The 72089-nt window shown below is 40.8% G+C and overlaps 1 pseudogene; it reads left to right on the forward strand.

The window, feature by feature from the left end:
- Positions 1–11335: 11335 nt before the first annotated feature.
- On the forward strand, positions 11336–45132 carry LOC128520044 (carcinoembryonic antigen-related cell adhesion molecule 5-like; annotated as a pseudogene).
- The last annotated feature ends 26957 nt before the right edge of the window (positions 45133–72089 follow it).

Raw genomic sequence — 72089 nt, forward strand, 5'->3', positions numbered from 1 at the left:
ATATAACAGATGCGCACTGAATACTAAACCTAAACCAGGCACGGAGATTATTGAACTAAGATAGCCCCCATACCCGTTTAAAAAAAAAAATTAAAAAAAATAATATTATTGTGTATAGACTGATTAAAACAATGCAATTTATGGTATCATAAGGAAAATAACAAGTTCTTCCATTCCAATGATTAAAAAAGGTAACAATGTCAACTTTAGAATCTAGAATCCAGGAGATTAAAATTACACAAATTGAAATCACTGAAAGTCTCCAGAAGAGCCTCAGATTCAGAGGTTTTTAAAGTGGGGAGAAGTGCATTTCAGTTCCTCTAAATGTATAGGTGAAAACAGCCGATTCACACCTGGGGAGGGTGAATAATTTGTATTTGAATGTTGTCTGGCATTGTAAAGCACTATAGTGACACTAAAAGAACAACCCAGGATTAATAGGAATTCTTATACTGCATAAACATTATTTAGCACAAAAAAAATCCTCGCGCTCGGGAAAACTATGCGTGCGGTTGAGCGCTTTTTAGACTATAGGAAATTAAATCGGAGGGTTTTTATTTAGACTATTAAAAAAATAACCTGCGTCTATTTTTAGGCGTGCCAGCTGCCACTTTTTAGTTAGAAGTTTTCAATACAAAGCTTATAATGCCCACATGACATGACGGAATAAGGCACAGCTGGTGATGATTGGGGTTTGTTGGGTTACAGTGGATTTTACTACGCGGTGTGAGTGCAATGGCCATCTGTCTGCTCGCGCTGACTCAGCTCTCCGCGGATGGCCGTACCGGCCCCCTCCCACCTCTCGCTCCTTTGAAGCTCCTGGGGCGCGTTCCATTTGCCCTGCTTGCATGCCGCACTTCCGCGTTGTTGCACGCGCGCTGCATACACAGCGCGTAGTAAAATCCACTGTAGCCCAACAAACCCCGAGTATTTTATAGCGCGGGGTGCAAGCCCGGGCAACGATAGCAACGATAGCTCACCAGTCATGTGTAATTCTGCGGTCCCGCTGCTTCGCATGTCTGAAGGGGAGGCCGCCTAACTAGTGAGCGAGGAGCGATATTGATTTGGGCGCACGCCGTGACAGGCTGAAAAAACTGTGTCAGATTAATGTGCAAAAACTATATAATAAAACTATATAAGACTACATGCCCTTATAAGACTCAACTTTTATTTAAGCGCCCTCACAATAACGAAAAAACGTTGGGATTTTGTATGTGTTGTGATTTTGTAAGTGTTGTAAGCTGCGCTGCTCTGTATTGTTTTTGGTGAACTTGAGCGCGTCAGAAAATGAACGCAAACGTTTTTTTAAATGGTCACAGTCAGTCTGCTTGCTGTTTTCCCGACGCGTTCATAATCATTAGTCTACTCCTGCCGGTGCGCTCTGGAAAACTCCATGCATGCGGCTGAGCGCTGATTAAAACTATGGAGTAAATTAAAGAGGAGAATCACGATGCCGAGTCGAAGTCCTGAGCCCAAACCTCATTTAAATTAAATTAACAAATATTATAAGTAAAAAAACAATAGCCCGTGTTTAGAAACCGTTTATAAATTCTTCCCGACATGAGTTGACCCGGTGTTATGCGCAGAGCGCCGGGAGATTTCCTGAAGCTCAGAAATCACTGGGCATGTTTTCTAAATAGCCACTATCTTTAATAACTGATGGAGGTTTTGAGCTGTATACACACGCATTTCTGCCTAAACAACTCTTAAAACTACACCTGTAACACAATAAACAGTAATATTTCAAACATTCTGCAGGCTGATATTTGGAGAAAGGAAAGAATAATGAATAAACCAGTTGTTGGGTCAAAATAACCCAACCAGGTGTTCATTTGTAAACTACATCTCATATGAGCCAACATGAGCAACCCAACAATGTGTTTAAAGTACCTGAAATAATCCAGAACTTAAATAACAATAAACCGATACAGAGATACGCTGTATAACGGTCACTGTTGTATTTACGGCAACGAGCGAAAATGTCACTTTGCGCCACCTGGCGGCCATTTTACGAATGACTTTAAAATGCATCTGATTTATTTTGGCCGCTGACGTTTTTACGTGGCGGTGAGCGCGACGGTAATAACCATTCCAATTGATCAACTACTGTATGAGTAAAACTGATCCTCAAAAGGGCCACACCGCTTAACCTGATCAGGTAAGCAGTCTATTTAGTTCTATTTGTATTATAATATTTGTAATTTATTATCAGATTAATCACAGCCCCACTGTTGAGAATCTAACATTGTGGACTTGAGTATTTAGTAATAGTCAGCTGATCAGTTATAATGATGAACGTAAAAGCGGGATTTGGGGTGAAAACGCTTTGGGAACATCTCTTTGTTTTCCCAGTTGTGAAGCATGTGTGTATCAAACATGCCAAATTTTGGCTTATATAACCTCGGTCAGATGATGTCATCTGATGAGGTGCACCTGCAGATTATAAATAGGAGTGAACCGAAAACATCCTCAGGTCAATTTTTGTCTGAAAGGATGTCCAGTCACGCCAGCAGTGCGGCATTGTAGCGCAGCATCACATTCCTACCTTTTCAGGGAATAGGGCTAAGGCAAAGTAACCTGAGATGTTCCCTTTCAAAAGCTACACTCGATGCTGCGTGAAAATGCTATGGAAAATATCAACTGCGCTGCACTGCAAGTGTCTGGACCCCCAGGGTTGTGTTGCGTGTGCGCACAATAGCCAAGGAGGTCTCAGACCTAACTTTGGGATGCTTACTCGAGGACCCATGAGCCCAGAGTAGCATGGACATCCAAACTAAAATCTATATTTAAAATCTGACAAATGTGTGCGGAGAGGACCAACCTGCCGCATCACACACTTACTGCAAGGGGACACCTTTTGCCCCCTGGTCGAATAAGTACTAATTCCTAGAGTTAGAAACCGGGGTCTGAACCACATAGAAAGGGTACGAAGCCCCTAGCGTGTACCCCTTATTTACCTTTGGGGATTGGCTCTTGGATAAAATCCCCTGGCGCTTAGCCACAACTGAAATGATTTTATGTACAGAAGTCTAAAACACTTTGAAAGTAATAAACACTCACTTTCTGGCCTAGCCTGATTTCCTTTAGGGTATTAAGAATGGATTTGACATGCAGGAGACAGCTGTGCCTGCATTGCAATTTTATATGACAACAAAATATGTTGTCCTCTAAGCAACCAAGAGAACGCCTCTCCCGGCATTGAGTCTCAATCGTAAAGAATGGAGGTGAGCTAGGATGACATTTTGATGACAACATCAGTTGTCTATATAATTCAGAATACGGATGTCCTGGAATTATAGAGCCAGAGCTACATCTGTGCATTTTATATATGTGCGTGGTGACAGGGCTAGGCCAAATAAAAGGACCCGATACTGGTAAGCTGCGCCTCCAAAAGCGAACCTCAGGAACTTCCTGTGTTGTGGCAATATTTTTATATGAAAATATGTGTCCTTTAGGTCGATTGTCACAAACCAATCCTCTGGTTGGATATGCGAAACAATTATTTTGGCTGTTAACATTTTGATGTTCAGCCAACGAAGATGTAAAATTGGACGCAACCCTCTCTTGGAAACCAGGAAATACTGGTCTAATAATAGCCTACTGTAGGTCTCTGGCAGGGGAACATATTCTATGGTCTCTTTTTCCAGCAAAGACTGTAATTGCCGAGTCATCAAATGCGCTCGTTCCGGTTTTATGGAAGTGGAGACCACGCCATCAAAATGCGGAGGACGATGTGCAAAATGGATCCTGTAGCCTCTCTCTACAGTGCTTTGTACCTTTAGAGACCTGGCTGTAGGTTTTGACACTTCGGCTAGATGGGGGCGGGGGGGTGGGGGGTTTGTTAGATGTTCGGCATCCTGAAACATGGCAGGAAGGAACCGAACATGGAACATTTCACTGGAGACCGCTGCTTCTCGAAACATCAGTGGTGGTGGAGATTAAAGCACGGCCTCCTGAGGGTGCCAGGTAGGAGTCTATATTCCTTATTAGAATTTTTACGTGCCCCTTCCCGGGGGGGGGGGGTAGACACCCCCATGGTCCTCGGCACGTAAGCCTCAGGACTTCTTTTTTGAGGCGGACTGCCAAGCGCGGTGAGTCCTGCCCCAATCTCTACGAAGGGGTGCTTTCGCATCAACGACATCTAAATAAATCAATGTCAATAGCACAAAAACACGGGTTGAATGGGGCTTTTTCCATGAATGAGTTAACTCGTCATGGAGGTCACCAAAGAAGAGGAGGGACCGTCGTTGAGGCCCCTCCCCCGGCCACCAGAAAGAAACCAGTCGTCTTACTTTGAGCGCTTGAGAGATTTATATATTTTTTTACCACTTCTATTAACTCCTCATACGCTCGTTCATCATTAGAGGAGCGCTCTGAGGTTGCTATCTCTATTTCCGCTCAAGCAAAAGAAGTCTCTTCTCCCCATTCACAAGAAGCGCTGGAATGCGCTTGAGAAGTGGACGCTAAAACTTCCTGATCCAGCAAGAGTGCGAAAGAAAGGGAGAATTCTGTCTCATGCGCGTCTGCCAGATCGGCACGTGAATCCCACGAATGCGCCGCGGCCCGTGGTTTCTATTTAAAGTAAGCAAGCCACGCACGGAGCACTCAAAACAAAAAGTGTGCAGATCACCCTCCGAAAGAGATCTGTCACATGGAGGCACGCATCTCTTAACAAACTCTGCCATATTGATCAGTTTCCTTGGTAGATGATTTCATAGCGTTTTTACGCAGCATCAAGTGTAGCTTTTGAAAGGGAACGTTTCGGGTTACTTTGCTGTAACCCTGTTCCCTGAAAAAGCGGGAATGAGATGCTGCGCTCCAATGCCACACTGCTTGCATAACTGGACGTCCTTTCAGACAAAATTGATCTAAGGAATTTTTCCGGTGCACTCTATCTGCACTATTTATAACCTGCAGGTGCACTTTATCAGATGCCGTCACCTGACCGAGGTTATATAAGCCAAAATTTGGCGTATTTGATACACACATTCTTCACAACCGGCAACACAAAAAGGTGGTCCCATAGCGTTTCCACATGGCATCTCGTTCCCGCTTTTTCAGGGAACAGGGTTACAGCAAAGTAACCCGAGACGTTTCCTCCCAATCTGCAGGTGCTGTATCCAGCTCAGGGAGAGGGGTTTGAGAGTGTTCTCCCTGTGAATGTGTCACGCATCAGTAAAAAGTTTGGCGCACAAAGGAGAGCGGGGTGAGAAGGTTTGGAGGGGGTGAGTGAAAACCTTGTGTGAGTTCGCTGTGGAAGAGATCCAGCACGGGAATGTTTCATGTAAGAGACTTGGTCACGGTTCGCAACATTTTTTTACGTTGTTTGGTTAGTTTGAGAAATCATAACCGTGAAAATCAGAAATCATACCCGGAAAAAACAAACCTGTGTTTATTTAGCCAAGTTTAGTGTTATAAGTCATATTATTCGCTCGAAATTTGGAAGGATATACAGTGGAACCTTGAATTACTTGCATAATTCATTCCGTAAGTGGGCTTGTATTTCAAAACACTCGTGAAGCAAATCAAATGGAAACTCAAATTATTCATTCTACAGCCCCAAAAAAATAAATACATAAAAACAATTAGCACAGAATATAAGGTAAAAAATTTTAAAAATTACCAAATTAAGTGTTTCCGTTTATGCGCGCAGGCGTGTGTGTGTGTGTGTGTGTGTGTGTGTGAAGCAAAAGTAAGCTCCCCTCTCACTCTCTTACACAGTTACCCTTCCTTTACTCTTTTCACACACACACACGCACACAACGCAAACACTGTTTTATCAGAAAAATAAACAAGTAATCTCTCTAATGACACACTAACGGAATCACTGCTATAAAGTAAAAATAAAACAAATTAACCTGCACTTTACCTTTGAAAAGAATCGCGACAAAGAAGTGTTTCTGTGTAGAACAGAGAGAAAGAGTGTGTGTGTGTCTGTGAAGGCGAAAGTAGGAGGGGTCTGTGTGTGTGTGTGTGTGTGGCACAGTGTCCAATGATGCACACAGACACAGAGCAGGCTGAGCCTTGAACAGAAAAAGAGAATGTATTTTTAACCTCTTTAATGTGACTTACGTTTGCTTTACACAAGTGCACACACACACATGTTATAATTAACAGTACACGCGCGCTGTACACACATGCATACAGACACTAAATAAAATATGTTTTACGCGCACACACGTGGTCACAGTGTTATAGTAAACAGTACACGTGTGCACAGATGGTGTGCTTGAGTTGTGCGGATTGTTGAGCAGAGGTGTTAAGTAACGAAGTGATATATGTATATACACATACACATATATATATATATACTGTATATACACACACATATCTACACTCACCTAAAGGATTATTAGGAACACCTGTTCAATTTCTCATTAATGCAATTATCTCATCAACCAATCACATGGCAGTTGCTTCAATGCATTTAGGGGTGTGGTCCTGGTCAAGACAATCTCCTGAACTTCAAACTGAATGTCAGAATGGGAAAGAAAGGTGATTTAAGCAATTTTGAGCGTGGCATGGTTGTTGGTGCCAGACGGGCCGGTCTAAGTATTTCACAATCTGCTCAGTTACTCGGATTTTCACGCACAACCATTTCTGGGGTTTACAAAAAATGGTGTGAAAAGGGAAAAACATCCAGTATGCGGCAGTCCTGTGGGCGAAAATGCCTTGTTGATGCTAGAGGTCAGAGGAGAATGGGCCGACTGAATAAAGCTGATAGAAGAGCAACTTGACTGAAATAACCACTCGTTACAACCGAGGTATGCAGCAAAGCATTTGTGAAACCACAACATGCACAACCTTGAGACGGATGGGCTACAACAACAGAAGACCGCACCAGGTACCACTCATCTCCACTACAAATAGGAAAAAGAGGCTACAATTTGCACCAAAATAGGACAGTTGAAGACTGGAAAAATGTTGCCTGGTCTGATGAGTCTCGATTTCTGTTGAGATATTTAAATAGTAGAGTCAGAATTTGGTGTAAATAAATAAATAAATATATATATATATATATATATTTCTGTATTAATGATTAAAATATATATAAATCACATATAAATAAAGGTACAAATAACATAGTTTTTTTCAGTTTAAGTTGGTAAAACTCTTAGCTACAAGGGGGTTCAAAAGTCTGAATGGGCAGATCCATAAATATAACCAGAATGACATTTTATCACTTATAGCATGAAAGTGGCAGTGGGCCACCGAAAACCATACTGTGATCAACAGGATATGTGACTTTTAGGTCTATTCCGATATGTGAGAACAGGAGGTTCTCTCTTCATTATTTTATTTTTTTTACCATTAAAACGAATTCTATTTCCCCCCAGTGCGATAATCTCACACACCACAGAGCCCCTGGGGCACGTGGCATGGCCCCTTTGCTGTTACTCTCCTTGCTGTTAGCGGGCAATTACAGTGGCAGAGTGGCGGAGTGGAAGTGGACTTACTTAAACAGCAACTCTCGCATGCTCCTCAAAGCACGCCTGTTGGCCGCATCCACCCTTCTTTTGGTAATTAAACAGCGCACATTCATGGGGCACATGGCATTGCCCCACTCACATGCCACTCACCATGTTAATGTGCTGTACACTTTCTTAAAACTTTTAGACAGCTTTCACCAGACTTCCGGACGCCAAGCTAAGCTCCATGCCTCCTTAGGTATAGCAAGCCAGAAGCTGAATGTTGCCGTGAATTTAGCCATGCCATATTTGGCGAACTTGCAGAAGGGGAAGCTGCCTACTTAGGCAGCCTTTTGGAGTGAGCGTGGGTTGAAAAAATTTGGGGGCGCATGCCTGTCACTGAAGCTTCCGCAATTATATATATATATAATATTTTTTTACTCATGAAATTAAAAATAACTCATTGAAAATAAAGTGTAGGAAGTAAATCTTGTTTGTTGTTGGATTTATTTATTTATTTATTTTTTAATAATAAGAAAGTTTAAATTGGATATCTTAATTCATATTAAGATATTCATCAAACGTAGCACGGTGGCGTAGTGGCTAGCACTTGCACCTCTAGGGTTGAGGGTTCGATACCTGCTTTGGGTCTGTATGCATGGAGTTTGAATGTTCTCACCTTCTCATGCATGTTCCATGTGGCTTTTTGGGTTCTGTCCGGGCATTCCGGTTTTCTCCCACAGTCCAAAGACATGCAGATTAGGCTAAATGGAATTCAATTCTAAATTGCCCATAGTCAGCAGGCAATTGTGAATGACTGTGTGTGTGTGTGTGTGTGTGTGTGTGTGCGCCCTGCGTTGGATTTGGTGTATCCTGCCTTGTGCCCTAAGTCTCTTGGGATAGCGGCCCTGAATATAGGGTAAAGCGGTTTAGACAATGAGTAAGGAAGTATAAACAAAAAAGTTTACAACAATGTAACAGCATCAGATAATTTTGTGTAAAATTGATAATAAAAGTGAGTGACTTGTCTTCAAGTAGGAACTTCAAGGAGGTGCATGGTTAATCCTTTTAAATGTCCAGTGCACTTTGTCAAGTGCTAGTCTAGAAAGTTGTGGCACTGTTTAATCCACATGTTTATTGTCTGATTTTTAATCAATCGGTTGGCTATAGGTAAAGTAATGCTATGTGCTGATAATGTTGCTGAGATGCATGTTAGAATAATTTATTTATTACTTTATTTAACAGGGACAATGCAGTATAACATTGCTACAATTTCATGCAGCCGATGCTCTACATATAGGCTTCTAGCCAAAGGCTAATTTGCAGCCCAAGTCCCTGGTAAGGCAAAAAAAATAAAAATTATATATATACACACATATACACACTCAACAAAAATATAAACGCAACACCTTTGTTTCTGCTCCGATTTTTCATGAGATGGACTTAAAGATCTAAAATTCATTCCAGATACACAATATTACCATTTCTCTCAAACATTGTTCACAAATCAGTCTAAATGTGTGATAGTGAGCACTTCTGCTTTGCTGAGATAATCCATCCCACCTCACAGGTGTGCCACAGCAAGATGCTGATCTGACATCATGAGTAATGCACAGGTGTACCTTATACTGCCCACAATAAAAGGCCACCCTTTTTAGACGAAACCTTCTCAGGGAATGGGATGTATTTGGTCAACGTGGGTTTTGGGGATCTGGGTAACTTTGACAGGGCATACAAAAGGCATGAAAAGTGCAAAGAACATGTGAGTTCATGTGCAAGGTTAAGTTGTCTGGGCAGGGTCAGGTTCAAACATGCAATCAAGGAAGGTCTTCACATTCAGGTGGCAAAACATAATGAAACAGTCAAAAAAAAAAAAAAACAGGGCCTTCCTAAACCGTCAAATTGATGTGACTTCCTTGCTTGACCGTCAGGAGCTGGCATTTAGGGGGCATGATGAGAGTAATGAATCAGCAAATAGGGGGAATTACAGGGAATTTACAGAAACATTAGCTAAATATGACACTGTCTTGCCACACAATTTCAGTCATTAGCTGTGTTTTCTGGGATGTCCCACTCAATCCAAAACGACTTGATCTTTGCTCTCGCAGCCACTGTTTCTGATCATATAAAAGGTGAAATTCAGACTGCTCCTTTTTTTGCATGGCAGGTGGATAAAGCAACTGACATATCTTGCCATGCCCAACTGTCAGTCATTGTTAGATATGTGGATAGTGCAGGTAAAATTCAATAGTGCTTCATTGGATTTTTGGATGTGTCAGGGGGTCGAGATACTCAGTCTGTGTTTAAAGTTTTAAATGAGAACATGCAGGGCTACAGTTTTAGAGAAAAACTTGTGGTACAAACCTACGATGGGGCTGCTGTCTTTGCTTCATCTCTCAATGGCCTACGGGCCAAAGTTAAACTAATAGCCCCTAATGCAGTGTTTGTGCATTGCAATGCACACAGACTGAACCTGGTGTTGTCCCAGGGTGCTAAATGCTTGCATGAGTCAAGAATACTTTTTGCATCTTTTTCTGGAGTCACCACATTTTTTTTTTAAGTTCACAAAAAGGATGTCTTTCTTGAGTCTGCAGGGTCTTCAAGATTGCCCAGAAATGCTCCTACTCGATGGAATTTCACATCACGGATAGTGATGGCCTCCTGTAGACTTTTGACAAAATTACCCAGGATGAGAGCAAGAATGATGACACATTAGATGCTGCCAAAGGCTTCATAATGAAACTGGAGGATTTTGAGTTTGTGTTCATGTTGTACACATATCAACAAATATTCTCTGAGACAGATGATGTCTTTGATATTGTCCAGCAAAGGGCTATGGATGTTCTTCACTGCAAAAAAGAATTGGGTCTCTCCTTGCTTTTGTCAAGGAGAAGATGTCAGAGAAGGCTTATCAAGCAGTTTATTCAAAAGCAGCAAATCTCACATCAGACCCTCGAGATGAACCTTTTAGAAAGCGTCGTCTGTCACAATTACAGGATCCAAAGGACCACTACAGGAATTTGTACATGGCCATCATAGACAATCTCATGAAGCATATTTCTCAGCGTTTTTCAAAATTGGAAAGCATGAGCTTTTTAGAATTAATCAATCCTGGGCAACACGATGGGCCAAGATCGTTTGAGCAACCTTGCTCTCCTGGCCATTGAGAGGAAACTGGTTAAGTCCCTGAAAAAGATGGCCAATTGGTATGACAGGGTCACATACCATTTCCTGCAAAAGAAACGGAAGGCAGAATTTAGGTACAAATAACATAATGAATTTTATGGTCAAGGCCTAATATGAGCTTCCCCTGTTTCGAAAGCTAGCTGCCGCCACTGTTTGGCATCCTGTCCAGGGTGTACCCTGACTTGTGCCCTAAGTCTCCTCGGATAGGCTCCAGGCCCCCAGCGACCCTGGATACAGGATAAAGTGGTATATAGACGGTGAGTGAGTGAGTGAGTGAGTGAGTAATTGCTAATTACATAAAAATGTCTTGGAAAAAATACTCAGTAGCTTCTGATCCTCATCTGACCACCACTTGCCAATCAGGTTTAGCATTTAGAATTGCTGTCACCAAAATCTTGTGTAATTAATATCTGTTAATGTCAATAAATGTATTTTTAGAATACTATTATTTTTTTTTGTGTTTAGTATATGTAGATTATGTTAATGGCTGTTTGTCTCCCCCTTGTGGCTGTTTACAAGAAATGACGTAGGCGGTCTCGGTGATTTTTGAGAGTTTTGAGTAGATTCAGAGACCAGAAGTCACATGGATTAAAGAGAACTAAAAGACATACATACATACTAAAGATATAATAAGACTTACTGTATGCTGCATTTATATATATATATATATATATATATATATATATATATATATATTATAATTTGTGTGTTTTTTTGACCTGCTTACAGACCTGCCCACTCGTGTGCTCACTCTGTTCACTTCTCCAGCCGTTTGCTTTCTAACTCGGTTTAATCGACACTGTTCTCTTCATTTCGGGTCACATCAGTACAAATCTCTCTGTATAGACACTTAACTTACAGAGAAGCGGCGGTGGAGCTCCGGATCTTTCCTGATGGATTTACACGTTGTATGTTGCACTCTTGTTCTGCTGACATGCACAGGTGAGCACTATAATACGCGTATAGTTATGAAAAATAATAGATTAGTAAATGTAGCGGGCATCTTTTCAGTATAAAAGAATAATTAAACAACAAACGCAGTGCAGCTACAAAGTCTCTCTACCTACCTGTGTCCTGTCTTCATCCTCCTCCTCCTCTTCTTCTTCTTATTGTTGTTGTTATTGTTGCATTATATGTGAGGTTTTTACTCTGTTTGTTTTGTTTTCATGCCTGCCATATTTATTTCTTCACACAGGAGTATGTTTTGCCCGAGAGCTGATATTGCCTGAGGGAATAAATGGAGCAGTTGGGAAGAATGTGATGATTACCCCAATCAGTATTCCTGATACCACATATAGGTATATCAGATGGAGCTTTAACACAGACACCACCATTCTTTCTGGATCTCCTGGTGGTATTACACCAGCACCACAGTACACTGACAGTTCATCTGGACACTAACACTTTAGCTCTGACGCTCAGGACCCTGACTGAGAGTGATACTGGACTATACAGTCTGTTTGTAGACACTACTTCTGGAAGGACTTTCACAAATGTGACCTCACTGCAGGTGCTTGGTGAGTAAACAAAACTGTCTTTTTATAAAACTGCTGGGAGGATTTATTATTATTATTATTATTATTATTATTATTATTATTATTATTAATTGAAACTGCTTCATATCATTAGCTGAATCTGAATATTCATCTTTCAAATTGAAGTGCATTTTCATTACCGTTCTAATCAAGCAGTTGATGGTAAACATGCATTGGATGTTCCAACTGATTCAAAAGAAAGTGTTATTGAATTCAGTTGTATAAGGTGCCGTTTAGGGCTTAAATCAAACTTCACTCATGCACACACATATAAAACACTTGCATACACATATATGAAACACTCACACAAACATATATACTACTAACTGCTCAAACAACTAAATATAGTTTGCATTCATATGTTTGAGCAGTTAGTAGTATATATGTATGTGTGAGTGTTTTATATATGTGTATGCAAGTGTTTCATATGTTGTAGCTCCTTTCACGACAACACTGACACAGGTCGGTTCTTTAAAACGGGCGTTTATTGCTTGAATCTCCTTTTCACGCCGTGAGAACTGTATTCGTAAATGAATATCACTAATGCATTAGCAATTTACTCCCTAGCATGTACATGAACTTTAACACAATACAAGGCATGTGCAAACATGAACATGAAAGGTTTACAATGACATAATACCTCTTTGGCCGCTTGTCATGAAAAGAGGTGCTTAAATTCTTGAGTCCCCTTGTCCTACTTTTAATAGCAGAGCCTCGTGGGAGACATTCGCTCACCTGCAGTCCATGGGAGAGATCTTACTAAATTTCACGCTAAATCTCCCTTGCTTTCTCGCGAGACACATTACGTCACATCTTAACAATTACAATTAACTATAACATGGTGTAATACGTCATGTTTTCTCTATTTAGATATATGAAATTCTGTCATTAATTATAAACAAACTATTTACATCAAAGGCTTTAATATATAAAAATAAAATATTCAAATAAACAAAATTCAACAGCATTAACACTCCCACCAAAATCACTCTTTAACTTGGAGTAAGGGATTTTCTATCTATCAAATGTAGTGTCACTGATTAGAAGTTTCACCTTTCTGACCTTGCCATCTGCGCTGGGTTGAGCTTCCACAACCCTGGCGAGTTTCCACTCATTTCTTGGTGCACTGTCATTTTGTAAAATTACAATGTCATCTATTTGTGAATTTCGCAAGGTTTTTTGCCATTTGTGTCTTTGTTGGAGGTTTAGCAGGTATTCCTGTTTCCATCGTTGCCAAAATTCGTTGGCTAAAAAACTGCACTCTCCACCTTTTGTGCAGGTAAATGTCTTCTTTGCAGAACTGTCCAGGAGGTGGCAGAATAACTGATGATTTCATAGTTAGTATATGGTTGGGAGTGAGGGGTTCTGGGCCAGTAGGATCATTAAGATGCTCAACACTTAGTGATCTGCTGTTGATTATGGCCATTGTTTCATAGAGAAACGTCCTCAGTGTTGTGGTGTCAAGTCTGCTGACGGACTTGTGGAGCATAGCGGTCAGGATGCTTCGAATTGTTCGAATCTGGCGCTCCCAGACTCCACCCATATGACTAGCTGATGGAACATTCAACACAAATTCACAACCAAATGCTCCTTGATAGTCTTTATCAATTCCTCTTATCAACTCAGAAAGCTCCTTTCTAGCACCAATAAAATTTGTTCCCCTATCACATCTTAATTGACGCACAGGTCCTCTGATAGCTATGAATGCTCGAAGTGCGTTCATGAATGCGTCTGTTGTCAAGTCATCAAGCATTTCTATGTGCACTGCTCTGGAACATAAGCAGGTAAATAACAGTCCATTTTTTTTTTTCCTTTCTCCCTTCCTTCACAATGAAGGGAGCAAAACAATCAATGCCACAATAAGTGAAAGGAGGAGATGTTTCAGTTCTCCCTTCAGGCAAATTTGCCATGTGTTGAACCTCTGTTGTTCTTCTGTATCTTCTACATTTTACACACTTGTAAATGTGTGAGGAGACGACATTTCCACATCCTAATATTCATATCCCATTTGCGCGCAACTCATTCATGGTCATGCCTCTTCCTTGATGGTGTATGCGCTCATGATGATGGTTGACGAGCAGGACTGACACATGAGATTTCTTCGGGAGAATTACAGGATGTTTTACGTCATAGTGCAAGGCTGATTGAGAGAGCCGTCCTCCCACCCTAAGGACATTGGTCTTGTCCAAGAAAGCATTCAACTGGCATAGCCTATTGTGCTTGTTCAGGGTGTCTTCCTTCTGGGCTTTGATTTTCTTTATGTCTTCAGCGAAGGCCTTTTCTTGCACTAGCTTAATGATAAATATTTCTGCTTCTCTTCATTCTTCAATATTAATTGATTCATTAATTCTTGTTTGAAATCTCTTAAACTCTCTGACAAATCTTTTGAGCCTGGCAACAGCTTTCACCACTCTAGACCAGTCAGAGAATTTAGTGAAGCGGTTTACCATTGAATTAAGTTCTGTTGCCCTGACTACATGAACATGAGTCTTGCGTAGTTTAGGATCAATCGCTTCTATTTCTCCCACCATTCTCTCTTCCTGTGGAAGATTCTGCTGCCAAAGAAAGTCAGGTCCTGAACTGCACTCATTCCTCTTGAAGCTTAATCAGCTGGGTTATTTTCAGAACTGACATGTCGCCATTGTTCAGGTTTTGTGCTGGATTTTATTCGTTGTATCCGGTTTGCCACGAACGTGTGAAACCTCTTGGCATTATTGTTCACATATCCAAGGACCACCTTTGAGTCAGTCCAGTAATACTCTAGCAAGTTTTCAATCTCAAGCTCCCTTTTGATGACATCACCAATGCGTACAGAAGTCACGGCTGATGACAACTCAAGCCTTGGTATAGTTGTTAGTTTGGTAGGGGCTACTCTTGCCTTCCCTAACACAAGTGAGCAATTGATTTGTCCTGTTTCACTCATCACTCTTAGATATGAGCATGCACCATACCTTTTGAAACTTGCATCAGAAAAGTTGTGAAGTTCATACAGGATGACTTCACCAAAACGTGCTGGATGGTAGCTTCTAGGAATCTTCATGGCTGCCTTGAGGCAGATCCTTGAGCCATGACTCCCATTGTGGTACAATGTGCTCGGGGAGATGTTCATCCCAACTTACTTTGTCTTTACACAGTGTTTGAAGAATCTGTTTGCCAACCAGTATGAATGGAGCCACAAATCCTAGTGGATCATAGACAGAGGCAACAGTTGAAAGAACCCCCCTCCTTGTCAGTGGGTTTTCTTTAACCAGGACTCTGAATTGGAATTCATCTGCTTCAACACACCACTGAACACCAAGTGCTCGCTCGATATGGAGTTCTCCTAGATCCATGTCTAGATCTTTGGTTAGGGCACATTCTTGTGGTGGTATTGCTGCAATCACACCTTTGTCATTGGATACGAACTTATGCAGCCGCAGATTTCCCGTTCTACACAGGGCTCTTGACTCTTCCACCAGATGTATGGCTTCAGCAGGAGACTTCACACTAGTTAGACCATCATCCACATAGAAGCTACTCTGGATGAACTCGATGGCCTCTTTACTGAACTTCCCACGACCCTGCGATGCCAGATGCTTGAGTCCAAAGTTGGAGCACCCGGGGGAAGAAGCTGCTCCAAACAGGTGTACCCTCATTCTGTACACCAAGGGTTGGGAGTCCAAATCACCCTTGTCCCACCAGAGAAACCTGAGATAATCTTGGTGTTCTCTTGCAACATGGAATTGGTAAAACTTTCCTTCAATGTCACACATTAAGGCTATCGGACCCTTTCTAAATCGACACAACACTCCAACCAATGTGTTAGTCAGATCTTTTTTTTTTTTTATAACAATGTGTTTATTGTTTTTAATTATACAAAACAGGTAACATAGAAACACATTTCCATTTCGTCACAATTATTTCCCACCCCAACAAAAGAACATCACTCTCTTTTCCCCATAGATATATACAGAATTCTTTTACATGAGACAATTTAAATGCAAAACAAATATTGCAAGGTATCCAAAAACTAAATATCCATTACTGTACTTTACACATAAAAGTTACCTTTTCCAAAAAAATATAAATAAAAAATTATACATAGTTACACCTCTTGTAATAAATGACCAAAATTATTGTTGTTAATGTAGTACTTAAACGGCTTCCATATTTCTTCATATACATCCATTTTGTTTTTAGTAAAATATGTTACTTTTTCCATGACCATACACTGTGCCATGGCATTAATCCAAGTTCCAATAGATGGCGGATCAGGCCTTTTCCAGCTAAGAGCTATCGTTCTTTTAGCTTGTAATATAGCATAGTCTATGAATTTGCGCTGTTGAGGATTTAGTTTAAGGTTCTTTGGATATAAGTGTAACAAAATAATTTTTGCCTCTAAGGGAATATTCAAGGGTACAATTATCTTTGTAATATTAATCACTTCCACCCAGAAGTCTCCAATAATGTTACATTCCCAAACACAATGCACAAATGAGCACTGAGCCTCTCTGCATTTGAAACATGCATCAGGAATATTTTTATTAAACCTATTTAGTTTGACAGGAGTTATATAAGTCTGCATCAACCAGTTATATTGAAGTAATTTTAAGCTAACGCTCCCTAACTGTTTCTGAGAATTTTTACAAACTTGTCTCCATTCATCCTCAGATATATCCTCGTTCAATCCCGTCTTCCATAATTCAAGTTTTGATATTGATGATTCAGTAGACCCTGATACAAGCCAGTTGTAAAAAACTGATATTAATCCTTTATTATTGCATTTCTTAGTAATTAATTCCTCCAAAGAAGAAAGTACTGGCAAGTTTAGTGCTTGGTTCTGCCTAGAAAGGACAAAGCTCCTTATCTGTAAATATTTAAAGAAATGTTTTCTTGGAATATTATACTTAGTAGATATCTGCTCAAACGACATCAACGTTCCCTCCTCAAAAAGGTCACTAATTTTGCTTAATCCCTTTTCAACCCACAACCGGAATCCTGAGTCCTTCATGCCTGGTTTGAATAATGTGTTGCCCCAAATGGGACTATACTGGGATAAAGAGTCAGCTACAGTATTTTCATGTACTCTCTAACTTCATACCATACTCCAATCATGTTACACACTATGGGATGCTTGGTGACTGTTTTCAGTTGTTTAATCTTATCTGAATATATATACAAGTTTAAAGGTAACGCAAAACCACATGACTCCATATCCACCCAGGATGGTTTATTTCCAGAGGAATAATAAAACATTATTGTTCTTAATTGTGCAGCTAAATAGTACCAGTACAGGTTGGGACATCTTAACCCTCCAGTGTCAAATGGAAGATATAGAAGAGAGAGACGAACTCGAGGGCATTTCTTGTTCCAAATAAATTTCCTGAATAATGAATTAATCTTTGAGAACATTCCAGCTGGTGGCGCCAAGGGGATATTTTGGAATAAATACATGAATTTAGGCAAAATATTCATCTTCAGTATATTTATCCTTCCTATCAATGAAATTGGTAAAGATAACCATCTCTCCAGATCTTTAAATGTTGATTCCATTATAACATTATAATTTGTAGAAATTATATTTTTTAATTGGGGAACAATTTTGATACCCAGATATGTAAAGCTGGATGATATTTTCAAGGTAAATAAATGTGATGTATTTGGACAGCTATCTTTATTCAGCAGCATTAACGATGACTTTGATGTGTTCACTTTATAGCCCGATATATTTCCGAATTGATCGATCAGGTCTAAAAGTGCTGGAATAGAGGTGTTTAATTGTTTTAGGAATAACACTACATCATCAGCGAATAAAGCTATTTTATGTTCCTTGCCACCTATTTTAATCCCTTGTATGTGGTTGTTCGCTCTTACGGCTATTGCTAGCGGTTCTATGGCCAAAATGAATAAAAGTGGGGACAATGGTGAGCCTTGAGGGCAACCTCTTGTAATATTAAAAGGCTCAGAAATCATCTCATTGGTTAAAACTTCCGATGCTGGGTTGGAATGTAATAATTTGATCCAATGTAAAAATGATTTCCCAAATCCGAATTTTACGAGAACGTCAAAGAGATAACCCCATTCGATCCTATCAAAAGCCTTCTCCGCGTCGAGCGATAAAAGAGCAGTATCCTTTTCCTCTTTTTGGCTATGCAAAATATTTAAAACACGTCTTACGTTGTGAAATCCCTGTCTATTCTTAATGAACCTGTTCTGATCATCATCCACAATGCCCGGGAGTACAGTCTCTAGCCTTTTTGCCAAGATCTTGCATATTATTTTGGTATCTGTGTTTATCAGACTAATAGGTCGCATATTTCCACACTTTGTATTCGGTTTTCCTGGTTTTGGTAAAAGAATGATCAAAGCCTCTCTCATAGACTTAGGAAGACAGACATTATTATAACATTCTATATACATATCATAGAGTGGCTTAACCATTTTATCACTGAAATATTTATATAGGTCGATGGGTAGGCCATCAGGCCCTGCTGTTTTACCACCTTTTAATGTCTTTATAGCCTTCAAAATTTCAACTGTCGTAATCTCACCATCTAATTTAATTTTAAGTTCCTCAGATATTTTAGGAATGTTGAGATTATCAAGAAACGTGGAGTGAGCATCGGTTGTGGCCTTACATTCAGAGCAATATAGTTTTTCGTAGAAGTTTCTAAACGCTTTATTAATTTCCAACGGGTCTACAGTCATATTTCCATTTTCATCTTCAATACTGGTAATTGCTCTCTCTAATTCCTGTTGTTTTATACGCCAAGCAAGAAGTCTACCTGGTTTTTCTCCCTGATCATAAAATTGCTGCTTTAATCTTAATAAATTAGCTGCTGCTTTTTCATGTGTTTTTTCCTTATATTGGGTTCTTAACAATAGCAATTCTTTTAAATCATCATCAGTATTTTGGCCTGCTTGTAAACTTTTTTCCTCGAGTAAGCGAATTTTTGTTTCAAGTGTTTTATATTTCTCCTGTTTCTCTTTTGTCTTCCTACTCGTACAGGTATAGCTTATAATTTGTCCTCGTATAAAAGCCTTTAAGGCTTCCCATCTAATTATAGCTGATGTTTGGGTAGTGTTATGTTCAAAATAGTAATCAATTTGATCCCCTAAGAATTCAAGAAATCTTTTATCTTGCATCCAGTGTATTTGAAATCTCCATTTAGTACGATTATAAAAAAAAACTTTGGTTCAACGTATGTCAAAGATACAAGAGCATGGTCTGAAATAAGAATACTACTATATTGACATTTTCTGATACATGAAATTAGTTCAGCTGAAATCAAAAAGTAATCTATTCTTGAATATCCTTTAGAAGTACTCGACCAACATGAATATTCCCTTTTTATTGGGTTTTGAGCCCTCCAAATATCCACCAAGTTAAGTTCCTTTATAAAATAATGTAAAGCTTTTCTAGACCGTACATGGGTATGATCCTTACCAGATGACCGGTCCTTATTGGGCTGCAAAACACAATTGAAATCACCTGCCATAATATGTTTTCCAGGCATTGTGGAGATTCTCAAAAATAAATCATTATAAAAATCTGCGTTATCATCATTAGGTCATTAGGTGTTAGTCAGATCTGGACCACCCAAGAGATGATCATTTAAACATGTTTCTTTATAGCGTGCCGAACAATCGAAAACCACGCGAATCTTCCCAGGTTTGTGGGGATGGTAGACGCCGTGGTGTGGAATATACCATGCTGGTTGGTTATCAAGTTCAAGCTCTGGTACCTTCTCTGCATCTCCTCTGCTTATGATGTCATGAACTGAGTCTTTGAACTGCACACTGTTTGTTATCTGGGAGCTTAGGTTTGTCTGTTTTGAAAGGAAGCGGAAGTTCATAGTGTCCATCTTCTTTCTGCCTTATACCTGTTTTCACTTTAGCCAAGAAGAGGAGGTCTTCCTGAGAAACTGGGTTATCATCTGCAGTGTGATCTATAAAATCTGATTCAAGAGTCTTAATTATGTCAGATGGGTTAATCTCTTTAAGTTGAGTTCTGCATACAAAGTGTACTTCTCCCTTTAGCTGAACTGATGGGTGAATAGCCGGAGAAACCTTTCTTACTATGATTCTGTGGCTGGTTCCTATAGCATCACCGTCATAACTTGCTGGGATTGAGCAGCCAACAATGCTCCAGCCAAGATCGGTTCACTGTGCGTATGGATGATTCTCGTCACCAGCCAGGATTTCTCTTGGAAGAAGGGCTTGTTGACAATTATAGCCAATGAGAAGGCCTACTTCGCAGTCCAACTGTGGCGGAATCCTTTCTGATAGTTCCTCCAGATGAGGCCATTTTAGAGCTGTTTCAAAAGTTGAAATGTGTAGCCTGTTTGCTGGGATAATCTCTCGTGTGAAAACAGGTAGTAATGGAATTCGTTTCCTTGAATTGTATCCTCTTACTTGTAGACCTGTCAGTTTCTGACAGGATATGAGTGTGGATTTGGCAGACATCGTGGATAGCCGCAAACTGACATTTTCTTTGTTCGTGTCGAGGTCTTGAGCCACTTCATTTAAGATAAAAGTTGTATCGCTCTGTGTGTCTAAGAGTGCATAGACGAGGACTTCTTGATCTGGCTGTTTAACAGATGATACCCAGACTGGCAAGAGGCCAGACTGGCAAGGCCAGACTGGCAAGGTGGTCCTTCTCGCCCATCACCCTGTCTCATCTCAGTTTTTCATCATTTGAATTTCATGCAGTTAAGGTAACCTCTCCAATTAACCTCCACATCTTGGTTATTTACCGTCCTCCTGGCTCTCTAGGAAACTTTCTAGATGAAATGGACATACTTCTTAGTCTTTTTCCTTCTGCTAACACTCCTCTCACTGTTCTAGGAGATTTCAACCTTCCATCTGATAAACTCCAATCCTCTTTCCTTCTCCCTCTCCTTAACTCCTTCTCTTTAACCCTAAACAGCTGCCTTCCTACACACAAGGCAGGAAATTCTCTCGACCTTGTTTTCTGCCGCCCTTCCCCAGTCACAGATATCACTACTATTCCTCTTCATAAATCTGATCATTACCTGGTATCCTTCACTATAACCCTTCCCATTCTATGTAAACCTAACCACCAAAATGTCTCTTTTACCCGCAAAAACCTTCACTCTGTCTCCCCTTCCTCTGTGTCTTCATACACCCTATCATTCCTCCCAGACCCAGACTCCTTCTCCTCTTTACCACTAGAGACTGCGACTGAAACTTTCCTCTCCTCTCTCTCCTCATCCATAGATCTCCTTTGCCCGCTGTCATCTAAACCAAGGAAGAAATCTTGTCCTGCTCCTTGGCTATCTGATGTACTGCGCAACAACAGGAGAGAATTAAGAACTGCGGAGAGAAGATGGAAGAAATCACAGCTTGATGCAGATCTCATCTCTTACCAGACTCTTCTTTCCAAATTCTCATGTGATGTGACTTCTGCCAAAACTACCTTCTTCAGACAAAAGTTGGAAGCGTCTGCACATGATCCTGGCAAACTCCACAACATCTTCTCCTCACTACTCAACCCACCGACTCCTCCTGCCCCTTCCTCTCTGACTGCTGACGATTTTGCCACATTCTACGATGGGAAGATTGTAGCATTCCGCCAGTCCTTCGCTCTCAACCAAAGTCCTACGGCAGAACCTCAGGACCTTTCCTTCCCTCCTTTAGCAGAATTTTCCAACTTGTCATCTGACGAGATTCAACAGATCATCTCGTCATCTAACCCCACCACCTGTTCATTAGACCCAATCCCTTCAACAATGCTCCAGGCCATCTCACGAGACCTCCTTCCCTTCACCACAGCCATCATCAACCAATCCATATCATCTGGTCATGTTCCTGCCGCTTTTAAGAAGGCGAGGGTTATTCCCATCCTCAAGAAACCCTGCCTGGACCCATCAGAAGTTAACAACTATCGCCCGGTATCACTGCTCTCTTTTATTTCCAAAATTCTTGAAAGAACGGTTTATAATCAAATGTCTCTTTATCTCTCACAGAACAACCTTAATGACCCAAACCAATCTGGATTCAAAGTGGCACATTCCACAGAGACTGCCCTTCTGTCAGTCACTGAGAAGCTCCATGCTGCTAGATCTGCTAAACTTTCATCTGTCCTCATCCTCCTGGACCTGTCAGCTGCATTTGACACCGTGAACCACAAGATTCTATTATCTATTCTTACAAGCCTTGGAATTTGTGGAACAGCGTGGCAATGGTTTGCTTCTTACCTTAAAGATAGGTCATATGAGGTAACATGGAGGGGATCTACATCTGCCCCACGTAGACTCTCTACTGGTGTCCCGCAGGGCTCAGTACTTGGTCCTCTTCTGTTCTCCCTCTATACCCGGTCTCTTGGTAAGGTCATATCATCGCATGGATTCTCATACCACTGTTATGCAGACGACACCCAACTTGTCCTCTCCTTTCCTCCCTCTGACACTCAGGTTTCCACCCGGATCTCAGCATGTCTGGCAGACATCTCATTTTGGATGGCTGCTCATCAGCTGAAGCTCAATCTCAGTAAAACCGAACTGTTGTTTATCCCTTGTGACTCATCTCCAGGTCAAGACCTTGTGATATCCATGGACAACAACCAAATCACTCCCTCAACCACCGCCCGCAATCTTGGGGTAACCGTGGACAATCATCTGTCATTTTCCCCACACATCGCTAACCTTACTCGCTCTTGTCGATTTCTTCTTTACAATATCAGAAGAATTCGCCCATTTCTTTCTTCACAGGCTACTCAGGTGCTTGTTCAGTCCCTTGTTATTTCAAGACTGGACTACTGCAACTCACTCCTGGCAGGCCTGCCTCTGTCTACGATTCGTCCTCTGCAACTGATCCAGAATGCAGCAGCACGACTCGTTTTTAACCTTCCCAAGTTCTCCCACACCACCCCACTCCTCCGCTCCCTGCACTGGCTTCCTGTAGCTGCCCGCATCAAATTCAAAACACTGATGCTTGCCTACAAAGCCAAAAATGGCCCAGCACCCACTTACCTCTCTGCGCTAATTACACCACGCACTGCACCACGTTGCCTCCGATCCTCCAGCACTGCTCGCCTCATCCCACCATCTCTCAGGGATCGAGGGCGGCATTCATCCAGGCTCTTTTCTGTTCTGGCACCTAGATGGTGGAATGAACTTCCTCTAGATGTCCGTACATCAGAGACTTTGACTATCTTTAAACGACGACTCAAGACGCATCTGTTTCTCCAGTACTTGGACTAACCCCCCTCCCCCCGAAAAAAAAAAAAAAAAAAAAAACTCAGTTGTGTTGGACTAATGGTACTTAGTTATTAACCTAGTTAACCCAATGTAAGTATGTATCCAATGTTGTAAACATTAAAGCACTTTTTGTAAGTCGCTCTGGATAAGAGCGTCTGCCAAATGCCTAAATGTAAATGTACAGTGGTTAATCAATCGGAATGTAGGTCCTACCGTCGCCGCGCTCGGCGGTACCGTTTGGCTTTGTGCGTTTGCTGGCTTTTACCATTGAGTGGCGCTATATAACTACAGACTGACGCCTCATGCCTTAGTTCATTCTCTGCTGGATTAATGAGACACAGAGTTTTAGAACAGCACGTAGTAGCGGATAAAATCAAGTAAAACATTGTAGTTAAACAAATTTATAATCACAGAACTAAAATGACGATACAAATGTAGAATTTAAATTAAATTAAATCTTATTAGGATCAAATTTAAACCAAATAAATGTTAACACAGTGAGCCTTTAAATTTTATCACGTGTAATTAGAAAAGACGTAGGGTTTTGTGTCGTCTTATATCTTGTGTTCTTTAAATTTATAGTAGATTTATTAACTAAAATAAATGACCATAAAAATTATAACATTGTCAGGACGTTCTACTGCGTTAGCTGATGTTGGTCATTCAGCCCCGCTTGTGTTTTTGCGTTATTATAAGAATGAAATGCAGTAGACTGTTATGATCTGTAACGGATTCGACCCATGTTGCACGGGCGGCACCATAAAGCACGGACACGAGGCGAGGTCTTACGGGAAAAGGGTCATTTATTTAGGTAAAATGGGGAAAAAAAGTGTTGAAGGAGGGAGAATGGAAAGAATGGGATAACGGTTGTGCATGTGCAGTTCCGGGGGCTGTGCCACACTGGCATGCGGGCACACAGCTGATGCTAAGTGTTGGTGCACGGAGTGGCAGAACTGAGCACGCGGAGGCAGCGCTCCTGCACGCTCCCTCGTGACGGCGCTTCTCCCGCTGTCGATGGCCGGCGCGAGTTCTCGCTGACGCAAAAACCTAACCACACTTTTCCTCTTCGGCAGCGGGGCTGCGAGGGCGGGCACGGTGCGGGAGTGAAGATGCCGCTCGCGCTGTCCTCAGCGCGGAGATCAAAGGGCGGAATTCTAGTGTCCTTGTTTAAAGCGCCTGGGCCGCGTCACATCTCCCCACTGACATGCTTTTTTTTTTTTTAATATATATTCTCCATTACATCACGTACTTCCCAGACCTCAGACAAACCTCCGCGCCTTGCTTTTATAATGCGGAGCAAGCCCGAGATCATATTAACGTTAATTATCGCCAGCCGGCACAAATAGGCGGCTCCGTCCATTTGCTGCCTATTCAGGGAGCCTACGGAGTGAGGGAGTAGTTATAGTAGATTTGGGCGTACACCCATCACACGCGCACGCCGTGGCAGATCATCATAATTGTCCTAAACTTGTATTTCATAAGGTTTTCCGAGCGGTGGTACAGCGCAACGGGGGTCATTATTTACTATTAAACATTAAACGAATTTACAAAACTTAATGCGTGCGATTAAGCGCTGATTCTACGTAGGAAAGTAAAGAAGAGGATCCTGATGCTCAACATTCCGGAGACCAAACCCCATTTAAATTAAATTAACAAATATTGCATGTAAATAACAATAGCCCACGTTTAAAAAAGCATTTTTATTTAGATTATAAAAAAAATAATCCTGCATCTATTTAAGGTGTTCCAGCTGCCACTGTTCTAAAATTCAAATTAAATCAATTATTAGGATCAAATTTAAGCACAATAAATGTTAACACAGTGAGCCTTTTGATTTTATCACTTGTAATTAGAAAAAAAGCGTGTATGGATTTTTGTCATCTTATTTCTTGTGTTCTTTAAATTTATAGTAGATTTATTAACTGAAATAAATTACCATAAAATTAAAACAGTGTTAGGACGTTCTACTGCGTCAGCAGATGTCGGTCTTTCAGCCCCGCTCGTGTTTTTGCGTTATTATAAGAATGAAATGCAGTAGACTGTTATGATTTGTAACAGGTTCGACCCATGTTACTCAAACAACTCAGTTCAGGTGTAAGTAAACGGATAGAAAGTTAATGTCTGTGCTGGGGGAGGGAGGTGCTAATGATTTGGTCGGCTCTGTGTGTGTGTGAGAGAGAGAGAGAGGGGGGTGTCGCGGTCGTTTTCAGTGAAACAAAGGCTCAGCTGAAAAATGTTAGGCACATCAGTCACTTAACCCCCAATAAAAGGTATTTGAGTGTTATGATAGTTGTAATATAACAGATGCGCACTGAATACTAAACCTAAACCAGGCACGGAGATTATTGAACCAAGATAGCCCCCATACCCGTTTAAAAAAAAAAAAAAAAAGAATATTATTGTGTATAGACTGATTAAAAACAATGCAATTTATGCTATCATAAGGAAAATAACAAGTTCTTCCATTCCAATGATTAAAAAAGGTAACAATGTCAACTTTAGAATTTAGAATCCAGGAGATTAAAATTACACAAATTGAAATCACTGAAAGTCAGCCTCAGATTCAAGAGGTTTTTAAAGTGGGGAGAAGTGCATTTCAGTTCCTCTGAATGTATAGGTGAGAACAGCCGATTCACACCTGGGGAGGGTGAATAATTTGTATTTGAATGTTGTCTGGCATTGTAAAGCACTATAGTGACACTAAAAGAACAACCCAGGATTAATAGGAATTCTTATACTGCATAAACATTATTTAGCACAAGAAAATTCCTCGCGCTCGGGAAAACTATGCGTGCGGTTGAGCGCTGGTTAGACTATAGGAAATTAAATCGGAGGGTTTTTATTTAGACTATTAAAAAAATAACCTGCGTCTATTTTTAGGCGTGCCAGCTGCCACTTTTTAGTTAGAAGTTTTCAATACAAATCTTATAATGCCCACATGACATGACAGAATAAGGCACGGCTGGTGATGATTGGGGTTTGTTGGGTTACAGTGGATTTTACTACGCGGTGTGAGTGCAATGGCCACCCGTTTGCTCGCGCTGACTCTGCTCTCCGCGGATGGCCGTACCGCCCCCTCCCACCTCTCGCTGCTTTGAAGTCCCGGGGCGCGTTCTATTTGCCCTGCTTGCATGCCGCACTTCCGCGTTGTTGCACGCGCGCTGCATACACAGCGCGTAGTAAAATCCACTGTAGCCCAACAAACCCCGAGTATTTTATAGCGCGGGGTGCAAGCCCGGGCAACGATAGCAACGATAGCTCACCAGTCATGTGTAATTCTGCGGTCCCGCTGCTTCGCATGTCTGAAGGGGAGGCCGCCTAACTAGTGAGCGAGGAGCGATATTGATTTGGGCGCACGCCGTGACAGGCTGAAAAAACTGTGTGAGATTAATGTGCAAAAACTATATAATAAATCTATATAAGACTACATGCCTTTATAAGACTCAACTTTTATTTAAGCGCACTCACAATAACGAAAAAACGTTGTGATTTTGTAAGTGTTGTGATTTTGTAAGTGTTGTAAGCTGCGCTGGTCTGTATTGTTTTTGGTGAACTTGAGCGCGTCAGAAAATGAACGCAAACGTTTTTTTAAATGGTCAGAGTCAGTCTGCTTGCTGTTTTCCCGGCGCGTTCATAATCATTAGTCTACTTCTGCCGGTGCGCTCTGGAAAACTCCCTGCATGCGGCTGAGCGCTGATTAAAACTATGGAGTAAATTAAAGAGGAGAATCACGATGCCGAGTCGAAGTCCTGAGCCCAAACCTGATTTAAATTAAATTAACAAATATTATAAGTAAAAAAACAATAGCCCATGTTTAGAAACCGTTTATAAATTCTTTCTGACATGAGTTGGCCCGGTGTTATGCGCAGAGCGCCGGGAGATTTCCTGAAGCTCTGAAATCACTGGGCATGTTTTCTAAATAGCCGCTATCTTTAATAACTGATGGAGGTTTTGAGCTGTATACACACGCATTCCTGCCTAAACAACTCTAAAAACTACACCTGTAACACAATAAACAGTAATATTTCAAACATTCTGCAGGCTGATATTTGGAGAAAGGAAAGAATAATAAATAAACCAGTTGTTGGGTCAAAATAACCCAACCAGGTGTTCATTTGTAAACTACATCTCATATGAGCCAACATGAGCAACCCAACAATGTGTTTAAAGTACCTGAAATAATCCAGAACTTAAATAACAATAAACCGATACAGAGATACGCTGTATAACGGTCACTGTTGTATTTACGGCAACGAGCGAAAATGTCACTTTGCGCCACCTGGCGGCCATTTTACGAATTACTTTGAAATGCAACTGATTTATTTTGGCCGCTGACGTTTTTACGCGGCGGTGAGCGCGACGGTAATAACCATTCCAATTGATCAACTACTGTAAATGTAAGATAGAGGATGTTTGTGTGTTTAGGCCCTCTTGTATGACTCTGTTGGTAGTTGCAGTCCCTTCTGTCTCTGCTTTGTCCTTTGAAATGTCACCTCCATTTAGGTGCATTGGTCTTTGATTTTCTTTGAATTTGTTATTGTGCAAACATGTTGGATGTCTCTTTTGACATATTTTACATGTGCTTTTGTTCTCACACCTTCTTGAGTGATGACCAGTCTTCAAACATCCAAAGCAAAGCCTCTCCATCTGCACAAACTTGACACGATCTTGAACTGTCTTTTCAGCGAAGCTTCTACACTTATCGAGAATGTGTCCTGTCCCTTTACAGAAGACACATGATTGAATACTGCTTTGTGTTGTGTTTGTGCTCAGTGTCTTTGCTTGAAGTATTTGGTTTCGTGATTGCCTTGGTTTCTCACCTTCCACACTCTTGAGAGCTTGTATTGAGGAAATGGGATCACAAGCGAGATCTGCTTCCTTTGATAGGAAGTTGACAAACTCTTTGAATGGTGGATACTCAGCACTTACGTGCCTGACTTCCATTACCTTACGGTTCCATCTGGAAACCAACCAATCTGGCAATTTGAGCAGAATCTTTTGACTCTCAATGCAGTCATTAACACTAGAAGCGCCGAGCAGCGGTCATTTGACCGCAAGGGGGTAAAAAAAAAAAAATTACACTCGATCAAAATCCAGGACCCTCCTTTCATGACTTTTCCTAGTTCTGTGAGCTTAATCACCCTGTATGCTTACATTTTTAAAATCGCACCAGTAAAAGCCAGTATAAAGCTATTTTGCTCTTATTTACGTGAAATCGCTGACAGCTGCGCGGCGGCATGACGTTTCCTGTCTTTTCCAACCTGCGATTCTCATTTCGCTCAGCAGATGGCGCAAGGAATCGCGCATACTATCTATGCGTCATTCAGTGCGTATATGTAACTATCTCAGGTTTCATTCCATATATGCAGTTTATTATATATATATATATATATATATATATATATATATATATATATATATATATGCTTCCGTGAAATATCGACAATTCGCCATTAATTCGGGCGTTGATAATCAGCGATATTTTATAAGGACATTTAGGGGATTTCGCTTTACTTAATTTTATAACGTTTTGAGAAAATTCATTAGTCTGTTCATTCTGTTAGAAGCTTCCGTAAAATTATCTCTAAAACAATATTGTTTTACATATTACATATGTAACGACCCCTCCTGAGGATATAAAGCCTCATTATTGAATTTGAATAAATCCGATTTACCACAGCAGATAATAAACTATGCTATGTCATAACCGAAGCAAACACCACGATTATGCCTCGTTTCGTTGAGTGTTGCTAGGCAACAGACCACGCGCCTAATCATGCAAGTAAACCTGCGAATTTTTTTACTGCTTATGCTCATGTAATAAAAACGAGGGAAATGTGGAAGTGATGTGTGGCCACTGAATGAGAACTAAATCAAAGATTTCGGTAACTACACTGAGTGTAACATCTGCATAGTGACACTAAACAGCTTGAACAACTTCACTTTTCTGTTTACCTCTGAGAAAAAAAAGCTGTATTTTGTTTGTTTATATTTAGAATGTTTATGAAAGTACACGAAGTAGGCGCGCACACACACATCCACACACACACACACCTCCCCTGAGCCCTCGGTCAACATCTAATGACCGTAGATATGCAAATGAGTCAAGACGTAGCCTAACGTGGTGTCTTGTCGGATTTCAGCGGTCACGGAGTGGAAAGACTTTGAAGCAGTTGCAGCGTTTTTCAGTTACAACAAGCACAGCGATTTCCGTTTACCTCTGGAAAAAAAAGCTGTATTTTAGTTTGTATATATTTAAAGTAACACCTTCCAACCACCTGTCATAGTCTATTGTTAGTTTTAATGATTTGGCAGAAACTAATTATCACTACATACTGTAAGTACCCCAACACCATTGATCATGAGTTTGAAGTTGAAACTAATTCTATACATGCAACAGAAAATGTAGATGCAGATTCCAAATGTATAAAGATGCGCTCTCTCTCTCTCTCTCTCTATATATATATATATATATATATATATATATATATTGGTCTGTATCCACACTCAGCGGTCACGGAGTGAAAAGACTTTGAAGCAGTTTATATATTAATCTAAGCTTGAACTTATCAACATTGTTTCGTTCAGATTCCGCTTCAGTGTGTTTCTTAATCTTTCCCTATATATATATATATATATATATATATATATATATATATATATATTTATTTTATTTATTTTTTTCAAATAAAATCGCTATTACTTGACCCTGAAGTTTAGTTTAGCACACAAAAAACTGAAAAGTCCTTTCTGGTAAATCAACTGCATATGTAGTTTATTTACAGCAATTAATTTAAAAATGAATATATATTGTACAGTACAAGGTAAACACGAGAAAGATTACAAAATGAAAAAAACAAACAGTGTCCTCTTTATAAACAGCTTAGTATACTGTGCGTCGAGATGCTGAAATCCCTTGCATGTTGCCCCTCAATTTTGTGCTTCCATTTCAAGTGAAGAGATATTTGACCGACAGCTTAGAACAAAGGTGTGTAGGTGTGATCACAACCCCCTCCGAACGACCGTGCCATCAATCACTGACCACCTCAGAAGTTCCCTCCAATGTATGCCGATGTTTTGCAAGTATTTTTGCAAAACTATGGCAGTCTCTTGAGAGGTGGTTGGAATGTGTTATTCATTTATTTATTCTATACAAGGGCACTAACTACACAGACCAAATTGATACCTTATTGTATTCTTATAATCATCGCTGTGCTTGTTGTAACTGAAAAAAAACACTGCAACTGCTTCAGGGGAGGTGTGCGTGTATGAGGGTGTGCGCGCGCGCGAGCGTGCGCTGCAGCCCTTGAATGAATACGCACAGCAGAGGGACAGAGACATGAGGGACATCTAATATCGTATTGTGTAGTGTCCCTTTCTCAGCGGATTTTTTTGCTACCGCAGATCAGTTTATCAACTTGTAATATATTAATTTTAAGAATATATTAACATGTGCAGACATTTAGTTGAGGGGGCGCTGCCCCTCTTGCCCCTGAATAGATTCAGCCTCGATTACACACACACACACACACACACACACACACAGTGGAACCTCGGATTACGAGTAACGTGGTTTACGAGTGTTTTGCAAGACGAGCAACAATTTTAATTAATTTTTTACTTGAAAAACGAGCATTGTCTTAGTTAACGAGCACCGAGTATCATGTTTCACGCATGCGCTTCTTGTTTTAACAGCGAGCGTTACGTCATCACAAGTGAGCCAACGGTTTTTCTCTCTCTTGCAGCAGAAATCGTCTCTCCTGCTGGGTGAATACACACACGCGCTGTGTGTGTGTGTGTGTGTGTGTGTGTGTGAGATGTGCGTGCGCGCACACACACACACACACATTAACGGAGAGACCGTTTTTAAAACCATTTAAAAATTAGCAAGGAACATCGCTAGTCACACTCGCGTGAGTGCATACTAACGGGATTACTACTGTAAAGTAAAACAACAACAACAACAACAAAAATTAAACAGAGGTCCGTTCTTCGTACGTCGCTTGACACATCCGAGATGAATTGACACGTCTAAGATGAGATCATCGTGCTAATTACGATCCAGCTAAGTCGGTTCTTTGAGCTCACCTGTTGTTGATGATTAGTATAGCTGGATTGAGTTGTCTAGGATTATTGCGCGCTCGTGCGTTGGTTTAAAGGGCGATATGCATCGACAGTAGAAACACTGATCACAAGCCCTCCGATTGGTTGACGAAATGGAAAAAGAGCGGCTCAATTTTTTTTGTAACACGTGTTATGCGCTGAAATGCCCCCCTGCCATGGATTGCCACCCCTACATAATCGCTATCAAATATTATATTAGAACATAAATTCATAGGTTAATGGTTTACAAATTACAAATTACATGAGACAATAAAATAAAATAAGCAATATGAAAATAAATATGTCGTATATGAAAAAATAGAAATATTACGTATACTTGTATATTGTTTATTTTATAATAAAATTAGTTTCGTCCAATTTATCATTATAAAGTATTAATTTTTAATATATATAAATATTTATTAGCATATTTTTAAGACAAACCCCTGAAAAATAAATGTTACAAAATAAACATTATACAAGAATTTGTATTAATGGTCTTGACGGCTGTCTCGTGCCTAGGGTTTATTATAATAGTAATATCATATTTGATAATACTAAACCTATGAATTTATGTTCATATATAATATTTGATAGCGATTATGTGCTTGTGTGGGTGGGGGGGGAATCCATGGCAGGGGGCATATACTTTTCTTTTTCCACGTCAGTCATGCTCTTTAACCAATCAGATGTGACCTCGCCATTTCAACCAATCATAACCCGCCAGGAGCGCAGGCTAAATCCTGTTTACATGAAATAAACCTGCTCCCGAGCAGGTTCAAGCTTACGGATATGTTGCTATGACAACAAATGGTAGAAGCGCATCGAAGAACGAAACAATCCAAGATCGGGACAAATCCACAACAATTAATTCCAGCTAACTGAGTTAGCGACGTACGAAGAACGGACCCCAGCTCCTCACCTTTGAAAACAGTCGCGACAGAGAAGAGTTTGTGTGTTTATTTGGCAACCTGAGAGGAGGGGAGCTGTAAAGCCGAGACCTTTCGTCTCCCCTGCTGGGTCTTAGAGCCTGCAGTGTTTTTGAGTGTGCGTGTTTGTGTCTGTGTAAGGCAGAGAGTTTGTGTGTTTGTTTGGCAACCTGAGAGAAGGGGGGGCCGTAAACGCGAGCGAGCCCCCCTTCATCCCCCCTCCTCTCAGGTTGCCAAATAAACACACAAACTTCTCTCCGTCGCGATTGTTTTCAAAGGTGAGGAGCTGTTTAATTTGTTTTTTGTTGTTGTTGTTTTACTTACAGCAGTGATCCTGTTAGTATGCGCTCACGTGAGTGTGACTAGGAATGTTCCTTGCTAATTTTTAAATGGTTTTAAAAACGGTCTATCCGTTAATGTGTGTGTCTGTTTGTGTGTGTGTGCACGCGCGCACATTTTACACACATACACTCTGCATGCACAAACGAAAACCCTTATCTGTCGGGGTTTACTTTTACATTTTTTTAAGGTAAAGTACAGGTTAATTTGTTTTATTTTTACTTTATATTTTGTATTAATTATATTTATGTATTTATTTTTTTGGGCTGTAGAACGAATAATTTAAGTTTCCATTATTTCCCATGGGAAAATTAAATTTGGTTTACGAGTGTTTTTGAATACGAGCCCACTTCCGGAACGAATTAAGCTCGTAATCCGAGGTTCCACTATATATATTGCATCTTTATACATTTGAAATCTGCATCTACAATATAGAATTAGTTTTAGCTGAAACTCATGATCAATGGTGTTGGGGTACTTACGTAGTGATAATTAGTTCCTGCCAAATCACTAAAACCAACAATAGACTATGAGAGGTGGTTAGAAGGTGTTACTCTGAATATAAACAAACGAAATACATCTTTTTTTTCTCAGAGGTAAACGGAAAAGTGAAGTTGTTCAGCTGTTTAGTGTGACTGTTTAGTCTCACTAGATCCAGAAAATATGATCATATAATACCTATATTATCATCCCTGCACTGGCTACCTGTTCAATTTAGAATTAATTACAAAATAGTACTACTTACATACAAGGCTTTAAATGGTTTAGCTCCCACATACCTAACCAGTCTTTTGATATGCTATAATCCACCACGTCCCTTAAGATCACAAAACTAAGGACTTCTGGTAATTCCCAGAATTTTAAAATCTACAAAAGGGGGCAGGGCATTTTCATATTTGGCTCCAAAGCTTTGGAATAGCCTTCCAGACACTGTTCGGGGAGCAGACACAGTTTCCCAATTCAAAAGTAGACTCAAGACGCATCTCTTTAATCTGGCATACGCGTAACTCATCCCATAACCTCATACTCCAGTACACCTATCCTGAATGGCAACTACGCTAATTCTCTCCATCTGTTCTGTATTTTTCTACCCATCCCGAGGCATCTGGAGAGTGTGCCAGCTTTAGTAGACAAAGGCCAACCCTGCGAGGTTTCTAAGGCATCTTGAGAAGGACCTGCTCCGGCTAGATTCTGCTTTATGATGGCTGGAGCTACACATCCTGCTCCTGTGCTTCCAGTGATCCAGACCCCATCTGCCCTCTGCACCTACTGCTGAACTGAATCTACACAACTTCTGTTATATTGAACTTTCACCTGCACAACACACATGATGTTATTTCTATCTGTTATCACCCAGATGAGGATGGGTTCCCTGTTGAGTCTGGTTCCTCTCAAGGTTTCTTCCTATTGCCATCTCAGGGAGTTTTTCCTTGCCACTGTCGCCGTCACCCTTGGCTTGCTCATCAGAGACATTTCATTCATCTTTCATTCATTTCATTATTATCTAGACACATTTTTCTCACACATACACACTTCCAAATATTTTCTTTTCTTTTTAAGAAAAAAAAAAAAAATTCTTTACTTTTTTTTTGTGAAGCTGCTTTGAGACAATGACCATTGTTAAAAGCGCTATATAAATAAAATTGAATTGAATTGAACTATGTCATAACCAGTGAAACAACGTGGACTCATCGCTGTGCTTGGTGTAGCTGAAAAAACGCTGCAACTGCTTCAAAGTCTTTCCTCTCCGTGACCGCTGAAATCCGACACGACACCACGTTAGGCTACGCCTTGACTCATTTGCATATCGACGGTGATTAGATGTTGACCGAGGGCTCAGGGGAGGTGTGTGTGTGTGTTTGGGTGTGGATGTGTGTGTGTGCGCGCCTACTTTGTGTACTTTTTATTCATTCTAAATATATACAAACAAAATACAGCTTTTTTCTCTCAGAGGTAAACGAAAAAGTGAAGTTGTTCAGCTGTTTAGTGTCACTATGCAGATGTTACACTCAGTGTAGTTACCGAAATCTTTGATTTAGTTCTCATTCAGTGGCCACACATCACTTCCACATTTCCCTCGCTTTTATTACATGAGCATAAGCAGTGAAACATTCCGCAGGTTTATAATACACCACGGCCAAGTGATCCACGTTCCCGCCGATTAGGGGCGTGGTCCGTTGCCTAGCAACACTAAACGAAACGAGACATAATCGTGGTGTTTGCTTCGGTTATGACATAGCATAGTATATTATCTGCTGTGGTAGATCTGGTTTATTCAAATCTAATATTGTTTTAGCGATAATTTCACGGAAGCGAGTTCAGAACTAAATCGCTGCTCCTGCACCACCCGAGACGATAATAAATTTTCTCTGTACGATATAAAATTAAGTAGAGCTTTTCTTTTTGTTATAGTACGAAGCCCCTAGATAGACAAAGGAGGAGAAAAATGGCAGAAAAAAGTCATGCCAAAAACTTTGGGTTATAATGCAAAACATGACTTGTTTTTTTTTTATGCCGTTTTTCTCTCTTCCTTTGTCCCCTTGGAGACTCTGTAGTACATTTTTCTCAGTTGAATAAGAAAAAAGATACCGCTGATTATCAACGCGGGAATGAATGGCGCATTGTCCAAGTGCAAGTTTATCTTGGAGCTAAACTATTTCCTCTTGGTGAAAGCGCCATCTAGCGATCATTGTGTGTCAGCAACAGCTTCCCATTCAAAACAATAGGCGGTCAAATGACCGCTGAACCGCGTTATTAGTAGGTGACACTGGCGCGGCGCTTCTAGTGTTAAGGACTTCTAGTGTCTTAATGTGGGACATTGCAGCCTCACAACTCTTAAGGAAGTCTGCAAATTCTCTTAGCTCACAGGCATCCTTAGAGTTTATCTTTGGCCATGCGTGCAGCTTGTTTCTGAGGGACTTCCTAATTATGAATGGGTCTCCGAAACATTTTTCTAACAGCTTCCAAGCTGAGTCATATGCTGCATCTGTGCCTAGTAGGAGAAATCCTTCAACAGCTTTCTTTGCTGTGCCACCTAAGTACTTCCTTAGGTAATAAAGTTTTTCATTCTTTGGGATGTTTTTCCGTTCTATTAATGTTTCAAAGGACAGTTGCCAGTCTATGAATTTCAAGGGATCACCAGTAAATAGAGAAGGCTCTGGTGTTGGGAGACGATTAGCGCTTATAGCTTCTGCAAGCACATTAACCAGATCTGTGTTGTTCTGCTCTTGAGGCATAAACACTGAGGCTGGAGGAGGTTGATGTAGCAATTGCGGTAAAGGAGCTTGACTTGGAACTGCTGGGGTTCTTCTGCCACTTTAAGATCATATGACAAGTCAGTTGTTTCAATGTTTTCTTCAACTTCATCATAGACCTTTACTCGAGCTCTAGCAGCGTTCAGTTTCTTTACTTCCTCTAAGCGTGCAAGCCTTCTACGTTTGTCTTGGATTGCTTGTTGTCTGATTAGATTTTTCGATTCAAATTGTGCCAGCCGTTGTTTATTCTCAGCCTCAAGCATTTGAAGTTCTGTTTCTTCCCTTTCTTGTTCCTCTAATACTGCCAAGACTTCATGAGAAGCAGCAGCTTCAGCCACTGCCTCTATTCTTTTGACTAAGCGGACGCTAGAGTGGGTAGAACTACATCTTGATTAATGAGACAGTGGTCTAGATACCGAACCTGTTGAATCTAAGATTGACCCAATATTAGGCCATGGCTCTTCATGTTTATAAGCCTTGTGCCCTTTAAGCTGTCTGTCAGGGATGCTGGCTTGGTGGATGGATCCAGAAGCAGGTGCAGGAGCAGCACGCGAGTAGCTCTGGTCGAACACTGTAGGTGCGTGACTGAGTCAGCAGGTGCGCGCGCTCGGGGCCGTGAAATCCGTTGTAGGGGCGTCTACAGGGGCGTGGCGGTGTGCCGTAGTCGGGAGAGCGTGAGCTTGGGTCTGAGCCGTGAAATCCGTCAGCGTAGCGTCAATGCCAAAACGTGAGGACAAGCCGTGGTCGAGAGGGAGCGAGCGTGGGTCTGAGCCGTGAAATCCGTCAGCGTAGCGTCGATGCCGAGACGTGAGACTAAGCCGTAGTCGAGAAACGAAAGTGAAAGTCCGAAGCCGTTAAATCCAAGAGCAGTACCAAATCAGAATCGTGAAGCAAAAGGCGAAATCGAAAAGACAGGCGAGGTTGGCAACGTGAAACTACATGAACAAAAACGCGAGAAAACTGCGGCGAAACAACACACAATAATCCAGCGGCGAGGCAGCGCGCTGCGCTTCCTTATAAGCTGGGTGAAATCAGCGCCAGATGGGAAACCGGTGTGTCGGCGGGGCGGTCCGGGAGGGGCGATGACAGCGTGGGAAAGCATGACCACGTGATGAGAGCCTGACAGCGTGGGAAAGGAAATGTCAAATAAATGAAACGGTCTTTGATCAGCGCGGAGCGCTGAGAGCGTGACAGTACCCCCCCTCTAACGAACGCCTCCAGGCGTTGCACGGGGTGCGTCGGGGAAGCGTCTGTAGAAGTCCGTGATCAGCGTTCGGTCCAAGATGAATCTGGCTGGGATCCAGCTTCTTTCCTCAGGGCCATAGCCCTCCCAGTCCACCAAAAACTGGACTCCTCTGCCTCGCCGGCGGGCCTTCAGAAGCTTTCTAACTGTGTAAGCCTCGCTGCCATCAATGATACGGGGAGGAGGATGAGGGTGGGTGGGTGGACTTAGTGGACAATTGATGACGCGTCGTAGCTGGGAAACGTGGAACGTAGGGTGGATCCGTCGCATGGACGAGGGGAGTAGGAGCCGAACTGCACATGGGTTGATTATCCTGGTGATGGTGAAGGGTCCGATGAAACGGGGGGAGAGCTTGCGTGAAAGGGTTCTCAAGGGAATGTCCTTAGTGGCGAGCATGACTCGGTCTCCTACCCGGTATCTGGGGGCCTTGGTGCGGTGGCGGTCTGCCTGTCTCTTATAAGAGGAGCGGGTTCGTAGCAGGGTGCGTCTAGCGCGTAGCCATGTTTGCTTGCAGCGGCGGACGAAGTGTTGGGCTGACGGGGTCTCCACCTCTAGTTCCTGGGCTGGGAAGAGTGAAGGTTGGTAGCCTAAGCAGCACTTGAACGGGGACAAGCCTGTCGACGAGGAGGGCAGAGAGTTGTGGGCATACTCAACCCAAGGGAGGAATTTGCTCCAGGTGGTCGAGTCCCGAGTTGTCATGCAGCGGAGGGAAACCTCTAGGGCTTGGTTCATCCGCTCGGTTTGTCCGTTGGACTGAGGATGGAATCCAGAGGATAGACTGGCAGTCGCCCCGACAAGTCTGCAGAACGCGCCCCAAAAGCGAGAGGTGAACTGAGGGCCCCGATCCGAGACGACGTCGGTGGGCAGACCATGGAGGTGAAACACGTGGAGGACTAACTGCTCCGCAGTCTCCTTGGCGGAGGGCAGCTTAGGGAGTGGGACGAGGTGCACTGACTTCGATAAGCGATCTACTACAGTCATAATGCAGGTGTTGCCCTCGGATAGAGGCAGGCCAGTGACAAAGTCGACGGAGATGTGGGACCAAGGACGGCGGGGAATCGGTAGGGGTCTGAGAAGACCAGCAGTTGGTTGGTTGGGAACCTTAGCTCGGGCGCAGATGTCGCAGGCTGCCACGAATCTGGAGACGTCCCTTCCTAGCGTAGGCCACCAGAATCGCTGTTGGGTAACGACACGGGTCCGGGCGGCCCCTGGGTGGCAAGATAGACGGGAACCATGGGCCCATTCCAACACCTGAGAACGTAGACGGACGGGGACGAAGAGGCGATTCGGGGGAACGTTGCTTGGGCCGGGCTCCAGGGTCAGGGCCTGCTGGACTTTGGTCTCGATGTCGAATCTTAAGGCTGCGATGAGACAGGAGGGAGGTAAAATGGTGTCGCATGGAATGGAGTCCTTAGAAGAGGGAAACTGGCGTGATAGGGCATCTGGCTTAACGTTCTTAGAGCCTGGTCGATAGGAAAGAACAAAGTTAAAACGTGAAAAGAATAACGACCATCGAGCTTGACGTGCGTTGAGTCTCTTGGCGGAACGAAGGTACTCGAGGTTCCTATGGTCTGTCCATACCAAAAATGGGAGCTCAGTTCCCTCTAGCCACTGTCTCCATTCCTCCAGAGCCAGCTTGATGGCCAAGAGTTCTCTGTCTCCCACGTCGTAATTCCTCTCGGCTGGGGATAGGCGACGGGAGTAGTATGCGCAAGGGTGCATTTTATTATCCTGGGCGGACCTCTGTGAGAGAATGCCGCCAACCCCGGTGTTGGAGGCGTCGACCTCCACCACGAACTGGCGCGAAGGGTCGGGGATAATGAGGATGGGAGCAGAGGTAAATCTCCTTTTGAGCTCGGCGAAAGCCTTCTCCGCCTCCGTGTTCCAATCGAAACGGGTCTTCGTGGAGGTCAGGGAGGTGAGTGGGGCGACGACAGAGCTATAACCCCGGATGAAGCGGCGGTAGAAGTTGGCGAAGCCCAGGAATCGTTGTAGGTCTTGTCGTGAGGTCGGAGTGGGCCAATTGGACACTGCCTGGACCTTGGCTGGCTCCATCTCGATCCTGGAAGGGGAAATGACAAAGCCCAAGAAGGTGGTGGAGGATGTGTGAAACTCGCACTTCTCTGCTTTGACGTGGAGGTGGTTTTCCAAGAGCCTTTGTAGGACTTGACGGACATGACGTCGATGTTCCTCCAGGTCGTGGGAGAAAATTAAAATGTCGTCTAAGTAGACAAACACGAAGACATTAAGAAAGTCGCGCAGGACGTCGTTAACGAGGGATTGGAAGACGGCAGGGGCGTTGGTCAGGCCGAAGGGAACGACCAAGTATTCGTAATGTCCTGTGGGTGTGTTAAAGGCCGTCTTCCATTCGTCCCCCTCCCTGATACGGACCAGGTGATAAGCGTTCCGTAGATCAAGCTTGGTGAAGATGCCGGCCCCCTGGAGGAGTTCAAAGGCGGTGGTCATGAGAGGAAGTGGGTAGCGGTTCTTAACGGTGATCTCGTTGAGACCTCTATAATCGATACAGGGGCGTAGGGACCCATCTTTCTTCTTCACAAAGAAAAATCCTGCCCCTGCTGGAGAGGAGGACGGGCGGATGATTCCAGCGGCGAGGGCTTCAGTGATGTATGTGTCCATGACTCCTCTCTCTTGGTGGGTTAGGGAGTATAAGCGACCCTTCGGAGGTGATGATCCTGGGAAAAGGTCGATGGGGCAGTCATACGGTCGATGTGGTGGAAGCGACATGGCCCGGGTCTTGCTAAAGACCTGCTTGAGATCATGATAATCAGAGGGGACTTTGGAGATATCCGGAGTCTCCTCAGGTTTGACTGGGGTGGGGAGTGCGTGATGCGCGGAACGAAGGCATGAAGTGGCACAGGAGGGGCTCCAACCCGTAATGATCAGCCTGGTCCAGTCTATCTGGGGGCCATGGAGAGTTAACCAGGGGAGGCCCAGGACCAGGGCGGCATGAGATTTTCTTATGACGAAGAGACAGATCTTCTCAGAATGATTTCCTGATGACCTCAGAGTGAGCGGAAGCGTTCTCTCCGTGATGGACGGGAGGGAGCTCCCATCTAGGGCCTGGACTGCCAGAGAAGTGCTTAGGGGTGTGCAGGGAATCCTGAGAGCCTTGACTGCAGCAGCGCTGATCAGGTTCCGGTCGGAGCCGGAGTCCACGAGAGCCTGAATGGAGTGAGCTTGGCCGTTCACAATTAGCGTTACAGACAGCAGGGGGCGATGTTCTGGGAGTCTGTTGGAAGGAGCGCCCTCTAGGGCTCCCAGTCTGACTAGAGGGCGTTTCCTTTTACCGGGCAGTCTCTAAGAACGTGATCGGAACTACCGCAATAGAAACAGTCTCCTTCCAGGCGGCGGCGGCGCCTCTCCTGTTCGGAGATGCGGGTTCTGCCCAGCTGCATGGGCTCCTCCTGGTCGCTCTGAGATGGGAGAGAGGATGGGCGAGGTGATCTGGGAGGAGGTGATCTCCTAGCAGGGGGAGACCTCCGTGTAGGGCGTCTGGAACGAAGACGTGAGTCAATCCTCCCCGCAAGATCCATAAGTTCGTGAAGGTCTGAGGGAAGCTCACGGGCGACTAGTTCGTCCTTGAGTGCCTCTGACAACCCTTCCAGGAAGACGTCCGCCAGGGCTCTGTTGTTCCATCCACTCGAGGCGGCTAATGTCCTAAACTCAATAGCGTAGTCGTACGCAGAGCGTGATCCTTGGCGAAGGCGCAGTAGTCTGGTCCCGGCCTCCCTGCCGACGTGAGAGCGGTCAAAGACCCTCCTCATCTCTCCTGAAAAGCTCTCAAAGCTCTCACAGCATGAATCGCGGGCGTCCCAGAGGGCTGTACTCCACTCCCGGGCTCTTCCGGTGAGGAGCGTGATTACGTAGGCCACCCGGGACCTTTCTGAAGAGAAGGTGGAGGCTTGTAGTTCAAAGATCAGTGAACATTGAGATAAGAACGATCTGCAGGTTCCCGGTTCCCCTCCGTAGGTGGGAGGGGCTGGTAGGCGTGGCTCGCGTGGGGGCTCTGAGGTTACGACCTGAGCTGTGGGCGTCTGGAGATGCTGCACGCGGGCTGTGACATCAGCTAGCGTCTGCCTGGTGGTGACGAGCTCCTCCTGGTGTTTTTCAAGGAGCGCGCCTTGACTTTCCAGTGCCTGTCTCACTCTGTCCAGTCCTGCTGGATCCATGATGGCTGGATTATTCTGTCAGGGATGCTGGCTTGGTGGATGGATCCAGAAGCAGGTGCAGGAGCAGCACGCGAGTAGCTCTGGTCGAACACTGTAGGTGCGTGACTGAGTCAGTAGGTGCGCGCGCTCGGGGCCGTGAAACCCGTATACGCGGAGTAAATGCAGGGGCGTGGCGGTGTGCCGTAGTCGGGAGAGCGTGAGCTTGGGTCTGAGCCGTGAAATCCGTCAGCGTAGCGTCAATGCCAAAACGTGAGGACAAGCCGTGGTCGAGAGCGAGCGAGCGTGGGTCTGAGCCGTGAAATCCGTCAGCGTAGCGTCGATGCCGAGACGTGAGACTAAGCCGTAGTCGAGAAACGAAAGTGAAAGTCAGAAGCCAGTAAATCCAAGAGCAGTACAAAATCAGAATCGTGAGACAAAAGGCGAAATCGAAAAGACAGGCGAGGTTGGCAACGTGAAACTACATGAACAAAAACGCGAGAAAACTGAGGCGAAACAACACACAATAATCCAGCGGCGAGGCAGCGCGCTGCGCTTCCTTATAAGCTGGGTGAAATCAGCGCCAGATGGGAAACCGGTGTGTCGGCGGGGCGGTCCGGGAGGGGCGATGACAGCGTGGGAAAGCATGACCACGTGATGAGAGCCTGACAGCGTGGGAAAGGAAATGTCAAATAAATGACACGGTCTTTGATCAGCGCGGAGCGCTGAGAGCGTGACACTGTCTTTCTGGCCTTTGAATAATGAAGTCTGAGAGTGATATGCAGATATCGACCCTGCGCCGCAGGTCTGGTTCAGGGGTTTGTACTCGACGTAACTCTTCATAAATGACCTTGACATCAGAACAGGTATGTTGTATGTCCTCAACAAGCTCATTAAATTCATCCTCAGCGGCATCATCATCTAATAATTCCTTGCCAATTCTTGCATGACACCTCCACTTCTCATAGATGATTTTATAACGATGTTGTATAATCTTCAGTCTTTCTCCTTGAAATTCTTTTCCCTTTTCTGTTAGGGTTTGTATTCTTTCACCCTTTCGTAGCCTTTCTACTTCTGCTGTAGATTTGGTGTCTGTAGCTTCAGCAGGTGCTTTGACATTTTTATGACAAGTCTCAGTGCTTATGTCAGACATCTTGAGATGATAGTAATGTGACTAAGTAGCTATTAAATGAGAATTGGGTTTCTTCTGGACTATGTGTAAGTGAAAACTACATTAGACTTAAATTTTAATAGCCAGGAAAGTGTGTAAATGTGCAAAAAAAATTTAAAAACACTGTATACTCCAATATTGTTAAAATAACTGAGTTTAACCTTCCTAAATTTCACAAACCTTCAGTTTCAGAACAAAACAAGAACAATAGTAGTTGCCTTGGCACAAGCAAAACCTTAATCACAGCATGAGTATGCTTAGAAATGCATCAAATAACTAATTTACATAGCAAAGGGTTTTCATTTCAGTATAGTACACCTTTAAACTTCACTAAAGGGGTTCTTTAAACTAGGTCTATTCCTGCAAAACTTAAATTTCCTTACAAACTTCTATTTTTGGCTTATGATAATGTCTCTTTTTCTAAAACATTACCTTAACTACCATTAACTGTTGGATTACGTTGCACTTTAAACCACGTAATATGCACCAACCACGGACGCAGACACATTGTATTTGTCTTCACATAAAGCACAGTACACAAGGCTAATAGATCTGTGTCCTTTGTTACAGTTTCCAAGCTGAAACACTTCTCACACCACTTTAACTTGACTATTGCGGTAGAGCGCTTCCGGATTTTAGCAAGAAAACTGCGCTTTAACAGTCTAATCGCCGTTGCTTGCAATCACTATGCAAATAGTGTTTTATGGGGTCTGCTTAACTAATGCACCAGATCTTCGTCGCGACGTCATCCGCTGCGGTCCTGTCGTCTCTCCTACCCGTGTTGAGCAGGTGAGTTCTCACTGTAGCTCCTTTCACGACAACACTGACACAGGTCGGTTCTTTAAAACGGGCGTTTATTGCTTGAATCTCCTTTTTTCACGCCGTGAGAACTGTATTCGTAAATGAATATCACAAATGCGTTAGCAATTTACTCCCTAGCATGTACATGAACTTCAACACATGAACGTGAACATGAAAGGTTTACAATGACATAATAACTTATTGGCCGCTTGTCATGAAAAGAGGTGCTTAAATTCTTAAATCTCCTTGTCCTACTTTTAATAGCAGAGCCTCGTGGGAGACATCCGCTCACCTGCAGTCCATGGGAGAGATCTTACTGAATTTCACGCTAAACCTTGCTTTCTCGCGAGACACATTACGTCACATCTTAAAAATTACAATTAACTATAACATGGTATAATACGTCATGTTTTCTCTATTTAGATATATGAAATTCTGTCATTAATTATAAACAAACTATTTTCATCAAAGGTTTTAATATATAAATATAAAATATTAAAATAAACAAAATTCAACAGCATTAACATATGTTGTTGTTTGAGCAGTTAGTAGTATGTATGTGTGAGTGTTTCATATATATGTATGCAAGTGTTTCATATGTGTGCATGAGTGAAGTTTGATTTAAGCCCTATACGGCGCCTCATAGGTAACAGATTCCTCTAATGATTATATTATAAATGAAGTGATACACAACCACTGGGCTCCAACAGTTGTGTTATTGTCCTATTGACTTCCATACTGCATTACTGCTATACTAAAGTGAAATCTCCTCTTTTGAGAGCTTCATGACTGGTAGTATAACACCGGTGACTGGTCCCCACATAAAAATCAGTAGTTCTATAATATCAGATTTACTGTTGTAAGGATCAGCTGGCAGGAGGGTTTTTTATTTATTTTCTTTCAACCCACAGTTTTACATTAAAACATATTTTTTTTACATTTTAGTTTTATCTTTGTCAGTATTGTTGAATGAAATAGTGATAACTGTCTGAAATCATGCCAGCTAAAATATATGGTACAGTGATTATGCTTATGTTTGGATCACAATTAGTATTCAGATCATATTTGTACTGTGTCCACCTGAACCATGTATTACTTTTTAATCCCCAGTTCCAGCCTCCAATGTTATTATAATACCAAGTAACACAGAGCTGTTAGAGTTTAACAGCACTGTAAGTCTCGTCTGCTCTGCATCTGGCTCGTCTCTTTCATTTATTTGGCTGAATGGCAGCTCTGAGGTCACAGCAGGGGAGCGAGTTCAGCTAACAAACAGCAACAGCAATCTGACCATTACCAGTGTGATCAGAGGTGACACAGGTCCATACCAATGTGAAGCATCTAACAGTATCAGCAATGCAAAGAGTCCTCCATCGATCCTCACTATTTACTGTAAGTTGTTTCATATCATGTGACTTGTTGACAGTCATTCATTTTATCCAACAAACCTGCCTGATATACTCAGTCTCCACAAAACTATTATGGCTCTGAAGCAGTAAATATGGACTGTTCCATTACAGATGGTCCAGAAAATGTCAGAGTTGTAGCAGCACCAGTGGGACCTTCCTACAGCTCTGGGTCAAACCTTATATTGACCTGTTCAGCTGATTCCAGTCCTGCTGCTGAGTTTCAGTGGGCTGTGAATGGAACAGAGCTTGGTGAAATGGACCAAGAGCTCAAACTGAGCAAAATTCAGAGCAGTCATAGCGGTAATTATACCTGCATGGCCCATAACAAACAGAGCATTAGATACCTAACATCTGGATCCATTAGCATCACTGTACTAGGTGGGTTATAATTTAGTTATTGAATTCATGTGCAGCAAAAAGCTTGATCCACTAAATTAAGCTAAACCCTATTTTATTGTATTACATTATTTATTGTATTTAAATAAAAGGCTGCTTAATCAGACTTTTTAGTTTTATAGGTGGAATGTGGAGAACGCTAGGGCTAAATGATTTTAATACATAATCTGAAAAAAAAGTCAGATCTTCAGAGATGTACAGTATGAAGCTGTTATATATTTAAATAGGTGCTGCCTATATGAAGTAGACATTCACTAGACTGATTTTAAAACTGGTTCAGTATGATTTAATGTTGTGCTCTGTTAAAATTCTTGCTACTAAATTTGGCAAAAGTGTGCTACATTTACTTTACATCAGCATAAAAAAAATCTAATTCTGGATAGATTTCTTGGTTTCTTGTAACCAGGTATACATATATTAAAAATATTAAATTTATTTAGGTTATCATTCATTTCATATTATTGCTATGAATCCATTTAGGGAAAATAAGATTTTTAGCAAACAGAGGTGTGTGTATCTCTACTCTTTTTTTTCTCTTCTTTGTCTCTCTCTGTCTCTCTCTCTCTCTCTCTCTCTCTCTCTCTGAGCTATACATGCTGTTCATAAGCCGCCAGTAATCCAGACCCCCTCTGTCCTCTGGACTGTCTCATCCAGGAGCCAGGCTTCTGGTTGGAGATCTCTTTGCATGGATGCACTGTGTTGTCTGCTTGGGATGCATGTGGTGACCAGAAACAGTTATATTTTATCATGAAGATGGTTATAGCCTCAGCTGATGCAGACAGGTGCTCTTTGAGGACTTGTGACTGCAGCACTGGATTTCCTACTGTTTTGTAGCTGAGCCTCCAATAACAAACTGAACTCCATATTAACTTAAACACATTTTCTGGTTTACTGAACTTCCAGATGCCTAACTCACAGCGTGACTGCAAAACAATTCCTGATATTCGTTATCACCCAAATGAGGATGGGTTTCCTGTTGAGGCTGGTTTGTCTTCCTATTGAAATCTCAGGGAGGGTGCCACCGTTGGCTTTGGGAAAATCTGATCATTTTTCTCACATATTCCATACTCATTTCCATTCTTTTAAAAGGCGGCACAGTGGTGTAGGTGGTTAGCACTGACGCCTTGGACCTCCAGGGTCCGGGTTCGATTCCCGGCCAGGCTTGATTCCCGTCTCTGTGCATGGAGTTTGCATGTTCTCCCTGTGCTTGGTGGGTGCCTTCGGGTACTCTGGTTTCCTCCCACAGTCCAGAGATATGCAGGTTAGGTTAATTGGCGTTCCCAAATTGTGTGTGTATGTGTGTGTGCCCTGCAATGGATTGGCACCCTGTCCAGGGTGCCCTAAGCCTCCTGGAATAGGCTCCAGGTCCCCGTGACCCTAAATACAGGATAAAGCAGTATAAAAGATGAGCGAGAAAGTGAGGGAGAGTGATTCTGTAAAGCTGCTTTGTGACAAGTGCTTTTTTTGATAAAAGCACTATACAAATAAAATTAAAGTGAATAGAATATTTTGAGGAAATCTTAAAATTGACAAAAGCTAGCTGTAAAAGAATTATCTGCTTTATCTAACAGATAAAGGGACTGCAAGTGGAAATGGGGATTTCCTGTCTGCAGGAGCTATAGCTGGGATTGTGATTGGAGTTTTATTAGGTCTCGCTGGAACTGCTGGTTTAATTTTCTATTTTATGAAAGCAAAAGAGATGTAAGTAAACATAATTCTTTTTACTATAAAAATATTTAATATATGTATTACTTAAAATAATAATACAATATAACTATAATATAATAATATATAAATAAATAGTATTTAATAATACATTTTAGTGTCATTTAGGCCAAGAACAAAGTCTAGAGGGAATCAGCAGAATAAAGGTATGTGTGATGATAGCTTTAAAAAAAGACTGTAGTGTAGCTTATGGCAAAATATACTGACATCATTGTTAATATTGTCTATGTGAGAATAATAACTAGTAAGTAGGATGAGAATAATATAATGACACTTCTGGAATATTTTGTTATCTCATACACCAAATTGTATTACAAACTTCGGGTTAATTTGTCTTTATTCTTTCCTATAAAGCAACACACAATGCACAACAACAAGTAAGTCCCGTTCTTTATGGTAATAAATAAACATATATATAATAATTGTTTTTTAAAAAAATATATAAGAATTGACCAAAATCAAAAGGCGAGAATGTGACTAAAAACGTCCCTTAGAGGTTTCCTGATGGATAAATAAATAAACCATAAACAACTAATATATTTAAGCAATATTACACTTAAGGTCATTCTGTACTGATAAAACATGGGTGTGGGGTATATATAGGCATGTGGGGCATAGCGCGAGTGCCCGAAGGCATCACAGCCGTGCAATATCCAGCAGTACACGATGACCTTGAGGATGATGTTGCTAAAGTTGCTTAAATATACAAAAAAAGGTATGATTTGTTTCTTTATTTAACCAGTTATTTTGCTCCCCCAACACATCCTTCCACAATTGTCAGAACTAGCCTGCAATTGGTGGAGCTGGTGACTGACAGTTTGTGTAAAGATCAGGGCTGAAAGTAGTTTTTAATTTTTACCGGTACCAAGGAGGTGGCAGGCAGTGCAGTAAATTTTGCGTGTTTTTTTTTTTAATTTTCACTCATTTTACTTTAGAATATCAGTTCTATTAAGAAAGCTTGTGTGCTAAAGTGTACAATCTATTGTCTCACACACACCAAGTAATGCCCTTGATCAAGAGCGATTTAAAATTCAACCGTATGTTAGAAGTTAGCTAGGTTTGTAGCTATAAATAAAAGCACACAATAATTTAGATTCACTTTCGTAATGACTAATAAGCAATTATGAGGGAGTCACTGTATAAATACATCTGCTGATGCATCTGGACACATCTTTAGTGATGTTCCTGAAAATCATTGGGTGTTTCGGGTCTTTCAACATCATACACCCTCAACCAGATGACCCAGCCGGGGTTGATCAGACCCCAGCTTGTGTCCAGATGGCTAACTAGCTACCACGACTCCATGGTTAGACTCTCTTAAGCCACAGCCATCTTGAGGCTATGGTGGTACTGCGGATAGCTCTCTTTTTTCGCTCTCTAATGATGCGTAAACTGCTTGGGCTTGGGCTAAGGAATGGGTTGCAAAACCTCTGCATCCAACCTCCACTGAAAGGCGCCTCGCCCTCCACCCAGCCTGCTGACAGTCACTGACCCCCCCCCGCATATTTGGTGAGCTTCCCCTCAAAGGCTTCATCCAAGCGATTTTTCCCATGGGACATGGCTTTAATTCCCAGCTTCAGCCACCTTTGGATCACTAGAGTCCCTGTACTGCAACACTTCTTCAGCCTTCATTACCTTGAATTCCTCTTCCAAGGATTTGAAGAGCAGCTGCAGTATCTTGTTGCACCCATAAAGTGCGATGCTCCTCAGGCTCTTTGGTAACCCAAGCCATCTCTGAAGGTGGTTGCTGACTTTCCTCTCTAAGATCTCAACAATGGAGATTGAGACCGCATAGATAAGGAGGGGACACAGGATTCTAGGAAGAATGCCATGCTGGTAGAACAAAGCTTTGAACTTTCCAGGTAGACCAGACTTATCCACAGATTTCATCCAGCCATCCAACTCAGAACAAGTTAACTGGTTAGATGATGAATCTCTCAGAGAGCTGTCAAAAACCTTGCCCAAGCTCTTGACTGGCATATCTTAGATTAATAGTATGGCTGTACCTAGGATATAAAACCGGAACTTCTCCTCCACCTAGCCTTTTTTTAGCACCATAGATCTTGATTTGGAAGGTTTAAAATGCACCCGGGCCCATTCAATTAGCTTCTCGAATCCAACGGCAGCCTGGCGCTGCTTCTGTTGTGACTGTTAAGTCATTCATGAACACCCTGGTGGATGGCTGCCGTTGTCCAGAATTCATTTGGGGCCCCCTGCACTCTGGCTTAGCGGACTTGGTCAGCAGAGATGGGTATCGTCACAGAGTCGGTCTCTATACCTGTTTGGAACATGATGCTTTATCAGCTTAAGCTGGACTAACTTATGTGGAATGGAGCCTAACGCATTTGCTAGGTCAAGCCAGAACACTGACAGGTTGCCTTTGTTCTCTCTGGCCTCCCGAATTAGCTGTGTCACCATACTGGTATGCTCCACACAGCCAGGCATACCTGAAATGCTGCCCTTCTGCACTGATGTATCAATGTCAAAGTGTTTTTTAAGATAACATAATGTCACCAGATTCTGGGTGAAAGTACTTCTGTGAGTGGGTTGAATGTGATTTTCAGCAGACAGTTGCTCTCTCCTCAGTAAGACCTACTTTTTACATTGAATTTACATAATTCTTCCCAGAAAATCATGGTTATTCTACACTATTGTTAAACAATAAGATATTTACCTTAGAATTTTATATTTCCCCCATAGCATGCAGAAGTTCTAATTACCATAATTAGTCTAACTAATAGTCAGCTAATCAGTCATAATGATGCATTCATCATTTTAAAGTTTGTATTTCATTGGATGTATTTCCTGATATGCTTATTACTAACCAATTCACTTTATTTTATTATTAGGATTCACACTATGTTAATATGACTATGAGTAGAACGGGCACCCAGATGGGTCACACCGCTCAACCTGATAATGTAAGCAGTCTATTTAGTTTATTTGCAATCTAATTTTAATTTAATCTCAGCCCCAATGTTGATAAAGTTAGCTATTACTATACTAACATTTTGTCAAATACAGTCATTTAAATTCTATTAGTTCTCTTTTTCTTATCATCTAGGAACCAATATATGAAAACTGATGAGCAGATATCTGTCCAGGTTTAGGAAGTACACAGCTACACTACCATTCAAAAGTTTGGGATCACTTGCAAATTTCTTTGTTTTTGTTTGGTGATTTATTTTCTACATTTTACAACAATACTGGGGATTTCAAAACTATAAAATAACACATATGGAATTAGGCAATTACATAACAACAACAAAAACAACAGTTAGTTGTTATTTTAAGACACAGAGGTCATCCTTTCTGTAATAGTTCTTGCAAGAACAGTATTGTCAAGTGCATTTGCAAAATCCATCAAGCACCATAATGAAACTGGCTCTCATGAAGGTCATCCCAGAAGGGCGAGCAGTGTTATGAAGTCTTTATAGAACATAAGTAGCAGATACATCTTATCATTAACTGTTCAAATGAGATTAATGCTTTTTTTGGACGCCTTCAGCATTCCTTTACAATGTAGAAAGAAATAAAAATCAGGAACGATCATGGAGTAAGAAAGTGCCCCCAAACTTTTGAACGGTAGTGTATTTGAGGATAATGAGGTAAGCAGCTTTACATTAATTAAAGCTAGTGCAATTTGATTTGATTAAAAGTGTAAATACTGTGTTGTATTGTTTTTTTTTCTTTCTTTGTATTTATACACTGTACTGTGTATAAATTATTTATTTATTTTTGATTATGTCTTTTTTTTCTTTTTTTGTCTTTATACATGGAACAATGAATGCATTATCATTAAACACTACTTTATGTTTGCACATTGTTTTTTGCTGCTGTAAATTTCCCCACTGTGGGACAAATAAAGAAAAAAAGGTATATCTTATCTTATCAAATTAATTTGGAACTAGGTAATAATTTAACTCTAAATATTTGAGTGGAAAAATACAGAAATAACATTAATATGGAGTCTCCTCCCCAATAACCAGAAACTAGTTGTATTAAATCAATATTTCATGAGCATGTTAAGCAATTGTGCATTTATTCTGAATATCAGCGTAATATTGTAATTTGGCTTTAGACATGAGCTTGCAGGCCAAGTTCTGATATTTATGACAGCATAAGATTGTTGATTATGCAATAATTTTGTAAACAATAAATTAATACTGAATAATTGACATTTCAGACACAATATTGCCAAATGTTTGTCAATGCATTATATCACAACCAGCAGTCAGTGTAGTAACAGTTTCAATGTAATAAACTATTGCTTAAATTGGAAATTATTTGAAAATGAGTGGGGTTATAAAACGTAAATGCTCTAGAGCTGTTTTATAAAATAGTGTCACTCTTTCAGTATCGCTTGTCAAGTTAAATTAGTAGACTAGAACTAAATGTTGTATAAACTAAGTTTAATCATATGAAAAAAATGGCATAATATTACATATATAAAACCTAAACTTTTCTTCAGAAATGCATCATTCATTTTTTACAAGAACTCTTTTAGACTTACAGTATTAAAGCACAACAGACCACAAAACTCATCCAGTCTGTACAGTTCTAAAATGGGGGTCTTTTGGGTCTTTTTTGACTCCTTCACTGTCCTCAGCTTTTATGTTTCAGATTGCTCTTAACAAGGTTTAATTATTTATGCATTTTATAACCATACAGCTGTTCAGGTCTACACCCATCTGTGTTTTCACTGTTCCATGCTCTTTGGTCTTACCTACTTCCTTGTTAGTGATGTTGGTAACATTTGTAAACAAATTCTTTTTTTCCTTAACCAGAATTTACCTATTCTAGTCTAGGATTTGTGCATGTGTGATTTGTAAATGTTGATCAAAATTAAGGTTTACAAATATTTTAAGTTCTTTACTTATAATTCAGTTTAGTACACATTAACTCCTGACTATATGGATGTGTTACAGGGATTAATGTTTTCCAGAGGACCCTGAGGATGTGGAAGAGGAAGTGCATATTTGGTTAATCATTGACTAAAATACACAAGGACATGGAAGAGACAGTGCATATTTGGTTTAAATTTGACTAACTTACACAGGTTAGGCAACAATTTAAAAAGAAAAAAAGAATGCATTCCCACATTTCTGAATAACAGCTGTAAAGAAGTTTTTGTATTTCCTAAGTATTTGTGTTAATAATTAAAGTGTGAACAGGATGCGTTAAAGGATGTGCATCTGATGGATCAGAATTAAATGTTTTTTCTTGTACTTTCTTGTACAAATAGGATACAGCTTCAAAAACATTAATATAGTAAATTGTTGTGAGCTTAATAAATTGTAATTCTTTTTGTAATTTTAACTGTATTTAACATGAATATTTTATGACAGGCCATGGATCTGCATTTACTTGTTTATAAATAATTCAATAAAATGTTGTTCATGCATTATACTCATTTTCATTTGATGACTTAAAGTAGAACCTAAAAGCACTTTGTTACGTTTTACTTTGTAAGTAAAAATAGTTAAATATTTATTAAGTGCAAACATTAAAGATACTACTTTTTAATAATAATAAGGTTTTATATTTAACTGTAACTAAAATATGTTAATATGTGCTTTATAAATATTTTTGTAAATATTAATTCACATCAAAGTCAGCCAATAAAGGTAACAAACTTCCCTTTGAAGTTTTACAGTGTGAGTTTGTGGAGATTATCTAGGGTTAGGGTTATCTTTCTTCTTCTTCTCATTATTATTATTATTATTATTATTATTATTATTATTATTTTAGTTTCCTGAAGCACACCTGTTTGTTTTTTTTACTTTAAAATTCAGAATTACACTCATTTATATTTTGCGCTCTGTTCCATGCATCAGATGAAAAGGCAGTAACATCCCAGATTTAAGTAATTTTTGAATAATCTCCATTAAATAAATTCACTCTGTAAAGCTATCACCAAAGTACTATATCTCATTAGTTGTGATGTGTCTGACCTAAAACGTTTAGGAACCACTGGTATATGATATCAATAAGCATATAATATAACCCATGCCAGGTGGGTATGAAAATTGTAAACACAGCAGAGATGCAACTTGTCTTTTAAATCAGCAGCAACTGGCAAATAATATTCTGTTGATAAAAATATGCTGTATATAGAGAGCACTCCAAATATCTGCCTTCATGCTGTGGGGTAAGTTCTTGAAAGTTCAATATACTATATGAGGACTTAAAATTGAGTCTAGGTTATTATTCGAGGCTCAGGTACAAAAATTGTAGGGAATTCCAGTACAGAACTAATAAACAACAGTAGTCACAAGTCTTCAAAAAGCAGCTGTCTTTATCAGCCGAGACTAGGACCTTGAACCTTGAAATGGAAAATGAAAAAAAAAAATTCCACACACATCCATGCGACAACATCTCCAACTAGAAGTAGTGCACTAGGATGAGTCAGACAGGTCCAGAGGACAGAGGGGGTCTGAATCACTGGCAGCTCAGGAACATGAGAGAAGAGAAGAGAGATAACAATTACAGTAGGTTTGGTCACAGTCACATAATGTATAAAGTGTATGTATATTTTATTATGAGTTCAAGCAGGGCTAACTATGGCTGCATAACTAAAAGAATAGGGTGATAGGAAGATGGAAGAAATATTTTAAAGTGTTGATAAATGAGGTACTGTAAATGAAAGAGAACAAAGGGTAGAAGAGGTGACTGTTGTGGAGGAGGAAGTAGGAAAAATCAGTAAGAGTGAGGTAAGGAGGGCGTTAAAGAGGATGAAGAGTGGAAAGGCAGTTGGTCCTAATGACATACCTGTGGATGTATGGAAGTGCTTAGGTTGCAGAGTTTCTGTCTAGTCTGTTTAACAAGACTTTGGAGAAGGAGAGGATCCCAGGGGAATGGAGAAGAAGTGTATTAGTGCCAATCTTTAAGAACAAGGGGGATGTGCAGTGCTGTGGCAACTACAGAAGAATAAAGCTGATGAGCCATATAATGAAGCTGTGGGAAAGAGTAGTGGAAACTAGGTTAAAGGCAGAGGTGAGCATTTGTGAGCAGCAACATGGTTTCATGCCTAGAAAGAGTACAACAGATGCAGTATTTGCTTTGAGGATGCTGTCTTTTCTTCAGTGTCACTGTACAGAAGTACAGAGAAGGTAATAGGGAGTTGCATTTTGTCTTTGTAGATTTAGAGAAAGCGTATGACAGGGTGCAGAGAGAGGAGCTGTGGTATTGTATAAGGGAGTGGCAGAGAAGTATTTTAGAGTTGTGCAGGACATGTATAAGAGAGGTGTAAGGTGAGATGTGCTGTAGATGTGACAAAGGAGTTCAAGGTGGAAGTGGGCCTGCATAAAGTATCGGTTCTGAGCCCCTTTTGTTTGCTATGTTGATGGGCAGGATGACAGATGAGGTTAGACAGGAGTCTTCATGTTCAATAATGTTTGCAGTGACATTGTACTTTGTAGCGAGAGCAGGGGAAAATCTAGTTGGAGGTATGCTCTGGAAAGCAGAGGAATGAAGGTTAGCCGTAACAAGACAGAATACATGTGTGTGAATCAGAGGAACTTAAGTGGAATAATAACGCTACAGGGAGCAGAGGTAAAGATGATGCAGGACTTTAAGTACTTCCAGAGCAACAGAGAGTGTGAAAAGGAGGTGAAGAGGCGGGTACAGGTTGGAATGGGTGGAGAAAAGTCAGGTGTGTTATGTGACAAAAGGGTATCAGCGAGAATAAATGGAAAGGTGTAGAGGACAGTGGTGAGACCAGCGATGCTCTACGGCATCTGAAGACAGTGGCATTGAAGAATAGACAGGAGGAAGAGTTGGAGGTAGTAGAGATGAAGATGTTGAGGTTCTCTTTGGGAGTGACAAGGATGGATAGGATTGAGAATGATTTAATCAGAGGGACAATCCATGTTAGATGTTTTGGAGATAAAGTTAGAGAGGACAGATTGAGGTGGTTTGGACATGTTCAGAAAAGAGATTGTGAGCATATTGAAAGAAGGATGCTAAAGTTAGAAGAAAATGTATCATTAAGAGCATTTTTTTTGGTTACATTAATTTCTGTCATGATTAATCTTCAAATAGTATACTGCATTAGCATTGAGCTATAATTCTTGTGTCATTGTTCACTCTACGTCTGCCACCTTTTTCCACTGCAGTGAAATGTCCTTTTCTAAAAGCTATTTGATTTGTGGACAAAGTCTGATTACTGGAACTCAGATCAGTAGTACTATAATAGCAGTTTTGTTTTTTTTTTGTCTGAAAAACGAGTTAGCGAGGAATATACATAATACTCATTTTACTTGCAATAATTTGCTCTAATTTTTTGTTTGCATTTAGTGATTATTGTTCAAAATCGCGAGAGCTAATAGTACTTGTACAGTGATTACTCATATGTTTATGATAAATTAGCATTCAAATCTTATTAATACTGTTCACCTGAGTCTGTATTACTTTTTAACCCTAGTGCCACCCTCCAACGTTGCCATAATACCAAGTAACAAAGAGCTGGTTGAGTTCAACAGAATGAATAGAGCAGAGTGTGGTAAAATGGGCCAAAAGCTAAAACTGAGCAACATTCAGAGCAGTGATAGTGCCAATTACACCTGCATGGCTCATAACAAACAGAGCCTGACATACTCCACATCTGAACCCTTCAGCATCACTGTACTAGGTGGGTATAATTTAGTTATTAAATTCATAAAAACTGATAAAGCATAAACATTTTTAAAAAATATTGAACATTTTATAGTTAAACAGGAATTCAGTCGGCTGATTTAAGACTGGTCCAATATGAATTCACATTCTTTTCCGGTAATATTTTTGCCACAAAATTTTCCTGAATTATTATTATTATTTTTTTTTTATGTAATACATTTACTTTACATTAGCATAAGAAAAAAATGTAGATAAATTTCTTGTTTTTTTGTAACTAGGTATACACATTTTTTATTAATCTCGCTAAGGAAAATTAATGTTGGCAAATAAAGTTGGGTATTTAGAGGTAATCCTAAAATTTACAAAAGCTACCACATCCCAGGCCTGTTTTTTAGCTGTGAAATAATGATCTGTTGTTTATCTTTTCTTTTTAAAAAGGGACTGTCAGTGGAAATGGAGATTCCATGTCTGCAGGACCTGTTTATGGAAATTAACAAAATTTTTAATTAAATGAATGCATTCATAAAAATGTTATGACCTAATCTATTTAAGATTTATGTCACACAAACATTATATTTTAGAAGAAATTCACTGAAATATGTGTAACTGTAAAATCTGACCTATATTTTACTGTTATTTAGGTCAAAATCAAAGTTCAGAGGACATAATCAAAATGGAGTTACAGGTATGTGTGATAACCTCAAAAAAAATCATAAAATGTAGCTGATGGTAAATAATACTGAAATCATTGCTGATATTGTTTATTTTATAATAATAAGAAGAAGAAGAGGAAGAAGAAGAAGAAAAAGAAGAAGAAGAATGAAGTGGGATGAGACAGTTTAATGACACTTCTAGGATATTTTGTTTGTTTAGACTATACATATAAAAAAAATATGGAGCTCATAGACCATATTTTATTACAAGTCAGTGGTTTGTTTGTCTTTATTCTTTCCTATAAAGCAACACATAATGCATATCAACAATTAAGTCTATTTTTTATAATTAATAATTATTATAATAATATTTTTTTTTATAATAAATTATAAGACTTTTTGAAAATAAAAAGGAGAAAATGTGACTAAAACTTGTCCCTTAAAGTTCTTCATGATGGATGTAAAAAAACAAAAACAACACTTATATATTTAAGAAATATCAAACTTAATGTTGTGGTGTACTGCTGGACATAGCACAGCTTTTCTGACTGGCAGAACTAACCCCGACTTACATAAATGATGTGGATTCCATTGTCTCAAACACCCAAAGTAGTGTTAATAGTTGAAGGTGGAGAGCAAATTGCAATTAGATTTGTCTTCTTGGTGAAAGTGCTTCTGTAATTGGTTTTGAATGTGGTTTTCAGCGGGCAGTTGCTTTGTTCTTAGTATTGTGGACCATACAGACCTACAGTGGCACCTTGGATTATGAGCATGATTCGTTTGGGAAGCAGTTTTTTCCATAAGACATAATAAAATCTCAAATTATTCGTTTCACAGCCCAAAAAAATAAATATGTACATAAAAATAATTAACACAAAACGAAAACACTGTTATTGGAAAAATAAACAAGAAATCTTTCTAATGACACTCGATGTGAGCGTAGTAGTAGTAGTAGAGAACGAAGCATCTACAAACACTAACGGAATCACTGCTGTAAAGTAAAAATAAAACAAAGTAACCTTCACTTTACCGCGACAGAGCGGTGTTTCTGTGTAAAGCAGAGAGAAAGAGTGTCAGTGTGTCTGTAAAGGCGAAAGTAGGAGGGGATTGTGTGTGTGTGAGTGTGGGGCACAGTTTCCAATGACGCACACGCACAGACACGAAGAGCAGGCTGAGCCTCGAGCAGAGAGAGAAAATAGATTATTAACCTCTAATAAGACTTGCTTTTGCTTTACATGCGCGCTGTATACACACATAAATAAAATATGTTTTACATGCTCACACGTGGTCACAGTGTTATAGTATGCACGGATGTTGATTAAACATGTAAGAGACGTGCACTAAGACCCAGCAGAGGAGACAATTACCCACATTTCTCAGCACAAGAGAGAGGCTTAGTTGTGATCACGTGACGCTCGGCATCAAAACAAGAAGCGCATGCGTGATGCATGATACTCTGTACTCGTAAACCAGGACTTGTTCGTTTTTTAAATCAAAATTTAATAAAAAATCTTTGCTCGTCTAGCAGAACACTCGCAAACACTGAAATCGACAGTTTGTGTAATTAAAGGTTGTAGGACACCTGAGACGCGGAGTGATACAGTATACTTCTTCGTCTATCAACTAATCCCTTTCAGGGGTCGCCACAGCGAATCATTTGCCTCCACCTAACCCTATTCTCTGTTTCCTCTTCTCTCACCACAAATAAGTTCATGTCCTCTCTCACTGCATCCATAAAAATCGTCTTTGGTCTTCCTTTAGACCTCCTGCCTGGCAGTTCCAATCTCAGCATTTTTCTGCCAATATGCTCACAATCTCTCCTCTAACCATGTCCAAACCACCTAAATCTGGCTCCTCTGACTTTATCTCCAAAACATCTAACATGGGTTGTTTCTCTAATGAACTCAGTCTTGATCCTATATCTGTCATTTTTACTACCAAAAAGAACCTCAAGATCTTCATCTCTGCTACCTCCAACTCTGCCTCCAGTCTTTTCTCCAGTGCCACTGTCTCTAAGCCATAGAGCATTGCTGGTCTTACCACATAACCATAACCACGACCACCAGCATTGCTGTTTGCACCACATAATGTATATAGTAAATGTATATTTAGTGCAGATTCCAGGCAGGGACTCCAGCAGGACTACCTATAAAACATAACTAAAAGGGAAAGCCAAAAGGACATGAGTGCTTCCTGGAAAGTAAGACAACCAGTCTCTCCACTGTCAACAAACCTGAGTGATCAATGAGAGTGGAAAGACAGCATTTAAACATAGCAGTTCACCATAATATTCTACATCCATCAGTACCCCAGAAGGCATGGCAACTCGAAAGACACTAGCAGTTAAGGCCTTGTTCACACGGGCGTTAAGTTTTTTGGATAAACGAACGTGCTCTGAACGTCCTAGACGTTTACGTTGCGTTTTGTAGTGGCGCTTAATTGACTTCTACACCGGCGTTCGTTTGTCTCTGTCTAACGTCAGCCTGCAGCCCCAACTGTAGTTTGTGTGTTAACCTGTGGGGGCAGTGTTGGGAACTGGATATGAAAGCCCGCCGCTACAGGGTTCACTCTCTGACTGCACAACGTTGGATTAAAGGAAGGTTTTTTTGTGGTTTAAAAAACATGCGAAAATTTCCGCGTAAGTTTTTTAACAATTATTTTATTTTATTTTGCCCTTTTCCGCATTTCCCTATGTATAGCATGTAGGATCATTGGATATATCCGGTCCTCCGAAGCGTAAAATGAACGCGCAGAAAACGAACTAGAAGCGGTTTCCTTGCGTTCGTTGGGTTTTGAACGCCAAGAAAAAGCTGCATGCAATGTTTTTTTAATGCCGTATAAACGCGCAGCCGGACAAACGCACGTCACCAAAGCCCGTGTGAACACTCTCATTGACTCCTATGTGTAGAAAACACTCTGCGCTTGATCCGCGCTCACCGGACGCTACGAACGGGAAAAAAACGCTCGATTTTAACGCCCGTGTGAACAAGGCCTAACTCAGATACTGTAGCATGAGATGATTTAATGCTTTATAGGTTAAAAGTAGTGTTTTAAAATCAATGAGAAATTTCACTGGGAGTCAATGCAGTGTGGATAAGTTAGGGGTGATGTGCTCATATGTGAGGATTCTCGCACCTACTGTACATTCTAGACTAACTGAAGCTTGTTTACTGTATGCACCTAGTTGAACAACCAGACAGGAAGGTGTTACTAATCCAACCTAGAGGTGATACAAGCAAGAATTAATTCTTCAGCATCATAAAAGCAAAGGTATGAGAAACTGTAAATAAAATGTTGTAAGAGCTTCAGTCACATAGTCAGCATATATACGGAGCTCTGATGTACTTAGAGTTTGCTCTTAGATTAGAGTATTCTGTGTACATTGGTCCTTGTATTAATTAAATTTTCTTTAGAACCATTTGTGCTTAGTTATTTATCTTGTAATGAACTGAGAAAGGCTGAACCAGATCTTTGAGTTCGATGACTTAAGGGGTACTGGCAAGTAGCACTCACTCCAGAAACGGCTGAAAAAGAAAAGGCTGCTTTAAGCACTGAATGCAGCAACTGGCAGTATAGGGTCCTGTCCTTTGGGCTGCATGGAGCCCCAGCCACATTGCAACGACTGATGGACCTTGTGCTCCGGTGACATCGCCTCTATATCGCTGCTTATCTGGACGATGTAATCATTTACATCTGGTCCTGTACAACCAAACCAGTGGAGCAGAAGTATGCTGCTATCAAGCGAGAAGCCCTTGCCATCAGGTGAATGAGCTCAGGTGCTATCTAACAGGATCTAACAGGATCTGTGTCCCTGGTCACAGATCATGCCGCCCTGCAGTGAATGTTGAGGTGAAAAATACCAATCCTCGCATCACCCTTTCTATCACTACAGGACCATTCTTATTTTTTCCTACACAGAGCCGAGGCACAAGACAGCAACATCGACATTCTTTCCAGGAGCCATGCTCTTTTATCTGTGCTCAGGCTGGCGTTTTGTGTGTTTAACCACACACACACACACGCAAAATCCCCATGATTCTATACACATAATTCTATACACATAATTTATATACAGCTTACATGTGGACCAGTATGTCTCCGAATAACCACCAACTGGCTATAGCATTATGTTGGTTATGATCTCCTGCAACTTCTTTGGAGACATGCTCAACATTAACTACTTCCAGGTTCAGAGTGATACAGGTGAAGACCTGTCCTATGTCAGATAGGATCCAGAGGATCCTTAGGTCCTCAGGAAAAAAAAATTCTTGTAGAAAGCCTGCATGCAAGCCCTATAGCACAGTGCAATCCATCTCATTCTGCATCACAGGTACTCACTTTGCATGCCTACTTCAGGTCAGTTTGTCCCAGTCAGGCTCAAGATTATATATCCAATTGCAAACAGAGGCCATGTTTATAATCTGACCGTATCTGCCATATGAATTTTCTGACTTTTCTAAGCTAAAAGACAGAGTTGCGTTGTCAATGGATACTGTAAGTTCATCTTGAATGATTAATGTAAGAGGTGCACCTCCTTTTTAAGCAAGCTTATGATGCCTGGTAAAAAGGCTCCATCACATGCTAAACGTAACGATTGACCCACTGGTTAAGCACTGACTGATCAGTTGATCTTATCACAAATGGGATCTGTAAGGGTTTAAAGGAGATTCACTATGTTAATAACATCAATGTATATGAAATGTGTTGGTCAGGTTTTATTGAGCTGAATTGAATCAATTAACTTGTTTATGCCATATTCAGATAAATTCGCTTCAAGTAAATGACCAGCCTTTCATGTTTTAGGTACAGTATTGGGGGACGTTACTTTTTAAAGTAAATAATTACATTACAAAATTACTGTCTTCAAAAAGTAATCAGTTACATCACAGTATTACTTTCTGATAAAAGTAAATAGTTAGAGTACTTTTCCATTGCAGAAAATAAAAACTCCTTTGTGATTCCTCATGCAAGTTGTTTTAGTCAAGACCTTGACTGGGGCTGGGGTGGGAATGAAGTCATTTTATTGGTCGATGCCTCACCAATGAACATTTAATTGGTTGGAGCCAGCCAATGAAGTGGGACGTTTTGTGCGCGATGACGTCATTGACTACATAGAGCAGCTCTCGCCGTTTCGGTGGTGGTGGTCGTCTATGCCAACCAATTAAACGACATTGCTGCGCTTTTACTGGTATATAAAATCCAGTAAAACTAATGATATTTCATTAAAATATTTTCCAAGCGTTTAAAAACAAAATAGCTGATACATATGCATACAAATGTTTGCATTGTGGCTGGCGTTGTTCATTGGTGAGGCATCGACCAATAAAATGACTTTATTCCCACCCCAGCCCCGCCCCCGCGTTTACAAGTGCACAAGTGAGTTTTGCTACAGAAATATCGCAAAATGAGTAGCAAAAGTTAGAGCGCCGGGATTTGAGGTTGTACTGCCAGATCTGAGAGGTTGTGAGTGCCTACTTGTGGTTGTACAGCGAAACTGAAGTAAAGCGCAAAGATAAATGTGTAGTACACAATTGTGCCTGTCATTTTGTTTATGTGAATGACACTTTACACATTTGTCACTATTAATCTGCAACTTCGAATTCAAAACACAGGTGTGCAAATCGATAGATGCAGCTTTTGACATCAAAGCTGTGAGTATAAATTTCAACTTACAAATACAAATATTAATTTTACAAGTTCGAATTTTCTCACATTCGAATTTGCAAGCTCTCGGGTTTTGCTACTGTTTTACCTTCATACGAGATAGGGGTATGACAGCAGAAATAACGGGAGGGGGGGAGGGGGGAGGAGAGAGAGTTAATCGGGGGCGGAGCTTGTATGAAAACTTACACACACACACACACACACACACACACACACAAACAAACGGGACTCACAAAGCTTCTTAAAGCCTAAAAGTTGCTCCTACTGACAGGATTCTAAGAAAATTCTTAGAATTATGGCATTTTCTTAAAGAATTTCCCCTTAAATTTAAGATAAAATTTTAGTTAAGATTGCAGAAAATAAAATTCTTAGTCCCTTAAAACAGCTCCTAAAGTAAGAATTGTTAACACTAGATAGGAGAACTTATAAGAGTCTTAAGAGTTTCTATAGCAGAGGACAAAATGGTGGAAAGAAAAAGTATTCTCTAAATACTGAACATTACACACGTTGACAAAATTGTTGGTACCCTTTTGGTCAATGAAAGAAAAACTCACAGTGGTCATAGAATTAACTTTAATCTGACAAAAGTAATAATGAATTTAAAAAATCTATAAAGTGTCAACTAAAGAAAGTCAGACATTGCTTTTTAACCATGCTTTAATGGAATTATTTAAAAAAATAAACTCATGGAACAGGCCTAGCCAAAAATAATGGGTACCCCTAACTTAATAGTTTGAGAGAGTCTCCTCCATGTTTCACAGTAGGGACAGTGTTCTTTTCTTGATGTGCTTCATTTTTCCATCTGTGAACATAGAGCTGATGTTCTTTTGGCAAAAAGTTAAATTTTTGTCTCATCTGTCCATAGGACATTCTCCTAGAAGCTTTGTGGCTTGTCAACATGTAGTTTGGCACATTCCAGTCTGGCCTTTTTTATAATTTTTTTTTTTTTATAACAACCTCTTTGGTTGTCTCCCTTGTAGTCCACTTTGGCTCAAACAACAACGGATGGTGCGATCTGACACTGATGTTCCTTGAGCATGAAATTCACTATGGATCTCTTTAGAAGTCTTTCTGGGCTCTTTTGTTACCATTTGAATTATTTGATTTTTCATCAATTTTCCTCCTGCTGCCACGTCCAGGGAAGTTGGCTACAGTCCCATGGATCTTAAATTTCTGAATAATATGTGTCACAGGAACGTCTAGCTGCTTATAGCCTTTACCTTTAACAAGCTTGTCTATAATGTTCTTTCAAAACTCCTGGGACAACTCTTTGCTTTGCTTCCTCTGGTACACACCATGTCACCAAACAACACAGTGACTACCTGGAGCCCTATATATAGGCCCACTGACTGATTACAAGATTGTAGACGCCTGTGATGCTAATGTGTGGACACACCTTGAATTAACATGTCCCTTTGGTCACATCATTTTTAGTCTTTTCTAGGGGTACCATCATTTTTATCTAGGCCTGTTCCATGAGTTTATTTTATTTATTTATTTATAATTCTGTTGAAGCATGGTTGAAAAGCAATGTCTGACTTTCATTGGTTAATTGGTTATTCCTATAACTATATACACTGTTTTTTTTTTGGAATCCAACTCGGACAAAAGACAGAATTACACACAAATCTTTTTTTTTCGCATGAATATTTTTGACAGTGATCTTATTCCATAGAAGGGTACCAACAATTTTTGTCCATGTGTGTAAAGCTAAAAGTAAACACTGCTTTTCTGTCCAATTTGGTTTTCTTGTTGTTTTACTTCCTTTCATCTCTTTTTTGATTGTTGAGTACTTAACATTTAAAAGTGCAACTAAAATAGACTGTCCTGCAATCATGTAAATTGGTTAAAGCTGAGCCATTTTGCTCCCATCAATCTGAAATGGATTATAAGTAATAAAATCAGTAAGGTAAATAAATGTAAGAACTTTAATATAGTAACTACTGTCTGGAAATTAGTTGATTTAAAAGAAGACACATTTTCAACATTTGGCTGTTTTAATTAACTTTAAGAAATTTAGCCTAGACACTTTGCACAAAGTAGACTGTAGTCATTATTATAAAATTTCATTATATACAAACATTATGATCTTACTGTTTATTCTTTTACCATATATTAAATTTTCACAAAATTTCAAGAGCTTTGCGGAGGTCAGAGGTTATTTTTTATCAACCAATCACAGTCCTTAAATTGCTGCATCATCCCAAGCAACGGAGTGAACCATACCCCTCACTAAGATAAAGGTTTTTGTACTTTCCTTACTCAGTGTTGCCCTAAGAGGTTTTTTAAATCACTTTTAGTCTAAAACTCCCAGCTAGGACCTTTTAGGCTAAGATAGGAGTTCTCTGAAAGAATTGTAAGAAACTTTGTGAGTTTAAAAGCTTCTAAATGTCACTTACAGTATATTTTTATTATATACAAAATGTAAAATGATGGGAAAACACATTCAATCATGCTTTTTGTTTAAAAACAGTGTGTATATTTGTGCAAAATAGCACTTTAGTCACTAAATTATGTAAAAAGATAATTCTTGCTGAAACTAAAACCACAGACAGACTTTCTCCATGTCATTTTGCACAAGGAAATGTTGCAGTGATGGTGTAAGTCTAACTGCAAGTATAAAACTTCTCAGACAGCTAATTTATTACAGTTAAATGTGTGTGTAAAACATAAAGAAAAAATATTTTAAAGTGGTACTAACTACTTACTTAAATAATTTTTCATGTAATTTTAGGAGCATTTTTGAGTTTAAGTACTGCATAGGGTTGGGGACAGCATATTGCAATTCCTATCAACACTTAATATTTTTCTCACACTCTCATATTCATTGTTTTCACCACCATAACCACATGCAGAAATTATTACTGTAACAGTTTCCTTCTTTAGATGTCTCAAAACCCATTTACTGTCCATTTGAAGCAACAGAAAACTAGTTTACTAAACCAGGTTCCTGAAACTGTCTTAGCCCTGTTTCATGTGGTTTGTTAAATGTTTCAATGTATTTATTTAAAAATAAAATAATAAAAAGTTTCAGAAGTTTCAGTGAATACTAAAATATTTTCTGTAAACAGAACACTTTGTAGTAGCTCCACCTCTATTAAGATTCTGTAATTCAAAAAGCACTTACACCACACAACTTTGAACATCTGAAGTATTGCTTTTATTAGGCATTTTGTTTTTGATATTTCAGGTAAAACATGACATGTCAGGTTTGTAATTGACTGTTTGACCCTATTAACCTTTAGCTGCCCAGCTAGTGTATATTTTGTTACCGCCTCACTTGTAAGTTAATTTGCATAATATTATCTCCAACTAAGTCTAAAAGAGGTTTAAAATACTAACTTTATAATTAAAAAGATTAGCCCAGAGCAGAGGTGTCAAGTAACAAAGTACAAATACTTCGTTATTTACTTAAGTAGAAATTTTGGGCATCTATATTTTCAAATTCAAATAAATCAAATTCAAATTTTATTTGTCACATACACAGTCATACACAGTACGAAATGTAGTGAAATGCTTACACGACCGCCAGTGACCTAAAAAAGAGAATTAAAGCTTAAATAAGTAATAAATATGAATAAAAGAAATACGATAGAAAATTTAAATAAAATAAAAATAATACATTTTAACTAGGAAAAATAGAACTAAAAATAAATAACTAAAAATAGAACTAAAAATAGAAACTGAAATATACTGTACAAATAGAACTATAATGGTGTGCAACTATGCATAGAAAAAGTGACTTTGTGCAATGGTTATTAAAGTGTCTTTGTGCAATGGTCCAGAATGTAAACGTAACCATGTAGTGTAGATGTGATGTGCGTGAAATTGTCCATAGTGTCCATGGATGTGTAAAGATTGATTGATTGATTGTGAAAAGATTGTGTTAGTCCTGCATAGTGGTGTGGTTGAGAGACCTTCCCTGCGGGAAGAAGCTCCTCCTCAGTCTCTCTGTGTTGGCCTTCAGGGAGCGGAATCGCTTCCCAGACCGCAACAGAGTAAACAGTCCATTGTTGGGGTGGCTGAGGTCCTTCACGACCTTCCAGCTCAGCTGATCGCACCACCCTCTGTAGAGCTCGTCTGTCCTGCATGGTGCTGTTCCTGAGCACCTTGGAGGGCAGTCTAAAGTCTCTCAAGCGTCTGAGGTGGTACAGACGCTGCCGGGCCTTTTTTACCACGGTGTTGATGTGACAGGACCATGACAGGTCCTGCGTGATGTGAACACTGAGGTATCTGAAGCTGTCCACTCTCTTCACTGGGCTCCTGTTGATGATGGGGGTCTGGTAGTTCCTCACCTGCTTTGTACTGAAGTCCACTATCAGCTCCTTTGTCTTGCTGACGTTCAGGAGGAGATTGTTCCTCTGGCACCAGTTCTCCAGATTTCCAACCTCCGCCAGGTAGGCCGTCTCATCGTTGTTGGTGATCAGGCCCACCACGACAGTGTCGTCAGCAAACTTGATGATGGTGGTGGAGTTGGTAGTGGCCACGCAGTCATAGGTGTACAGAGAGTACAGCAGGGGGCTCAGAACACAACCCTGGGGGGCTCCAGTACTGAGAGTGATGGAGGCTAAGACATGTCTGCCCATCCTTACTGCCTGTGGTCTGCCAGTCAGGAAATTGGAGATCCACTGACACATGGATGAGCTAAGTCCCAGGTGCTCCAGCTTGGTGGTAAGTGTGGAAGGAATTATGGTATTAAATGCAGAGCTGTAGTCGATGAAGAGCATTTTCACATAATTCCCCCTCCGAGTGTCCAGGTGAGTGAGAGATGTATGGAGGAGATGTGAGATTGCATCGTCCCTGGAGCGGTTTGGACGTTATGCAAACTGTAGTGGGTCCAGTGTGTCTGGTAGTAAAGAAATAATGAAGTCTCTGACCAGGCGTTCAAAGCACCTAATCACTACTGAGGTGAGGGCTACAGGGCGATAATCATTGAGAGAAGCAGGATGTGGCTTCTTTGGGACAGGAACAATAATGGACTCTTTGAAGCATGTGGGGATCACCGACTGAGATGTTGAATATCTCAGTGAACACAGGTGCTAGCTAGTCTGCGCAGGCTCTGAGAATACGGCCTGAGATGCTGTCTGGCCCCGCTGCTTTCCTGGTGTTCACTCTCTTGAAGCCTCTTCTCACGTCATGATCGGTGATGATGAACGCGCTTCCGGTGCTGGCAGTGACTTCCTGTCTGTAGCCGTTAGCGCCGCTAGCATCAGCATCGCCGTTAGCGCCGCTAGCATTAGCATCGCTAGCGTCTTTAGCTGCAGCCTCGAAGCGAGCATAGAAAGTGTTCAGCTCATCTGCCAGAGACACGTCCGCATTCGTCATACCGGATGTTGGTGCTTTATAATCCGTAATTGTCCTTAATCCCTGCCACAGGCTCCTAGAGTCACTCTGTTGGAGTTGTGACTCTAGTTTCCTCCCGTAGCGTTGCTTCGCCTCTTTCACCGCCTTCCGGACGCTGTATGACGCAGCCTTGTACAGTTCCACGTCCCCCGACGCGAGTCCCGTGTTGTAGGCAGCGGTGCGAGATCTCAGAGCGTCACAGATGGTTTTATCCACCGACGGCTTCTGGTTGGGAATAGTTCTAATAGTTCTGTTCTAATAGTCTTTTTTTCCACGGTATCATCCGCTAGTTTCCCGATGAATCCCACAACCGCTTCCGTAAACACGCTGACTTCATCAGAGCTGTTTCTGAACATGTCCCAGTCTGCGTCATCGAGTGCGTCCTGTAACGTGGCCACCGATTGGTTCGTCCAGCGCGCGACCTCCCTCTGAACCGGAACTTCCTGTTTCAGCCTTTGTTTGTATTTTGGCATGAGGAAGATGGCGGCGTGGTCGGATTTACCAAACGATGGACGAGATTGTGTCTTGTAGCCGTCCTTGACCGTTGTATAACAATGATCCAGTGTCCTTTCGCCCCTGGTGGGGCAGGTGATATGCTGATAAAAGTTCGGCGCTGCACGTTTGAGGTTGGCACTATTAAAGTCCCCCGCCACAATAAGCGCAGCGTCCCGGTGTTGTGTTTGGTGCTGTGTGAGTGCTTCATGCAGCTCGCATAAGGCAGTGTCCGTGTCTGCTTGTGGTGGAATATAAACGGCGCTGATTATGACCGATGTAAACTCCCGAGGCAGATAAAAAGGACGACACATGATGGACAGTAGTTCCAGGTTTGGTGTGCAGGAGAGTGTGAGAGGAACAACGCTCGCGCTGTTGCACCAGCTGCTGTTCACCATTAAACACACGCCGCCTCCCCTTGACTTCCCCGAGTCCCGTGTCCTGTCCATGCGGTGAACCGAGAAGAACTCGGCCTGCTGGATGGCGTGGTCCGGCACCGCTGGGTTCAGCCATGTCTCGGTGAAGCAGAGAAGATTGCAGTCCCGAATGTCTCTCTGGAACTTTATCCTGGCCCTGAGGTCATCGAGTTTGTTTTCCAATGACTGGACGTTGGCGAGCAGGATGCTAGGCAGAGGTGTGCGGTGTGCACGGGCTCTCAGCCTGTTCCTGACGTCAGCTCGTTTCCCTCGGGGCCGCCGCTTCGCGTCGTGTCCTTTGTTGTCCCTCAGGATCTTACTCGGCCAGCTCGGATCCGGGGTTAAAAACTTCGAATTGTGAGTACATTGTATACCAATAGAAACAAGAGTGTCTCTATCATAACTAATGTACTCCATGGTGTTAAATTGACTGGTTTTAAAACACTAAAAACTAACTTAAAAAACAAAAACAAAGAAAAGGTGGTCAGAGCAGTCATGACGGCAGCCGACCCCACCGGCGCCATCTTGGATTTTACTGGAGTAATTATTTTTTAACCAAATTTTTACTTCTACTCCTTACATTTTCACGCAATTGTCTGTACTTCCTACTCCTTACATTTAAAAAATAGCCTCGTTACTCCTATTTTATTTCAGCTTGTCATTTAAAAAACAAACAAAAAATAATAATTCGGATAAATCACGCCATCCGGATGGAGCGAATTTGATTGTGGTTGGATGAGAAGTATAAACATACAATTCCGACACCCTATTGGTTGGTACGCAATCCATCGCACCTGCACATGACCTCACGTCACACACTCCAGCAAGGACGTTTGAATAAAATAGCATTTTCGGTTGATAAGGTTGTGATAAGTAGATGAAGATGTCCGTGATAGAGCCTCATGATTCAAGCAAAATGTCACGACCAAGCACCAGAGAGGAAGGTAACAGCAATTATATATATATATATATATATATATATATATATATATACATTAACATTTAGACATTTGGCAGACGCTCTTATCCAGAGCGACTTACACAAAGTGCTTTAAAGTTTACATCATTGGATACATACTTACACTGGGTTAACTAATAACTAAGTGCCATTAGTCCAACACAACTGGGAAGAGGTTTTAGGGGTTAGTCCAAGTACTGGAGAAACAGATGCGTCTTGAGTTGTCGTTTAAAGTAAAGCAGTGCTGGAGCAGTGCTGGAGGATCGGAGGGAACGTGGTGCAGTGCGTGGTGTGATAAGAGCAAAGAGGTAAGTGGGTGCTGGGCCATTTTTAGCTTTGTAGGCAAGCATCAGCGTTTTGAATTTGATGCGGGCAGTTACAGGAAGCCAGTGCAGGGAGCAGAGTAGTGGTGTGGTGTGGGAGAACTTGGGAAGGTTAAAAACGAGACGTGCTGCTGCATTCTGGATCAGTTGCAGAGGACGAATCGTGGACAGAGGCAGGCCTGCCAGGAGTGAGTTGCAGTAGTCCAGTCTTGAAATAACAAGGGACTGAACAAGCACCTGAGTAGCCTGTGAAGAAAGAAATGGGCAAATTCTTCTGATATTGTAAAGAAGAAATCTACAAGAGCGAGTAAAGTTAGCGATGTGGGGGGAAATGACAGATGATTGTCCCTGGTTACCCCAAGATTGCGGGCGGTGGTTGAAGGAGTGATTTGGTTGTTGTACAGGGATATCGCAAGGTCTTGACATGGGAATGAGTCACAAGGGATAAACAACAGTACTTTATATATTGCGGACAGTCTGAGTATATATATATATATATACTCAGACTGTCCGCAATAGGTAGTCCATGAGGAGGAGATTCACTGCAGTACTTCAAGCAGCTGGTGGCCACACCAGATATTGACTAGTAATATATAAATTTAAATATAAATATAAAACTATATAAAAAAAAATTATTAATCACTTATTCTGACAGCATTAATGTTTATTGTAGACAACCATACAAGGGTAATTGTTACTAAGCCTGCCCTGGGTACACTAATTCTCCTGTATGTTGCCCTTACAGATTCCTGCAGCTAAGCTTGGATGTACATTTACATTCCAGTAAAGGTTACTGATGGCATGCCTCTGAGGTTTGACTTTTTGCACCATTAAGATACTTATAGGCAACTAGTTATCATATCTTCTTCTCCATAAAACATGTTAATGCTCAGTAGTACACATATATGGTTCTTTAATGTATTTGCATTGTACTAAAATGCATTTCTTTTTAAATGGCCATATACAGTATCCCAAATCACTATGGCCGTAAAAAAATACGACAAAGAAACAAAACAACACATTTTTCCTTTTTTATGAGGTGTTAGTGCAGTATATAGGCCTGTGGCACAGCCTAAGCTTTTATCCTTAATGCTTTCTTCCCCCTCACGTTAATTTTACTTTTTGATACCAGTACTTTCACACTTTTACTTGAGTAAAAAGCTTAAGTTGATACTTCAACTTCTCCAGTAAAGATGTCTTTTTAAACCCTAGTACCTATACTTCTACTCAAGTTATGAATGTGAATACTTTTGACACCACTGGCCTAGAGACACATTTTAACTTAGAAAATAATGTGATTTTAAGGAAAATTATAGCAGCAAACTGAGCACCTATATTTATTTTACTGAACACTTCATAAGAATCATGTGCAAGCCTAAACATCTAGTGAGTGGCAGAAACATCAAAAGTGGTATTATTATTATTATTATTATTGTTGTTGTTGTAGTGCATGTGTGCATGTAAAAGGGGAAGTGAATATTTGGTTAAATTTGGACTGAAGTACACAGGATATGCCACAAATTATTAAACAAACAAACAAAAAACAAAACAAAAGCATATACAATGCAATTCTACATTTCTAATTGACAGTGGTGAAGTAGAAGAGACCATTCTGTTTTATTTCTTACATACTGTAGTCCTGTATTAATAATTAGTTTGAATAGTATGTGTTAAAGAATGTGCATTCATTAGATCAGAATGAATGCTTTTCCTCGTACTTTCTTATAAATATAAGATGCAGATAAATAAATTTTTATGTAGTGACTTGTGCAGATGAAAAATGATAATTGTCGTCATTGTAAATTTATGATTTTTTAAATTATAGTTTTGTAAGCTATCATATACTGTATATAGTGTTTATACAGTATGATATGATAATTATGAATTAAGAGTTTCACAGGCCACTGTAAGAACTACAAAGGACTACAACTCCCAACACCAACGCCGTTGTTCACCTGAATACTTGGAACTAATTACCGAACTAATAAAAGAGACTCTCACACTTCCGGTCGTTGCAAAGTATACGCTCCCTGTGGTTAATAGTTACCAAGCCGTTCTTACGTACCTGTTTCCCGATATTGACCCTGCTTGTATTTAGTTTAGCCTGATCCAGTTTATGCACGACGCACATCGCCTGACCCTTGCTTGTTTTTTCGACTCCCGACTTTGGATTATCCCTACTGGTTTGTTTGTTCTGCTCTTCTACTCTCTGGTTAATAAATATCTTTACTGCACCTGCACCTGTTCCCCGAGTCTGCTTCATGACAGCCACCTCCTGCCTCGTGATAAATACACATAGTAAATATATTTATAAATAATACCATTGTTTCATGATGATATCAATCTTTCTGTTTTCATTTAATCATTTAAAGCACTCCCCAGTGAAAAAAAAATACACTTTAGTGTATTACAAATATATTGAAATCCTTGATAGTACATTGCAAATATACTAACAAAAAATTGTACCATCAGTTAATATATAAAAAGTATACTAACATAATGCTTTTACCAAATTTTGGAATAAAATTTTTAATATAATTAAAAATAATTGTATTATAGTACACTTTTCAAAAATATATAATTGGAAAGTATACTTTAAGTGAAAGGTTGCTCTAATTTCCAAAGTATATGTTTTTTTTAATGTATTTTTGGTATATTTTTAAAAAATATGTTCGAAATAATCATTGTACAAACGTACAGAAAGTATACATTAGAAGACAATTTTTAAATATTCGGTAGCCTTTGTATATTATCAGTTAA

Source organism: Clarias gariepinus, chromosome 4 (assembly GCF_024256425.1).
Source record: "Clarias gariepinus isolate MV-2021 ecotype Netherlands chromosome 4, CGAR_prim_01v2, whole genome shotgun sequence".
Lineage (NCBI taxonomy): Eukaryota > Metazoa > Chordata > Actinopteri > Siluriformes > Clariidae > Clarias > Clarias gariepinus.